The sequence below is a fragment of the Phragmites australis genome, chromosome 10 (assembly GCF_958298935.1).
Source record: "Phragmites australis chromosome 10, lpPhrAust1.1, whole genome shotgun sequence".
In the NCBI taxonomy this organism is placed as follows: domain Eukaryota; kingdom Viridiplantae; phylum Streptophyta; class Magnoliopsida; order Poales; family Poaceae; genus Phragmites; species Phragmites australis.
In genome coordinates this window covers 13,495,467-13,567,555 of record NC_084930.1, presented here as the reverse complement: position 1 = coordinate 13,567,555, position 72,089 = coordinate 13,495,467, and the positions used below count along the sequence as shown (strand labels likewise).

Genomic DNA, 72,089 nt, shown 5'->3' with positions numbered 1-72,089 from the left:
GTTGAAGAGGTGGCGGCGGTGCTGTTTGGCTACTAGCGCGAGCGGGCTCCCGTCGGGCTTCTGGCGAATGGATAGCGGCCTAGGGACGGCGGCAAGGTCCTAAAGCTCCCTGGCAGCATGTGGTCGGAGGATCGACAACGGCGAGATGTGAGGGCGTGAGTGGGCGACGATGATGGTGGAATGTTAGGAAAGGAGGAGAAGAGAGGCTGGGGCGGTGCTATCTATAGTGGAAGAGAGAGCACAGAGGGGCGGTGTGCACGTGACATCGGGCGGACATTGGTGGGCAACGCGACGGTGAGGTGACAGAGCAGCACCCACCATTTTTCCCGCGGCGTGGGTGCTCTGCGCTGGCCACGCACGGGCGGGGCGCGAAATTCATGCAGCGCCAGACCCTTGGGCTGCAGGGAAGAGAGAACAAAGAGGGAGAGAAAAAGCGGAGAGGACGACGGCATGGGGGAGAGGGAAGGTGGCTCGCCTGTGCCGCGGTGGCGAGTGCCAACGAAGCGCGACGTCGTGCTGGAGGAGGAAGGAGATCGCACGGGATAAGGGGGCTGGATGGATGTGCGACACATGGACGGCGCATCGCAAGCGGGGCACAGGCGACGCTGGTGCACGCGCGGCCGATCGGTTGGGCCGGCTGGCATGCTGGTGGGCCGTGCACGGGAGAAAAAGCAAGGAAGAAGAGAAAAAGAGAGTGGGCCGGCTGCCCGGCTGAAAAGAGAGAGAGAGGAGATTCGGCCCGGGGTGAAAAGGAAAAAAAGAAAAAGGATATGGAATTAAATTCAAAAGAGAGATTTGAATTTGAATTTGAATTTGACTTTGGATTAGGATCAATTCAATTGGAAATATTTGAATTATGAGATAGAGGTAAAACTCCGAGATTTGGGAAAATGATTTGAATCAACGGATTTAAATTGAATTTGAACTTGAGTTGGAAAAATTTTAATAAAAGATTTGAATTTGAGAGACATTCAATTCAAATCTCCACTCAAAGATGCATAAAAACCATAAACAAAATGCGTATGAATCAACTTAAGGCAGGGATCACCTTAAAATAAATTTGGAGTATTTTGGAATACTTAGCCAATTAATTAAGTATTAATATTCACACACATGCTTCCTTGATTTTATTTGGTTTCAATTTACTAATTAAATTTTAATTTTGCACTAAATTTTGCTATTTAATTAATATACTAAATTCAGGATGTCACATGTATCGACATAAACGTATGTGTTACTTACGTCTATATGTATGTGAGCATATATCCATATATACATAAGTATAACTCTAGGCAATTATATGTGCTTAAGTGTTGGATTAAATATTCTAATCCATAGCACTAAATATGGTCATTTAGTAATTAATCTTAATTACCTAGTGTTGTTTAATTTCCATACTCATTAAGCTATATACTATAGCTATGTTAAAATCATGCATGTAATTAATTAAGTTAATCTATTCTTTGAATCTAATTAATTAATTATCAAAAGGTTATTAAATTAATTAATTATTAACATTTAAATTATTCTATCATATTCTAATGACTAGTATTTATTTATTTAATATCTACATTGTTTAACTTATTACATTAAGTATAGTAGGATTAATCCTATAGCTTAAAGCAAGAAATAACGATCTATTACAACTAAAATAAAAGCAATCTTTAGTTTATTCTAATTAACAAAAGGATTAATCTAAGATTAAACTTGGTTATCACATGCGACTACACTACGATTATAACCTAAACATAATTATTAAATTATCTAACTCGACTTTATTTATCAAAAAGCGGAACCCAATTCTAGGTTAAATGTTGTGACAAGAGATAAATACCGAGCAAGAACATTAAACGAACTCCAAAAATTACAAGATTTGGCATGGAGGTAGACTATGATTTTAGAGGAATAACAGCGAAAGAATCATGGAAATCGGAGTTGAAACGGATGAGTTACGGACGTTGGAGGATTTGCCAGAATTGGAAATATCTGGAAAAAGAAAAGGGTTTAGTGTTATGTGGATTCAGTCCATGGAATTGGTGAACCAGTGGGGGATGGTGAGGGGAGTCCACCATGGCCGGCGCCGGGGGCTTGTCTGGTGGACACGATGCGTGGGGTTTATGAACCAGCGGAAGTTCAGTGGGTGGTCCACCGTGGACCACAGCCGGTAGACCGATCGGTCCGACGCGTAGGCCCACACGGCAGGGGGGTGCCAAAGGGATAAAAGTGAGGGGGCCGGCGGTCCTCTTTCTTATGCGTGCAGCGCGGAGAGGAAAGAGAGGGAGGAGACCGGAGTGAGGGGTGGCCGGGAGAGGAGAAGGCTTGCCGACGGGCGGTCAGGACGACGACCGAGCAGAGGGGAGCGGAGGGAGGCACCAGGGAATATGGGGGCCGGACTGGAGAAGAGAGAAGGGAGCTCAGCGACGGAGCTCAGATTCAGGCTACGGTAGTGCGGCGCAGCATGAGGTGGCACAGCGAGCACAGACTGAGCAAGGAGATGGCCGAAGGGCGGCTAGCTCGCTGGCAGCGGTGCAAGAGAAGGCCGGAGGGAAGAGAGAGAGAGGGTGCGGCCGGAGAGAAGACGGCGGTGCCGGAGAGAGAGAAGGGGCTCGTCAGCCAGGGTGAGATCTGGCGAGGCTCAGCCCAGCGACAGCCTCTTCGGCCGAGCAACGAGCGGCGCAGGGCAGAGCGCGCCAGTGGCTGGCGGCAAGGAGGATGCGCACGAGCGAGAGCATGCACAAGCGGAGCTGCGTGACAGGGGTGGCACAGTGCACGCGGGAGAGAGGACGGGATGGCACGACGGCCCGACAGTGGGCCGGCTGCGGCGCGACGGAGGAAGGGAGCTCGGTAGGGGTGGTCAGCTTACTGGTGGCGGTTGGAAGCTAGGCGGCGAAGAGAAGGCCGAGGTGGCACGATGAGGCGCACGGCGGAGGCTCAGCTCGAGGCCGGCGATGGGGTGATGCAAAGGAACTGCGTGGCTCTGCTCACGGCGGCGCGGCGTGGCCTGGTAGGGCACGGCGGAGTGCGGGCCAGGGTGAGGCAGGGTGCATTGCAGCTGAGCGCGATTGGGTGGAGCACGGCAGGGAGGAAGCTGAGCTGTTGTGTGCTTGTGTGTATGTGGTGCATGCTCGTGTGTGCGATGTGTTTTCTCGGTGAATGCATGTATAGTGTGGGGAGGATTGCTTGCAGGTGAAGAAGAGGGAAGAGAAGGCAATGTTGTCTTTGCTGCCTTGGGGTGAAAGATCGGGGATGGAGAGGAGGAGAATGGCTTTTGCCTGCTCGGTGGAAGATCGGTGAGGGAGAGAGAGAGGAGCATGGGAGCATGGGAGCATGGCTGCTACTCTGTGGTGAAAAGATCATAGGAGATGGTGTGAGGGGCTGGTGTGAGAGGTGAGGGGCGTAGAAGGAGCAGGGCATGGGTTGATGGTCAGTGCAGATGAGGGAGAGAGACAGTAGTGAGAGATATTAGTGTGATAATTCAAATATATGTACTTGAATTTGAACTGGATTTGTATGATTCAATTCGAATAAAATGAATTGAATCAGACTTGGATGATTCGGATCGAATGCATTTGAATTTGGAATCGAATGAATGATGTTTCAATTGAACAAATTGACTGTAGTCAATGATGTTTCAATTGAACAAATTGACTGTAGTCGGATTGGAGTAATTCAAATGAGTTTGAATTAGAAATTGAAATGACTTTAGAATGAGAATTCAAATTAAGATATTCAAACTTGAATTTAGAAATTGAATCGAATTGAATGGAATTTACAAACAACTGAACGGGGAGAATTGGATTATACTCCAATGATTTGAATTGCATTCGAGTACGAATTCGATGATGATTGATTGAATCTGGATTTGAGATATTTGGGATTGAATTCAAATAGGAGTATTTGAATTTGGATCTGAATTTGGATTTGGCATGGAGTTTGGTATTCATTCAAATATGGGTATTTGAATTAGGAATAATATTTGAACCGGAAGTTGGATTAGGAAATGCCGAGAAGAACTAAAATGGATTCGAATTTGAGAGAACTTCAATTCGAATCACCACGCAAAGAACCACTAAAACAATTAAACCAAATTGTAAATGATCAACTCATTGCAGGGATTAATTCAGAAACTAATTCAGTGATCTTTGGAATACTTAGCCAAATAATATATGTGAATATACACATACAAGTATATACATATTCAAATATATATATATTTCCTCAATTTTATATTGGCTTAATAATTCAAAAAAGTTTTAATTTGGAGTGAATTTTGCTATTTTCTAAAATGCTAAAACTCAAGGTGTTACAAGAGGCATGCACGCAAACAGAGAGTACTTCAACATCCCATTCAATAGAGCTGAACTAAACTTCGATGAACGACATCCTAAAGCTATGTCAGGATTTCGTAGGCGTCTTCACATTCAAGAACACAGATATACATCCAGAAACTTGAATTTAACTCAAGTCAGTCATACAATATAGTTATGCATACATTATGTACTTATACAAATATCTATACATCATTATACTTAAGCATTTGTCGGAGCACATAACTCTGATATTTAACATAGTTGAAATCTACAATATTGTATCCTAGTATTTCATCAATATACATTAGCGCATGAATTAGTGCACTCTCTTTCGCTTGACATGGATGACCTGTGCTTTGCCATAGACAGTAAACAAGATCTTATTAGCTGATTCATTTTCACTTAAATAAAACCTTATAGCAGCCTGAAAGTTGCCTTCAGCAGTGAAGTCCACTCTAGGACCATAAAAGCTTAACCCAAGATACTCCATGTTTTGATCTAAGATAACATGAAAGCTAATTGTCGCAAAGGTGTCACCAAAATATCCTACAAGCAAACAAAATAAAATTATAAAAATAATACACGCTAACAATCATGTATATCAAAACAACCGGATTACATATTACTATACCATATCATATTCATCAAACTAAGCAAGCCTCTCACTGATCCAAGCCAAATCCTTTTCGCCCTCCTCAAGCGCTTTTATTCGAAAATAGTTGTAGCTAGACAAAAAGAACCCATGCTCCTCAAGCAACAGAAATTTTTTGGGAATGTAACGAAATCGGTGATGCCTTACCGTAGGCCCTAATAGTGATATCCCCACTACTTTCTCCCCTTGAGCGTATGTCAAAAGAGATAGATAGCTTCACAGAATTCCTTCCATCTAGAGTGGATTACACCAAAGGTACGGTACCACCTAGAGCCGAGATTACCTCTTTAAGCTATAGTATCGGTTTCAACACCTACATGATAACATGATATGAATTAAGCCTAATGTACTATAAACTAAAAGGCAATGGCCCCGCCACTACCTTGATCCATCACTCTAACCCTAATGGGTAGAGGGGGGCGGCGACATACGTCGGGCTGTGGCGGAGGGGGGAGGATGGCGACAGCGTCGACGGCGGTGGCAGGAGGAGGAGGCGAGCAGATGTGAGCGGAGATGAGAGTGGTTGAGAGAGAGAAATGGACGGATAAGAGTGGTCGGGTAGATAAGAGTGACATAAATTAGTGACGGGTTATAAGGACACTCACCACTAATGAGTCAGCCATTAGTGACGGTAACAACTACAAGCCATCACTAATTACTTTAATATTAGTGACGGGTCTCATAACGACCTGTCACTAATAAGTAGGCTATATTTAGTGATATATGCCCCATATACCTGCCACTAATGACTGAATTATTAGTGACGAACATTAATGCGACCCATCACTAATATCTTTAGTGACGGATCGTTCGCACGCTGTCACTAATGAACCCTCATTCGTGACGTGTCATGGCCGGGTCCTCGTTCGACCCACATATAAGTGACGGGTCGACACTGAACCCATCACTAATAGTTCATGTCACACCCAGTTTTAAAGGACAAAATCAAATGTGGCTTATGTGTGCCCAGGATACTCAACACACATAAGGACGTCACAAGTGAAGTAACAAAAGAAATACTTTAATAGAATAAACGTTAAACTCTTACAGCAATTGACATATATTATCTTCTATGAAGATACCTGCAGCAGAACAGAAGCACAGGTGTCCAACAACACCGCAGGCAACTGACCGGAAGACACACGTCTAGAACGCCACAACTGCATCTTGATAGTCTTCAACATCTTCACTCATTGAGCAGCACCACACATGTCGCATGGCATAAGGAAAATAGCAAGTGTTAGCACATGACGCGCTCAACAAATGTGGGAAAGATAATGATATGTAAGCTTTCAACAAGAATAGACTGACACATGGTATACTTGCGTAAATGTGAGTAATGAAAAGATATTTAGACTCAAAAATTATTAAGTGAATGTAACTCATACAGTCTAACACCCAGCATGCAAGGCTCCCCACCTTGCATACCATAACTGTCTAGTACTACCCATACAATAACCAAAACCACAGCCAAACTCATAACCACAACCCACTAATCATGTGAGGATCCCAGTCTCTCATAACCACAGGCACGACTGTTATAATAGTTTTTACACTCTGCAGATGTTGTCCAGCTTTTCCCACGAGTCATTGAATTCTATGTTGCTGTGTTCGTGAAACACTTAACATACGCCAATGGTATGTCGCCAAGAAATCACTCAATGATGTTTTCCACTAACCAGAGTCTAATCCAGTATGCATCTGTCCACTAGGTTTCACCGCCAGGGTTTACGTTAGTCTAACTCCTACCAGGAGCCCCCTTTTGTGCTGACACAACACACTGGATAGACTCTAACTAGTATATCACGCCTTACGTATATAAGCCTCGTTATGGTACGTTACCTCTTGAGTTGTCACTCCATAAACCGGTCATTAATTAGGTCACTTGAGCAAACACTAAAGCAACCACATAACTATGACCACTATCACCAACATCCCTATGCTCAATGCCTAAGGTTTCATGTTGCTAAAATATTAACAAGTTAACCACCATTGTTGCATATATTCATTAGTCAAGATTTTGACACTTCCCAGTATCCCAAAAGCATTGCTAAGCAATCTGCCCATCAAAGATACCTAACCATAAACCATCTAGGTTCCAAGGGATAATAAGAAAAAATCTAGGGAAAACCCTAGCATAGGTGACTACCCATCATGTTGACAGACTTTGCATGCAATTTTGTAAAATAAAACATTTAAAATATAGGTTCAATATGGTCAAGGACACTTGACTTTTACTCAATGCTGCTCAATGTTGTCGAAATATTAGTCTTAAAGTCCCTCGAACTGCTCTGGAACGTTATCGACTAATCACGAGAACTACCGACAAACAACACAAAGGAAAACACTAAGAACAACATACCAAACATCATTAAAACACTTTAAAAATACTATTGTTGGATAGGTATGATTTTAGAAACATTTAGATGCAAGAATCGTCTAATTCGGAGTTAAGGTGAAAGAGAATGGGCTTTCGTAAGATAGATTAGACTGAAAAAGAAATACTGATTTACCGGAACTATCTTCCTGTGGGAAAAAACTTTATTGCATAATCATTATGTCAATGTCAACATCATTGTATAAGATTCAAGAAGTGTAGGGCAGACCAGACTTCGCTAACTAGGCTAAGGAAAATGATGTGGTGCTGACTTGGCATACTATGTAAGTACTGTCTTGAATTAAAGAAGGGATGCGCTGAGATCTAGCCTTGACAACCCATGATGGATCAAATGGCCAGAGATTGCGCTTTTAGGTTAAGGATACTATCGGTGACTCTGTGTAGCGGCGGTGGCTTAGGTTTCGATGGAGATGGTGATCGGGTGCGTGGCCACTTACATTGATGTCGAGCTTCGATAACATTTCAGTGAAACGAGGGAAACATGGCGTAGAACACAGAAAGACTAACTTAGCGGTATGGGAAGGGGTCATCCGAGGTAGTGGCAAAATAACGATGACTGCTGCTAGGTTTGGTGGTGACCACGAATAGAAGCAGCAATGAAGACGCTCGCGTTCCAAGAGATTTGCGATGACATTTGTGAAACCGTTTGAACAGAAACATTCATATTTTCTGGAAACACAATGCTACAGCATGGTTTTTGGTAGATCATCCCCTGAGAGGAACAACGATCAGCGGAGATGAGATGGGTGATGATTGCAACATGCTGTGATTGGCAATCGCGTTTCGGTCGTGTCGCTCTACAAACGAGAGTGGGCTCCTAGTATCATGTAGAAGACTCAATGGGACACACCGTGACGTGGTTGGTGCATCCATATGACTTTTGGATTCACGAGAAACGCGAATGCAAATCCAGTTCGCGCGCAAAACGCATCCAGAAACCTGACATCGGGCATGTCGACCTTTATTCTGGTGGTTTGGCAGCTCTACTATACGAACCGGTTGGTGAGGGCATGGGGAACATCATGGGACATGCACTGGTAAGAGGGCATGGCGATTTGACTTCTAGTCAGCCGGGAACATCGATGCCAATCGACGATGATGCGGCTATCCGCGATGGCGACGACCGTGGTGGCGTAGATCGGGCTTTGGCCGGGGCTAGTGCTTGGCTAGGGACTTAGTATGATGGTAAAGAGTAGTAAAGGAGGAGAAGAAGGGTTCCTCACCTTGCATCGATGGTCGGGGAAGGAGGATTCGCAGAGAAGACGATGAGGTAGCGCATCACGGGCGGCGGCAGTGGCGGCTCCACCGAACGGCGTCTCACAGATAGGGCAACAACAGCGTCTAGGGCTTGATAGCATGGAATAGGGGTAGGAGAGGATGTGCAACTCCTATTTATTAGGGCTAGGGGCAGCTGGTTGAGGTGGAGTCTAAGCCGAACACGATTCGTATTTGAGTTCGAGTCGGTTAAGGTTTCCTTTTTCGTAGCTCTCTATTGCAAGGATGATATCTCCACTGTCCGGACTCCAAATTGGATATTTCTGGACTCTAAATTATATTAATCAAAAATATCTGCAGCTTTGGTATTCATTGGAACTTCTAAAAATGTCATCTTGATTTTCAAAAATACACCATAAGATAAATTGTTTGAACTCAGACTTATCTGCGCAGCAATGATTTCGGGCCATAACTCTTAGCTCCATTATCTAAAAGGGGACTTTCGTAGTTTTAAATCGAAGCTCTCGACGAGACCTACAACTTTGTTATTGTCAAGATTTGCATCTGAGGTCATTTTGAACTCTGAAACTTCATAGGAAGATGAGCCTGTCTAGAACTCCTCGAAATTTTGCATATTTCATGAATCCTTTGTCTTGGGCCTTCTAGATGACTTGTGTGCCGACCAAGGGCTTGGACTTAGGTAGGATTAAGTCTAATGGCACCTTAGGCATATCTAGGATTTTATAAAAGAAATTTTTGCACAGAAATTTGAATTTGAATTGAGCTTGGAGTGAATTTAAGAGAAACGAAAAATGAGGTTGAACAAGAATACGAGCAGATAAGGAATTTAAATTTGGATTTGGGTAAAATTTGAGAACGATGAGAAATTTGCTTTAAACAAGGATTTGGATAAGATTTGAATTGAACTAGACAAGAATCAGGTATGATCAATGATTGAATAGATGATGAATTCAAAGATTTTGAATTCCAACTATTAAGACCCTTAACTTATTTACTACAGAGTTTTGTAAAAACCTTTTCAAAATATTTTTCACTCAAAACACAAAAAAGAAAGAAAAAAAAGAACTCTTATGCATTTACCTTGCTCCTAACAAAACTCAGCATGTAATGCACACAAAATAATAACATATTTTGATTGATTGATTAAGAAAATAGGTTTTAAACCTATGCTGCTGGTGAAGCGATTCAATAATCTTGGAAAATTTTAAAAAGTTGTAAATTCTAAAAATCAGAGTGTGATAGTGCACTAGTAACGGGTACTGAGAAGCTGTCACTAACGACGTGTCTCCTTTGACGGTTTCTTATGTAGTGATAGCCATTTAACAACAACTTCACGCCACTCGATCTCTAGGTCTTACTGTCCATGTGATTATGAAAATTCAGTTGTTTCAGAAGCTTGGTTAATTGAGAAACCAAAGATGAAAAAAAGGTCATTGCCTAATAAGGAATGAGATTGTGGGATAGTTATGGGTGGTAGTGCAATCGGGTCAATTTGGTCTGATATCCCTCCTTCCAGACCCTATCCAACGCATTTTTCCCAAATTTGGAGATTGGATGTGGATAGTGTCAGATACAAAATATAAATGCTCTTTTTTTTACATTATTTAAAAGTTCTAATACGCTAACGAAAATTTTGCTAGCGGCTAAAACCAAATATCATACAATGTACAAAACACATTCATAGACCAAACGTGCATGTCCAGAATGCAACCATAAAAGTTTCACGAAACACAAATACTCCAAATAACACATTTGATGCAACCATCTTGATAATCCGGTCGACTTGACTGGAATAGATATGTTATAGTTGCTGGAGCGGCTGTCTTCATTGAGTCCTCATGAAGGAATAAGAATATCACTAAATTCTCCTTGTTGTCCTAATAAGCGGGGTGGGGGCGGGGATGGATGAAAGATCTTGTGCCAAGGAAATGCTGTATAAATTGTTGACCATTAATCTGGTTAAAGGCCAAAGGAACAGTGAATCAACAGAGTCAAGATGTTCTAGGGGCATTTGGCAGTCGAGACATCTATATCTATGGAACTTTAGAAAAGAGAATAGGATATGAATCCGAACCGACGAAAGCTCAAATATTAAGCTTTGAAAAGAAGAACCACCTGATTTCGAGTAAAATGAAGATGCCTAGAATCAAATATATCAAATATGCTAACAACATGTACTTGCACTCGAATAGTTTGAACCTATTCATTTAAATGGATACTTCTATCTAAAATCTGATAATAAAAAACTATCTGACTTCAAATCCAACGGCATATATGTAGAACCGGTTATCGAATATAACCTGGATTGAACCTGTAGATCTGAAAATATCCATACCGATTACACTGCTAAGCCTAAGTGCTAGTAAGTTATGAGAAATATGTCATAAAAAATTCTTTTCACAAAAGTAGATTAGTTCTTTTAGCGTTGCTTTTTTTAAATGATTTCATCTTCTAAAGATACATGCCACAATATCTGTTTGAATTGTAGCTAAAAAGTCTTTCTCCACAAAGCAAATGATACAAGCTTCATAAATAAATCGCCGGTATGATATACTAGCTTAAATTGGTTTAGGAATTGCGGGCTTAGGTTCAGGTGGGTGATTGGACACATAGGTAAGTGCATGGGGGCAAAACAAGAACTGAATGTGATCTACAAGGGACAAGAAGTACATAAGGAGGTGAAAGGAATCAAATCCTTTTGTTGCTGCCTTGTTGCTAGTATCTATGAAACTTGTCATAGACACTCCTACTTAATTGTTCTGGTTGCTATATTGTTTGGACAAGATTTGTAATGCTTTGTTGAGTTGTTGCCTTGTTGGAACTCTACTGTTGCTTTTGCTTTGAACTATGAACTTTGAATGTCTTTGTTTGTATGTAGTTGTGTGCTAAATGCTTTGAGGCTTTAAGCTAAAATATTGAATCCATGAACTTTGATCATTAATGTATGCCAATAGGCTTATTATTTCATTATTTTCTTATGAATGTAGTACTGATTTGCATCGAAGTCCCGTGTGTAATGATAAAATTATCCAAATATTGTACTATATTTAAGTTAGCCAATCACGGTAAACTCCATAATTTTTGGAAAGATAAAAGAAAAACTTGTACTTTAATTACCGCCCCTTACCCAACCGAACAGAAAATGAACAAAGCATTAGTTAGGTTGGACAAACAACTTAACAAGACACAACAAGTGGGTTGTAATATGAGAGTTTTTTCATGTGAATCGAGTTGTAATATGGGAGTCAGAAATAGTAGTATGACACATTTTAACATGGCTTACTTTCATCTCATAGTATGACATATAGAAGTATTCAGCTATGCAACTAAGGTATTCATACAAGCCTATTAACTCTCACTAGAAACTACACATGTTATACATATGAAATCAATAATATTATAATAGGAGAAAAAAAATTGTAAGCATGCACATGTATTATAGTACATGTGCCTGCACTCAAGCATTACACACAGCATCTCGCTGGCCATGTACTCCCTGAGGAAGATGGAGCACATGGAGTCACCCGTAGTGGCTTTGCTTGAGAACGAGGGTAGAATGGTAGTTGAGTTGAGCCCCACAGGAGATGAAGCCACTAACACAACCGAGGAGTAGGCTCGGGTGTCCTCAACTTCTCAACGGGAGTCATTGTAGCCACAACTTTTGCCATGCGTGTCGAGTCTGTAGGCTCGTGACCGCCCTCCACGCTGTGCTGCCATGCACGGGCTACTTTCACCCACCATCATCAAAAAATACATCTCTGAGATCACCCACCTTGTGCATCCTCCACTACAACCGAATCTCCTGATTTCGTGTTGCATCATGACAGGATTAGGTACGGCGTGGACGAGGATGCGGGGCATGAGGGACGATGGAGGGAGGGCATGATGCGGCACGGTGGGCTGGATCCCCGAGGGTGGTGCGAGGAGGAGGGGTGGCATAAGGGTACAAGGCGACATGGACAACGGGAAGGGGAGGTAGCAAAAGGAAGGCAATGTTGGAGGAGCGAGGGAAATGTGGAGATGGGTGTCAATGGGGAGGCATGACGTTTGGTGGGGGAGAAAAGGAAATGACCTGGACACGGAAGACATGCGACATGATTTATGGGACCTAGATTAGAGAAGATGAGTTTCCATATAAACCATAATTGGTGTTTGATGGGATACAACATTGGAGCAATGCATGCCGTTTGATCTAGGGTGTTGGATGACTGATATCTTAGAAGATCTTTTGGATCTTTTGGTGTTTGATCTAGGGTAATATTATGCAAACAAGAGAGTAAACTGTCATGTTCAACAAGTGAACTCCCAAAACGCTAATATTGTGCAAACAAGCAAGAGACCAAGCAATCGTGTTGAACTACTTCCCAAGACAAAAACCATACACATATGGTATTTGTTTAGAAGCATATTCATCACAAAGAAAAGTTGCAACATATCTATATTATAAAATAATTTCTCTACATAAATGCTTTAGAATTTCGAGTACACATGAGAGAAAGCATGGCTTGTTGAAAAAGAATAATGCATACCTACACATTTTTGTAATAGTTAGGGCATTACAAGAACGACATATTTATCAAGGAAAATTACAAACAAAAGTAAATTCTAGAACTAGGTATTTTTTAAAAAGAGAATTCTAGAGTTGGCATATTTGTTTATTAGAATGGTTAGAATGTTGACATTTAGTCATCCAGTGGTTATGCTAGGCTATATCTCCCCTTATTTGTCAAAAAATTGTAGGAGAGTTCTGGGCATAAGGTTTTACAAAACGTATAAAGAATATATATAAGAGCAACCCACCAGTAGGAAGAAAAGTTAAGTCCTCAAAGCAAGCTATAAGGAACCGTCCAAACAGTATTCTAATTAATCATCAGGAGGATCATTATTCATAATCACAATCTCAATGATTAACCATAATGCCATCCCGGTAGTCTCGGCATGTATTTTATGTCCAAGATCGGAACACATGCCTTTCCAACATGTACATCACAACATAGCTTAAGAAACAGCAAGCAATTAAAGTTATATTACAACATAGCTTAAGAAATAGCAAGCAATTAAAGTTATATTACAAATTCTTAAGCATGCAACCACTTGCAACAGTTTACACAAAGAGAAATTACGCAGCGAAAAAATAAAACCTTAACAACAAAAAAAGGAGAGTGGAACCATATGCCCTTAGGCTCCACCCCAAAAGCTACGCCTCACTAGAGTAGGATACACTACTCTTGCCCACCACCTGCATCGACTGGCACGAAGTAGCCAAACACCGTATCACCCTCACCAGCAGAACCTGAAAGCACAGGCATGAGTACGAAGGTACTCGTAAGACTTAATCTATATAGAGCACATATACGTAGCTCAACTCCAAGGATTATGTATTGAGCTGTTAGCAAGTGTAGGCTAGAAGGTTAAGTAAAACATATGCGATAAGCAACCTAGACACATATGTGTGAGCATCTATACTTAACTCCACAAACAACTACCTTTCTATCCTATAAACCACAACTTGACATGTATGTATAGTAACCATAGTATCTCATCAACAAAACACCAACCAAAATCATCACATCATAACCTTATCCCACATTCGTAAACTATACGACCGATACAAATGAAACAATAGCATGCTCATGACTGAGAGCGCGACAATTAGAATTATTCTTACACCATGTAGGGGGTACAACTTTACCCACACGACTCAAGGACCATTCAGCTTATGCTACTCACAAAAGTACACACAAGAGGTACTCGAGTCAACCTTTCTCATTCCCGGAACCACCCACTTGCAATGCCCCTATGGCACCGGGGTTACCGTAAGCATGTCCCGGACACCTCTGGCTCCCCGCCACATTGCTTCTCCTTTTCTTTTTCTCTTACGCATCATAGAACCACAAGGCAAGTGTCGACACGCCATAAGATAATTGACTTACCTTACCATTAGATTAGCATGTCATGAGTACGGTAAGTGCTAGAGCCAACTGTACCGACGAGCAGCCTTAAACGATGCAAGCGGTCTATGACACCCGGGCTCCTCTCCCGAACTACCCAGAGGACTCCTCCTGGGCAGAAGATACCCCTATCACCGCCCACATCTCGTCTCAATATCACATCTCAACCATTCATCTCAACCTCATCTTTGTATCTATGAACAGTGATTAAGCCCTAGGCTCGCGAACAACGGCATCACCGTCGCTCGATTTCTACCGAGGACCTAAGCATTGCTAAGCATTTCAAATAAACCTTGAAGCTAGACACCAATTATATCATCAAGGCTACAAGGATAATGATTCATCAATAAATCAAGGTAGAGATAATGCATCAACATAGGTTCTACCCATATTAGCCTGACACTGGACTCAACACATGCAAACATACTTAAAGTATAATTTATCAATTTTAGTGTCCATTTAGTTTGAACAAAGGGTACAGTATGCTTAGATGCTTGTCTTGCTTCTCCAAAGTTTGCCTGATACTTCCTGAACAGAACTCACAGAAGTGGTGTGCCTCGGTGTCACCCTCGACCACACTCGCATCTTGCTCCTGTTCTTCGTTCACTATTGAAGAACGCATGCAATGATGAGCACGAATGGCATACAATGACGGATGCTCCACAGTGCATGACAAGGTGGGGATGCAGCATTATGACATGAGTTTTAAAGCCTCAATTTTTTTCTTAATTTGGATTAATGTTAAGTATCTATTCATTTTCCTGGATTAATTAAGCTTTACACAAAGCTTAACCCTAAATAGGAATTTAATCATGTCTAACATGAGGGTTATTATTTTTAATGAATAGGGCATAATTTAACAAGATTAAAAAAATTTGGATTTACCAATTTTGGACTTGCCAATAATTATTTATGAGTTATTGACGATTAAACATATTTCATTAATTAAAGAAATTTAATTATATATTTCATAACTTCTAGTATTTTTCATGTGTAGAGTATGATAATACAAGACCAACAAAACTGGTTTCATAATTCTTGGAGCTATATACAATTTTCTATGTATTTTAGAAGGTTTCAGCCGATTTAATATTGAACAAATATTCTATTTTGTATTTTCTGGAATTTCCTGATTATTAATATGCCCGCAATACTCTTTGCACACCCGACTGGCTAGCCATTGAGGCTGACAGTGGGCCTGGGTGGGTTGACCCAGGTCAAAATCGGCTTGGAGCCATGGCACACCCAGCATGGCCGGTCGACGGCTCGATCGGTGTTCACCGGTAGTGAGCGGTTGTGCTATCGGGCTGGCCGTGGACTCCAACACAACTAGTGCGCGATGACGAACCCGACTGGACAAGGCTCAGCCAGTGGGCTGATCAAAGCATGGCCGGCGGTGAGAGGCCACAGGCGGTGGCGCTCGGTCGCCGTGGAAACCCGGGCCGACGACAGGCAAACTTAAAACAACCGCGTGCAAAAGCAAGGAAACTGCATGGGGAATCTCACCACAAGATTGATTTGTGAGGAGGAGCTCGAATGCAGCAGCTCGATGGTGGACGACGGGAGGAAGCCACCGGAGATGAAGAAGATGGTGGCGGCGCACTCGAATCCAGCCGGAAGAACATCGGGGATCACATGGAGATGGTGGGGATGACCTTGGTTGGCTCTACTCCGGGCTCCAAGGGGCTTGGCTGGATGGGCTCGCGCTCGACGGTGCATGATTTGGGTGGCGGTCATGTTGTGGCGCTCTGCTCTGCTGCCTGGCCGGAAGAGAGAGAGAGAGAGAGAGCAAAGAGAGCAATGAGAGGGAGAGAGGGAGCAGAGGGCAAGGGGCAAGGGATAAGGGTGGCCTCGATGCCGTGCTCGACTCGATCGGCGATGTGGCTGGCCTCCAAAGTCAAGGAAATCGGCGGTCGCCCCTGAGCAAAGCTCGACGAGTGAGAGGAGCTGAGAGGCAGAGAGAGGGATGACAGGTGGGCTGATGAACAGTGACCGACTAAAGAAAAATACCATCTCCACTTGTTCTGTTCAAAATAATATCTTCCCGTGGTCCAAAAATCATGGGACAAATTTTTTATGAAACTACAATTCATGTGTAATCCATTTTAACTAGTTTGACAAATAATAGCTGAGCCAATTTCAAACTAAAATTCCCCAAACATGCAACCTTTTCTAACTTGTGGTAAGTTTTATGCCTTCAAAACCATCTCCAAAAATTTAGGAAAATTCATTTATATTTTTTATATTGCATGGACTAATTTTTAAAATTGTTTCCAACCCTATGTCGTATGGCAAAATTGTGAGTTGCTTAACAATGCACCAATTAACATTGATTTTTGCAATTTATGTTTAATTGAAAAAGCATGTTCATAATTCACCAAAATAATTAAGCATAATGCCAATAATGTTTATGATACTTAATGACATGCTTAATCCACTTGGGCTATTACACAAGCCAACATGGGCCATAGCTGCCCTCCTCCCTCCCCCTTGCCTATGAACTGTTTGAACATTAAAAGAATAGCTATCCACTCTTATGAAACTCATTGCTTTCAAGTGTTGTCCTCTGCTTGCTTTTTGAGTAAGCTCTGCCATTGGTGAGTCACAATAGAAAAAATACAACCAAATAGAAGCTAAGCTAGAGATTCAAGCCAAGAAGACCTAGTAGAGGAGTTCACTCTAAACATATGTAGAGCTACTTCTTTGAATTGCTTCAACCAAAAATAGAAGTGCTAAAATTTTTTAAAAACTTTTGCACTAATGATCTTTCAAATGCACTAGTCAGCAATGTTGAATTTCTTATGAGAAAGTACATATATCATACTCATTTTTATAGCATAAAAATAATCATATATGTATCTCCTCATTTATAACAGATTGAAATACCTAACAAATAGATATTTGGATATTTTTTTATACCATCTCAAGACATTTTGCTAATGATCAAATAATTAGTTGAGATGAAACTTCACATATTGGTATTTTAACATTGAGTGATTAAACATAAAAAGATGGTAGGATTTTGTATAGCCTAACCTAATAGTTTTAGACTTTTTGTTCATCCTTCAACCATCTCTCTATCATCATTGTCAAAATCTAAAAAAGAGTTGCAATAGGTAAAAAAACAGAAAATTGCAATAATGGTCGTATACAACTCTTGTACTCGTTAAAATGTGAGGGTATGATGGTAATAAATAGTTCTTTTACATGAAATATTATAATTTAATTGAACATTTATTTCTGGGATTGCCATGACCATGCATACCTGATGCTCTGGATGAAAATATCAGTTCCTTCTTTGAAAGCAAATTAATGAAACTATTAGATCATTTAGCACATTCAATTCAACAAATAAGAACAACCTTCGCTCATACTGCTACATTGGGTTAACTTACCCAAATTCATAGTAGCTTCTTCAATCTTGAATTTATTCATAGTAGCTTCTTCAATCTTGAATTTTGTTATCCCATCTCTTGTGTTCTTAGTGTCGAAAGTATGAAATCTGTATTAAGTCCCAAAAGAAGAGGCATGAAAGTACCCGTTGAGTGGATTTTTTAAGTATGGTTAAATTTGATCGAGTTGGTTATGGCTCCACACTTTACAAGTTGCAAGATGGCATCTCATGGAGGCATGGACAATGGTTGGAGACACCAACGCACAACATTGCCGCAGCTCATGCTACATTTTTCCTTCACTTCTCTCTCATCTTTCATGCCGCTGCTGAGCTCGTGTTGCCTCCACCAGAAATATGCCGCCTTCGGATGTGATCATGGCAGGTGGATTAGCCTAACCCTAATTCCAAATCCTATTGATTTTGCCTTGATTCAAGTCTAATATTCTCATAAAGGAATCAATGGTTTGGAAGTTGGGTTGAAACTTCTTTATTTGAGCTAAAAAATATTGGTTTAAGTTGAAAACTTTCTAAATTGTTGAAACATTTGAGCCGAAACTTTCCAAACCTAGCTGAAGCGTTGAATATTTTAGTTGCATAGTTCAAAATTTTTGTAATAGGCAGAGGACGAATGGATCGAGGAAGAAAGATGAATGAAGCTGGGTTGAAACTTCTTTATACGAGCTAAAAAATAATGGTTTGAGCTAAAAAATTTCTAAATTGTTGAAACATTTGGGCTGAAACTTTCCAAACCTTGCTGAAGTGGTAAACATTTTAGTTGGATAGTTCAAAGTTTTTGTAATAGGCAGAGGGCGAATGGATCGAGGAAGAAAGCCCGGTCGATGGGGATGCGTTTCCAAACGTCGAGCGCAAGCCGTTCGACCACACCGACCACCTGCTCGTCCAAAAACCCCAACCCCGGCACGCCCCCCCCCCCCCCCGGTGCCATGCCGCCGCGCGCGGCGCCCCGCCGCCTCCTCCCCACCCACCTCCACCACCCCGTCGCTCGCCACGATCCGCATCCGCGGCCGCCTCCACCAGCAGGCGACGGCCCCCTCCCTGACCTATACTCCCTCCTCGTCCACGACCCCATCGACCTCCTCTGCTCCTTCTGGCGCGGCGCGTTCGCGCATCTTTTCCCCTCCCCCTTCCCTAACCTCTCCGGCTATGCCTTCTGCCTTGATCTCTGGCTCCCCTCCTACCAGCATCCCTGCGCCCACGCCACGGGCACCTTCCCGCCGCGCCGCGCCGTCCCGCTCCCCACCCTCCACTCCCTCCTCCGCCTCCGCTCCGGCGCCCTCCGCCGCCACCCCGCTTTCCCCTGGGGCGCTTCCACCAACCTCCTCCTCCACTCCCCCGCTGACCCGCCCTCCACCGTCCCCGTCTCCCGCCGCAAGCTCGCCGCCCGATTCGCCGACGCGCCGCCCCCGTTCCAGGACCGCGTCGTACAGGAGCTGCTGCTGCTCCTCCTCGAGCCCGTCTTCGAGCCGCGCTTCTCCCCAAAGTCCCACTCGTTCCGCCCGGACGCGGGCCCCACACCGCCATCCGGTCCGTCCGCTCCCGCTTCGCCGCCTACCTCTGGTTCGTCTCCGCCGACCTCACCGCGGTGGTTGACGGGCTCTCGCCGGACACCATCCTGTCATGTGTCCAGAAGGCCGTCACCGACCGCAAGGTGCTATCGTTGCTCAAGTCAGCGCTCAATGCCCCTGTCCGGCCTGGGTCTGTGCCGCCACCTGAGAAATACCTTGATGGGCTGGCCAAGAAGAGGCTGAAAAGGAAGGTGCTTAGGAAGAGCATGAAGAAGAAGGTGCTTAACGAAAATGAGCTGAAGCCTGATCCATATTGGTTGAGGCTGTTCTTTGGGTTTGCGCCAGAACAGACGTGCCATGTGCCGAATTATGGGCATTGTGGGATAATTAGTCCTTTGCTTACCAATTTGTGCCTTAACGAGTTGGATTGGTGGACGGAGGAGAGGACTAATGAGTACTTTTGCCTGTCCAAGCATGATACGATTTGGAAGGAGGCAGGTGATGAGGGATGCCACAATCCTGCTTGGCCTGAGTTTGTCCCATCGTGTGGGAAGGAAAAGATAAGCAAGATGGACTACATTAGATATTGGCTCCCATGTCTTGATTGGGATCAGGGGCCCAAGGGAGGATGCAGTTGAGATAAGGAGACAACTGATGGAGTTTTGTGAGAGAACATTTGGTTTGAGGCCTGAGAATTCAATGGTGGAAATTGAGCACATCACAAGGGGGATTGAATTCTTGGATCATGTGATCACGCGCCGTGTCTACCCGACCTTGCGATATACTCCCAGTGGGGCAAATGTTGTGAGCGAGAAGGGTGTTGGAACATTTTTGTCTGTAACAGCAAGCCCGCAGAGGTGCATAAGGCATTTCAGGAAGCTTGAGCTTGTAAAATGGGACAGGGTTCCTGAGCCATTGCCGTGTTCACCAGTGCTGTACTCTGGCCATGGTCTCTGATCGGTACAGGTATGCAGACAACCGGAAGAAGATTGTAGGATTCTGTGCATATGTCATAAGGAGTTCATTGGCAAAGCTTTACACGGCAAGGTATAAACTCAAGTCTCGAGCTAAGGTTTATAAGATTGCATCACATGACCTTAGTCGCCCATTGAGAGAGAGCACAAGGAATGATGCGCCAGGATACTCTGATCTCTTGAGAATGGGACTTGTTGATTTTATTCAGGGTGTACAATTTGCACGCATGTCATCGATTCCATCTTGCGACTACACACCTTTCCCTAGAAACTGGGTACCTCACCATGAACTTGTATTGCAAGGGTATATTAAGCTGCAAGATCCAAAGTTCTTTTGTGAACTTGACAATACTATCAAACGGCAGGAAATAAGTTCACCGCAGGATGATGTATCAAGGATGGTGTGGTATTATAAAGTCTATGGTGTTTATGATGACAAGAGGCCAACAAGAGTCAAGGAATTGGGAAATGGTGAAGTTGCCAATGAGGACAATCAACTTCTGTTGGAGACAGTCCGGACTCTATGCCCCATGCCTCTGATTGTTAATAGAATACTGTGGTGATATTTCAATAGCACATCAGGCATATTTTTCTGTTATGAATCAACTTCTGTTCGATGAATGTCCCTATACTCATTATTTGTTGAGATAAGGATGGGTGGTACATAAACAACATATCAGGTAAAGAAATGTACTATTAACCATCTATTCTGCCGTGCAGGAGTATAAGTTTAAATGTGTATAACATTATCGCCTTGTCTCAAGGTAAACTCATCTATTCTCATGATGAGGTATGCCATACTAATTTGCCATGTTGTTTTCATTTGTTTTGCTTCATAAGTCGGTGTTAATACAACAGTGGAACACTGATGTTTCCCAGTTCTCAACAGAATTGTAACAAAGGTATACAGTCAAAAATTCTATTTGCTTTTAAATTTATGGAAGACTTAGTTTGCTTGAAGGCTTTTCCACTTAATTACGCCACTTTATCCTGTCTTGTTAAGCTTCTAGATGCCACTTATTCAAGCCTTATGCTAGTATAATTTGCCCAATATGGTAACATTATCAGTTTACCTTGTTTTGGGAGGCTATGACTTAGTGCGTGTATGCAATGGAGTAAAAAATTCCTGCAAGGGATTTTTTTCGTAACCTCTTTGGAATGAGCTTGTTTATAGAATTTATATAAAAAATGGAAAAAAGGCAGTCTAGGCTTGTGGCAGTTTTTCTTTGAGTTGTTCAGAGCAAACTACACAAACATTAGTAGTCTAGGTTCTCTCCGCAGCCAACCTGAGTAATCTAGGTTCTCTCCTAGTTCCTGTGTAGGTCGCTCCTGTCTGTGGCGCAGTTGTTTCAAGCGTGTTTGGTGTGTGTGTGTGTGTGTGAAAAACTACACAAACATTACTGTGTATTTTTATTCTTGTCGTATTCCGCTAGACATGACATTTAATTTGTGCACTTATACTAGAAGGGGGTTTTGTTGTTCTTCCACTTCTGTGGGGGTTTACGTTAGGGAAGTTGGAGAAGGACCAATTAATTGTGAGCAGAAGCGTGGAATTCCTTGCAGAGACAAGGTCAACCGCGTCCTTGCAGGTTGCTGCAGAGAAAGCCTTTTGCAAACTTTCTGTGCTAGCAAGCATGGTTTGCCGGCAATTCCGCTTGGATTACCACTAGTTTGAATGTTCCAATCTGGTAAGGTTGTCTAATGCATGTAGCAGTGCTGAAATGTTGGGACTGATATGTTCTAGAGAGGAAGGAAGCAAAGCGAGTCTTATAAGTTTAATGACTATTGGAGTCTAGTTTCTGGATTTTGGCACCATCATTTGTTGGAAAAGAAATCTGTAGTGAACTGGGTCAATAATTGTTTTACGAACTTGATGGGTTTTACTGATAGCTGCTGAAGCATGCGGGAACTGGTTCCATCGTAGATCACAATTACAACTTTGCTGGCCAGTCCTACTCATTTTAGGGCAGACAACTCAGTTGGCAATGCTCAAACATTGTTGAAGGCATAGTTGATTTTAACATGCTGCGAAAATTTGATTAGGACCACTTTATTCAGGAACCATGAATTCAGACCTGCTCATATGAATTTGAGACACAATACTGAATACTTAGTAGTTTCAAATATAGTATCTGATATGGTGTTGCTTTGTGATTATTTCTCTGAATTTTGAATGGAACTTTACACTCAGAATTACATGCAATTTATCATCGTTAAATGCTCATATTCTTCTATACTTTTTGACATTGGTCAAAATTTAATGTTTCTGACATGAACAAAAGTCTGAACTCTAGGTTGCATGCAATATATTTGTTAAAATTTGGTAATTATAATTTTGCCAAAGTATTTTTCAAGGAAAAATATGCCTTTAATTTTGTTCTGGCCAGTTTGAAATATAAAAAAGGACATTGTTCGCCAAAATTTGAATACGTACATTCTAGGGTGTCACTCCTTTTGCTGGAGGGAGTATTTGATATTGGATAACTTGAACTTCAGTTGTATGATGTATTTGGTCTATTTTTCATTGTCTTGTAACATAAGATATACAAATTATTTGATTTTGTAAAGCAATTTGGATGAATGAGGATGAACTGGCTACTCTTCCAGAGGATGAACTGAGATGATGTTATTTTCTTTCCTTTTGAAATGCAGGTAGGGGATGCAATATGGGCTGAGTTCAATGAGAATGAAGACCATATTGTGCCTTAACCTAAGGGTGCAGAAGATGGTACATTAGTTAGTTTTGGAGATTTCAAGAACAATGATGAAGAGACAGCTACTATTGCAGGCATCACTGAATGTTCTGCAGGTGCCGAGACTGAACTTCAAGGGTTGGAAAAGCAGCCTGCAAATCAGACGAGTGTGTTTTCAGCTACACGACTTGACATGGAATCCTGGCCCAACCTACCTTCTTTGAACCCTACGCTTTATAGAAACTACATCATTGATAATATAGCATCCACATATCTGGATTTCAGTGCTGAGCCAAGTTTAGAGAAAGTGACAGGAAATACTACAGGTTCGTTTCTTCCTTTGGCACGCTGTGTTGCCAAATGTGGATTGTATTTCTTGTATTTATTTTTGTTTTGAAAACTTCTTGTCTGATAATTATGTTGGTGCCTCATGAAAAATCATGCATTTATGAAAAGAAGATTCTGAGGAAATTATATAGCTTTTGTTACCCTGCGTACAGTGCAACTGGATGGTGAACCTGAAGTGTTTGGTAACGATCATGAAGAAAAGAGTAACAGCTTCCTTGACTGCGACTGGAGTAATATTGGGGACTGATGATTTTGACCGCCTATTAGGTAACATTGGAAATTCAAACTTCTTTTACTCAGAAATGACAGGGGTTCTTTCTTTTTAAGAGGAAAGCTTGACTGGTGAGTGACATTATACTATTTGGGTGTTTGCATAATGAACTCCTACAAAGTGATTGAGCCTTGTTTTGTCATGTTTACCAGTTGGAAGCTCTTAGTGACATCATTGATGATTTCATGCTGATTTTGATATTTGGGGTCCCCACATAACCAAGTGGGTAGAAATTGGTGGGTACAAAATGTACAATAATGTAGATATAGGGAATATTATTTTATGTCCGCTTGTGTATATTGATAATTCGTAATCATGTATGTTTTTGCATCTTGTATGTAGTTTATGGCTGTGAAGTGAATGCAATCTCTTGAAGTACATGCATAGCTATTCCTGTTAGAAAGTGCCAACATTCGGGCTAAGAATTCTAGTAATCATGCCAGCACGCCTGCCTCCCACGCGCCGCCCGCACGCCAACCGCCACCCGTGATGCCCTCCCAACTGCAGCGATGGCGAGTTCCTCTCTAGCTCTCCCCCTTTTCAGGTTAATTGGTTAACAAAATTGGCTGGTGGTTATGATTCATATGGAGTGGAAACAATTTTGTATGTTGTGAAGACGACAAAGCAAATTAATGTTGATATTGTATAATTTGAACTACCTTTTATCATCTCATATGCAAATTACTGATGAGTTAAATCTAGGCATATGTTCTGGTTCGATAGAAAATGTCGGGAATAGTAGCCTCTGAGTGATTCAGATAATATAAACATGTATTGCAAGCTTATTACTGTTTTAAAAAAGTAAAATGCATCCGCCTATTGGGTTTCCTGGGAAAATAACGTATCCCTGTATTCGTATCAGCCCAATACTAGAGATGGTAATTGAGCCTGTGGGTTCGGGTACCCGCAGGTTCGGGTACCCGTAGATTCTGCGTCTGATGGGTCCGGGTTCAGGTGTAATTTTCTGCCCACGGGTTTGATGGGTCGGGTCAGGCTCGGGTTTCTAAATTCACCCGCAGGTCGGGTCGCGTGCCTGTGAACTCTTGTACTAGTCATTCAATCTCCAGTTCTCCACTCTCATTCGGCCCATTCGTCGTCCTCTCAGCCCACTCAATCCGTGTAGATCTAGGGAAGGGTCTTCCCTAATTCCTGATCCCCAATTACTGAAGCTACGGGAAGACGATGAGACCTCCCCGAGAGAAGGAGCTAGCTAGCGGTGAGTGAGCGACTGAACTCGCAGTGCTCCCTAGAGGTAGTAGCGGTGCTCACGAAGTTGCCCCTGCCGCAGCATTCGGGTGCGGAGCACGACATTAGGTGTGGTTGTGGGAGCTCGAATGAGGGCGTCGTGTCAGGAGCTGGACTGTTGGGGCCTCGGGAGTGGCGTCAGAGTAGGAGTTTGGAGGCATTGTTGTGGATCCGCATGGCGGTGACATCACCGCGACGAGAGGGATCTGGCTGGAGGTCCATGCATGAGTGCTGAACTGGTGGGTTTGGATTCTTGGGTCAGTTTTCTTAGCTTGCTTTGACCAGCTAGCCTGTTTTAGCCAATCTAGCAAATCGATTGTTTGTTTTACTATAGGAGCGGTTGCCACAATATTCCTCGGCGTGGCTCACTTGCACTCGTGGGAGAGCGGATTTGGCTCTCTGCATGAGGCAAGCTTTTTCCTGTTTGTTGGGGTTTTTTTCCCTTGAAGACGAAATGTGTTTTATAACTGAAAAGAAGACTCACTGATAGGATCAATCTGATTCTCCTTAGTTCTTTAAGTTTACTTAGATAAATTATTTGCAGACGCTATTATGTTCATTGCCCTGTTTTGTTGCTACATTTTTCCTTTTGGGATGCGGGGGTGTTGAAGTATAAGTGAATTACTCATCCTTTTCACATAGCTTAGTCTTTTGGGTAAATTGGTTAGTGCATCCAGCTCAATATGGTATCAGAGCTAGAGGTCTCGAGTTCGAGTTCTAGCGGGCACAATTAAACAAAAAATTGCAGCCTACTCCTATTTTAACGAGTCTGAGACGGAGCCTCACGTGAGGTGAGTGTTGAAGTATAAGTGAATTGTCCATTTTTTTCCATCCGTTTAAGCTTTTAAGTGAGTTGGTTGGTGCATGCGCCTCGATAGAGGAGCATCGCCCATCCTTGCTAAGTTGCTATTGCTAGTTTGCTATCAGATTAGAGGTTGAGAAGCATTTTTCATACGATTGAACCCTTATGTCAGCTAATATTTGTACTGGAGGCCCCTTGCAATTATTCAGTTCAAGGATTTTGTCCCTGTGCATGCTCGTAGACAGCGACCACTTTCGTAGGCTTATCGTGTGCTGGTTTTCTTTTTCTTTTTCATATATATCTTCTGTGACACACCAGGCCGTTGTTTCTTTTTTCCTTCTTCACTTGCGTCATGGCTTTGTTTTTGTATTCTGTCTCTCGTGCTCTGTGTATCTCAGTTGGCAACATCCTTGTGTTGATCAAGGTGCTGTGGTTGAGTAGTTTTCTTTTCTTTTTATTTCTTTTGCGAAGGGTTCAGTTCAGTCCTTCTCAGTACAATACTGTTGTGAATAAAGTTGCATATGCTCTGAAGAATATAATATATTCCCGATGCCAGAAGAAGGGCCTCATCTTTTCTCCTTTTGATGATTGTGCTAGATTCTCCAGATGGGCCAGTTTGGTCCATTGGGATTATGATGATATATGTCCTGCAACCAGATCGTGGTGAATAAGAAAAAAGAATAGAAAGGTAATCTTGAACGTCCTTTTTTTCGTTGATGGAGATTGGAAGAATTATTTCCATTGTGAAAATATATGGTGCTTTGTTGAAACTTTCTCTTGAGAATTCAGGTCAGAGGCATCGATCATGAATTCTTTCTTCCTACGTTCATCGCTTGCAATTAGTAGATGGTAGTGCTTATCTGGAAAAATGTAACAGTGGTAGCACGTCATCAGTGTATGCTAGTACAGTATACTAGCAGCATAAGCCCTTTTATTCTTCTTTCGAGTAGATAATAAGCCTTTTCTGTTTCAGTTCTCCCAAGTCATTGACCAAAGTTATTGTACCACTATTACGGATTCATGAAGAGGGTACGCTCCAGTTTTTTTTTCTGCTACGTTCATGTCTCGTTGACGTTTTGCGCTAGAAATTTTATGCTAATTTTTTGGAAAGGAGCTTGTCTTTTTCCTCTAGAAAAGAAACAAAAGAAAGTATATCTTCGTGCACAATTTCGCGCATGCCTTTATCTGAACTCACGTGCGTCAGCACTTAGCGGCCCGAGACGTTGAGATCCGTTGCAGCGCCTGATTTATAAAATCCTCCGTGCGGCTGGATCACACGTGATGCCATCAAGCCTGAGCAGCATGGGACAAACAAAGTGTCTTAAGATATATTTGTTGTTGTTATGGTGAAAATTTACGTCCAGATTAAATAGGATAAATTGTAGATAATTATCTATTTTGTGTTTCATAATTGTGCACATTATGCATCTGTCTATTTTTTAAAACCTCAATAATTTAGGCCCCGTTTGGTTGCAAGAAACGTTTCAGATTCTCTGGTGATTCTCTAGAATCCCTGCCAAACGCACCAAAACGTGAAACGTTTCACCTTGAATCACCTGAAACGTTTCTCATTTTTAACACTACGAGGAGAATCACCCAAAATGGTGTTTCACCCGTTTCGAGAATCACTCAGGTCATTTTTCTTCAAGAATCCGAATCCAGAATCCCTGTCAAACGTTTTCAGAAAATTGAGGGTGATTCACCAGAGAAACGTTTTCAGGAAGAATCTGAAACCGAAACGTTTCTGAGAGAATCTGGAGCCATGCCAAACGAGCCCTTAGTAAACACTTCATAAAAATCGTCCGATTTTAGTAAATGTTCAATACGTTTCGCATAACCTGAGCTTCCAAATCTTGTGATACAAGACAAAGTATGCCGAAAATTGCCTTATGCGTAGGCCAATAAGAGTTAATGACACCATAAATGTTATCATTTGGATCATAATAAAATGCAATGTATGTCATATGTGTCTAAGTGTCTAATGCTATATGATGCACTGTATCAGCAAACCTAGGGATTTGTTTGGCAGATTAACTCTGAGAGTAGAATAAATGAGAGCTCTATTAAACGACAGTTTACAGTTTTTAATTTTCAGAGTGATTCACTTAAATGAATCAGATGCACTAAGAGCTGAAAAAATTAAATTATCCTAATTCACTTCCTCATATAATCACTTTTTTTCGTAAAATTTACTCTAGATAATCAGTAGAGTATTACTCTCATCTATATAATCACTTTTTTTTATAAAAAATTTCATCTAAAATTTTTAGATCATGATAAGCTTTATCAAACAGCTAAACCTATAAACCAGATCTTACCTTACACAGCAGTCAAACACACTTTCTAGTTCAGTCTCTAGTCCCTACCTACCTGAGAACTCCATCGTCCGGTGCAGCCCACCTGTCGTTCAAATCGACGAACCGTTTCACTATGCTTCCCGTTCCACCGTGCAAACCGGTCAAGCACTCAAGCCACGAGAAAAATCTCGGAGCTCGCTCACAGTTACGTTGACTACTTGGCCACCGCCGCAGAAGATCCTCGCCGTCAGCCTGCGCTCCCCCGTACCAACGTGCCACTCATCCCTCTGCTGTCGTGTCACCCCCAAATTGCCAAACATTTCTATCCAAAAAAGAAATTAATTTTCGCATATCAGGAAATTATTTTTTAAAAAGGGAATAGGCTTTGGCTCGGCCGCTGGGGTCCTATTTATAGCCAACCTCGCCTGAAAGCGATCTCGCCTGAAAGCGATTTTTTTAAAAGAAACCAATTTTCGCATATCAGGAAATTATTTTTTAAAAAGGGAATAGGCTTTGGCTCGGGGTCCTATTTATAGCCAACCTCGCCGAAAGCGATCTCGCCTCCTCGCCTTTTCTATTTCGCCCCTCCTCTGTTCCAATAATAATAAAAAGAAAAATCCTCGATTCGTTTCCTCGCGAACTTTTTTTTCTCAGGGCACCGGCGGCGATCAGCCTCGATTCGCGGCGGAGGCGGAGATGGTTGCCGTGGCGGCGGAGGGCCCGATCCGCGCGGACGCCGTGCTGGCGACGGCGGAGGGCGGGGAGAGGGAGGCGGGGAAGGAGGAGACGAGGGAGTACGAGAGCGACATGAGGAAGCTGGAGGAGCTGCTCTCCAAGTTGAACCCTTCGGCGGAGGAGTTCGTGCCGCTGTCGCGCCGCCAGGGGGACGGCGTCCGCCGGCTGTCGGCTGACGCGCCCGTGTTCGTGTCGCCGGCGATCGATTACTACGGGCGCCACCACCAGCTGCCGCCGCAGCTGCAGCTCATGGGCGGCGGCGGCGGCGGTGGCATGGGCGGTGGCGGGGGGAGGGACTCCAGCAGCGACGGATCCGCCAACGGCCAGCCGAATCGACGGGTAATCGCCGAATTGCCGAGCCCGATTCGGTGTGGTTTGTCTCCGGGTAGGGATTTGGAATGGGGTGCTTGTGGGTCGATCGATCGGTGGGCTTTGGGGTTCTTGGTGACGATGGTGGCTTTGGATGTTTGGCCACTCCTATGCGATCGCCTCGAGAGTTGATGTTTTTTTGGAGGGTTTTAGGTCTTGCTGGATTTTGATATAAATTTTGATCATGCTACCATGATGCGAACGTCAATTTGGAGGTCCGATTTCTCTCAAGGATCGATATATTTGATATTCTATCTTACACAGGAGGTGGTGAGTCGATTCTTTTCGGTTGATTATTTTCTGATCCCTTCTCTGCAAATGATTTTCTGTAATTGGATTCACGCAATCATTTCTTTTTCTTTATTCGTTTCTTCTTCGGTTGTTATAATTTTCCCAAGATATTGCTTGTCAGTGCTAGTTTCAGAGTCATTTCAATGAATTGGTAAGTACAGTGAGAGTACTTCTCTTCGGAATAATCACCTGCATTTGGTCTGTGTGGTTACAGAAAAGGAATGGCTTCAACCAGGGGAGGAGAAGGATGGGAGGCCGGCCACGTCGAGCTGATAGGGAGGACAGTGTGCGGCGAACTGTCTATGTCTCTGACATTGATCAGCATGTGAGAATATCAAAGAGAATAGTCTGTTCTATCTGGATATTTCTGGTTTCCCTTTTTTTCCTTGATTTATTGACCTCCCTTTGTTTTGCAGGTTACTGAACAGAAACTTGCTGAAGTTTTTTCAACCTGTGGACAGGTATGCTCTAAAATTCCTAATGTCAAATCCACTCTTGAGGATATATGATTTTTCTTTTTCAATCTCTTAAAAACAAAAAATAATTGATCGCAAGATTGTAGTCTCTCCTGGCTTAAAGGTTGCAGGGGATGCACTTATTATCTGCATCTTACAAATATATATAGTTTTTAAAATTGTATTTTTACCTACATTTTGTTGGGTGCTCTCTACCTAGTTAGAGTGCTGACATGTTTGGACTATAATATTCCACTATCATGTGTTGTAAAAATTGAACTCATTTAAGTCTGTAATCTGTAGGATACGTGAACAAAAATTTAGTTGGATGCCACTCTGGATTTTGATTCAGTTAAATGCACATTAAAACAAGTAAATAAGATACTTGGCATTTATGATGAATTCCCATTTTTCTTATGCTTTCCTTGTTTTCTCGTTTTCTTGTATAATTTGACCCTTCGCAAGATATAATGGGTCTAACAGAATCAAGATGATGGGTCTAACCTTTTTGATCAATCAATTAGTACACTTAAGCTTCTATTCATTAAATTGAAGATTTTTGCATAATTGGAATACTTGCAAAGAAGAGGTACGCAGCCATTTGTTTATTCATATTAGAAAGTAGAAACAAAAAATCATATCTTGCTTAACCAAGGACCACCAAGATTGTAAATGCTGAATGTAATCAGCCCCTCAAAATGATGATGGTGGGGTCACCTTGAGTGCTCTTGTAGACCATAGTCTCGAGGTGCATCAGCGTGTGTTCCCTTAGCGAGTGCTTGCACCTTTGTTCATGGTACTTGCAGAAATCCAAATCCATCTGCTCCAGCCAGGCAGCCACACCTCCAACTACTGCAGCTGCTGGCCTAGCCGAGCCCCCAGCCCTGTAGTGCAACATCCTACTTCAGCAAAGACGAAACCTTGATCAATCTTATTGCATTTTCCATGAAATTTTTTAGGGTTCAATTCCATGAATATATTACGCATGGGTGTTTGAGAGGAGAGGGATTTTACTTTGTGTCTTGAAGTACTCCTTTTGGGTGGCCACATGGTCCTCATCACTGCTGGTTGCTTTGTGCACCCTGTGTCCTGTCCGATTCAGCTCCTTCTTGCCTTAAGGGTACGTTTGCATAGAGGACAAAGTTGGATGGGATAGGGCAATCCCTGTTTTTTGGATGGAATGAGCCAGTTTTCTGTTTGGTTGGACAGATGAGATGAGCCAGTTTTCTGTTTGGTTGGTGGGATTAGGGTGGATAGGATGACCAAGTTTTCTGTTTGGTTGGATGGATTAGATGAGCTGAGTTGATTGTGATAAAAATATATATAAATGGAGCATTGTAAAGGAACTCACTTTTTCATCAAATAACTAGGGATGGAAATAATTTTAGAAATTATTACGCCACATGAAAGGAATATTAGTGAATTTTCCTAGATTTTTGGGAATTTCTTTAAGGCCTTAAAAATTGCTAGAATTTCTAGGAGTAGTCCTCTTTGGAGATTTTTATTTTGAAATCTACAATGGATATTGAGGTGAATCATTTTAAAATAGATTAATTATGAATTATAGAACCTACAGAAAAAGTGTTGTCACTTTTAGAGCATGGCAACCCCATTGTCCAAATAGAGAAAGAGGGAGGAAAAATTTGGAAACGGAGTGGTACTGTTCGTCGACACCACTGGTCATCCTCGGGGTGTGAGGAGTCACGGACGAGGCGGACTGAAGCGGACAGCCTCGCCTGGCTGTTTTTTTGGGACGACCTCGTCCTGAATCTAAGAGGAATATTCCAAGAAGTTGGATGACTCCATCTGCTCCTGTCCACAAACCAGACACCGGTCAGAGGCTAAAAAACTGGACGGGACCATCGCATCCACCTTGATACCATGAACCAAACACACCCTAAGTGGACTGTGACCTTGCCTATAATGGATCAACATGGTACACTAATCCTTAATTTCTACCTAATATTGGTTTGATACTTGGATTATTAAGGAAGGCTGAAAGTTGACACAGTTGTAATCAGATTGATAAGCATGTAATTTATTGTCTTCATATGCATTCCAAAATGCACGGTAACATAATATTGGGGTGCATATAGTGTGTTTTTTGGAAAGAGTGGGCGCACATAGTGTTCTTACCCTACCAAATTTTCATCCATAAACAGCTTTAGTTCCCTGCCAAATTAAGTCATTTGAGCTTTGAATTTGTGTTTCCTTTCTAGGAAATTCGGAACACATGCATGTTTAAAGATAGCAACAAGACCAACATTATGCTAGATTTCAATTCACTTTTACTGGGGTTGTTCTTTGAGTTTATGTGGGCATTTTTTCAAATAGGCACTTGGATGAGCTAAATTACAGTGCGACTCTACTTGTAACCATATTAGTTAGTCCTTCCATGTACATATGTATGTCGTTTTACATAAGATGCAGTCAAAAGTTTTAAAGCTGTGACTACAAATATGAGCAAATAAATCTAGATTGTCCGAGTTAATGTACCACTTATATGTTTGTATAGAAAATGCTTTCAATATACTATATATTCATGAGTTTTGCCAAACTATTGTGAAAACAAACGAAGTTGCCTACTGTGCCATGTTCTTAAGGAGATCCATTTTATATGCAGAGGGGTATAAATCATGAAGGACATTTTGAATTCTAGGACTTCAAGTGATGCTATTTCATTTGCCATGATTGATATTATGTGAGCAGATGGGTTTCAGGGGATATGCATTAGGCCACATCCTGCTAGGTTAGTCCTAGTTATGTCAATAAGTTTTCAAGTTTTGAAGTTGTCAGACCATGATTTGATTAACTGGAACACGTACCAGAAATTATCAATGGTCCGTTGCGATGTTGTAAGCTACTTAATTCCCCACATGTTCTGTTAGGTAACACACAAATCGCCATTGAGAATTAGTTGCCTATACTGGCAATTTAATTTTAGCTGGTCCAGTTCATATTTGCAAAACTTTATCATCTACTATGACTGTTGCACTCATCATAGTGAGCAGTCATTAAAGATTAATAATCAATATCTTTCAAGAAACGTGAGTAATATCCGTATGCAGACTTTAAACTTTAAAGCTATATGATGTAAACCAGGTAGCTTATACATGGTGATATCATTGCACTTATATCCACCCTTGCTTTACCTTTTATCTCTATGGTTGACTTATGACACATGTTCTTCACTTGTAGGTAGTAGATTGCCGTATCTGTGGTGATCCTAACTCGGTGCTGCGTTTTGCTTTTATCGAGTTTGCTGATGATGGTAGTAGCTTCAACACACCAATTGTTATCTGATATAGTTCTATGTTGGTGTAAGAAGCCATCCTAAATGAAGCTGCCTTTTTTGCAGTTGGTGCAAGAGCAGCACTAACGCTTGGTGGAACCATTCTTGGTTTTTATCCTGTCAGAGTTTTGCCATCCAAGACAGCGATTTTACCAGTGAACCCTAAATTTCTTCCTCGAGTAAGTAGAAAGATATAAGCTTCTATTACTTGTTAGTGTCAAAGCTCTGTAACAATACAAGTCTTAATGTTCTTTTTCTGCAGACAGAGGATGAGAAAGAAATGGTATCCCGTACTGTATATTGTACTAACATTGATAAGAAGGTATGCTATATCCTATAATCATTTCTACATTTCTTATATTGTTATGGTATCCTGGACTGTGTACTGAACGTGAAAAATCTAAATTTCTAATCGCTGACATTGAAAATTGAGTTGGACGTTCTTGTGATTTTTTTACCGAACAACCTGAAGACATTGAAGATGTGTTATGAGTTGTCTAATCACCACCCAAGCAACGTGATCTTATAGAGGTGTTTGAAACGAGGGAAATGCGTGAGTATGATACTAATGAATCAAGAACACTGTATTTGCTACAATCAACCAATATTTTGTATGCAGTAACAAAAATAATTTATATGAGCTCTCCTCTGAAGTCAATTTAGGATCTCATCTTTTTAAATCCCAATCCTTAATCCAGTAAAGAAGCTTTTGCAGCTTGCATACTCAAGATAGAGCATTTAACCTGTCATTGAAGTATATTGGTGTTCACTATATGTGGACATCAAAGATAAAAATGATGCAGACTGCGTAGTAACTTTCAATTTGTAGATTTTGCTGTTAACGTCAGATTTTTGTGCAACTGGAGTTGAGATCATGCTTATTGTTATTTGTACCAAATTACACCCAATGGCATAGTCATCGTGGATGCTTACTAGTTCTTGCTGATTTTGAAATAGTCCCTTGATTTTTGGAAACCAGTCAAACTCAAAAGCGGGTTGTAGAGGTTGGTTTCAAGTTGGAATTTGTCTTAGTTCTTCCTGACATTAACTTCGTTTTTGTTTTAGAAATGCTAACGGTAGGGATATTTGTTGAAAGCAGTATCATGCTATGAGCAGCCCTTTAGGAGTACTTCTTAAATGTTGGGTTCAGGGAGCATGTAAATATGTAATCCATAATCTTTTGTGATACAACCATGCAGTTTACATCTTGCTTGAAGTGCATTTGAATATAAATTATTCTGTATACACTTGTAAGAAAAGAAAAGTATTAAGTTGCCACTAGGTACCCCTGAGGTAGATATTTAAACAGTTTGGTAGTTTACTTCAAATAGATTATCCTGACTTTTTTTGTGGATGTTAGCTGGCATTTTTGGACAATTTGTATAATCCCAGAATTGGCAATGGTTGTATTATGTAGTCAACATCTTTCCAATACTAGTCGTGAGAAATATGTAAGAACAATAATCTGATGCACTTGTATCCTAGGATGTTAAAGAGTTCTTGCATGTCATGCGGTATGTATGCAGAATCCATTACTAATTAGAACTATAAGCATTATTAGTTACACAATTTTTTATGGTCAACTGGTGTGGCATTTTCACCACCAGAGAGTATGTCGCGGACAGGGAGTATCCTCGAACAGGGAACATAATCCTCCCAGAGAGTGGTCTTATATGCTATTTAGCTTTCAGAGTTTGATTCTGAACTTCATGTCATATGGGGGGTTAAGTGTCCTGGAAAAGAAAGAGAGAGATACACTAATTGCCGCTCAAAGGACTTTCGGTTCCTCATGCGCACCCATTTGGATTTTTTGGTTCCCTATGCGCACCCCTTTGGATTTTGAGTGGTTCGGATGTCGCGCCGGTTGAGGTTCCTCGGTACTTTCGAGAGTGAGGTGTTTAAGACGAGATATGTATAAAAAACTAAGGTGTTGGTGTCTAGTTGCAGCCACACATGCACGGTTTTGACCGAGAAGCAGCCGTGAGCCCCAGTGGTAGTGAATGATAGGATCGGTGACATTTCCAACGGTAGTTCCACCTTTCACCTCAGGTGTTAATCAATGGTTGGTCGAGCAATAAAAGTAGGAGTTTACCTAGCTGGCCACCCATCGATGTTTTTGCAAGGCAAAAAGACAACTCTTCTTGTGGATGGCGCCCTCCTCCCACTCTTTGTCGGGAAGGTCGATGATCTTGGAGGATTTGGCAAGGCCCGAGTCGCCTCTGACGCCGGCTTCACTTGCTGTGGTGCCCTTGGGGGCAGACAATCTCAAAGTCCTTCTGGCGGGGTTGGAGCTGGCCGTTGTCGTGCCTCCCTCGTTATAGAGAGGGTCTCCTCTCGCTGCTTCCGCTCGATCTCCGGCTTGAGCGGTTGCTCCGGTCGAGATTATCGACATCTCTGACGACAAGGAGGAGATTGACTGGGACCTTCTGGAGGAGCTCGACAAAGAGAAGGTGGAGGAGGAGCATAAGGAGGGTTAGCCGGGTTCGCTGGCGCCGGTCAGCAGCTCCAGCAGGGTCTTCACGCCGGCCACCCTCCTTGGCCCTTGCGCACACCGTCATCCGATTCATGGGGCAAGTAGGGGTTCACATCTTCTGAACTCTTGAAGGTGGTGGATCTTTACGATATGCAAGAGTTAGACGGAACATTTCTGTCAACCTGGCTCTAGCCACTCGAGTCGAGAGGGAAAGGACAAGCATGCATTAGGATAGTTAGCCCAATAAAATGTAATCGACCTGCTTGTAACCTATCTTTTCCGTGAATGAAAATGTTCCAGCCCTTTCTGATGGCCTTGCTGATGGCTGGAAGACCACCCGGGAGCCCTGCGGGCTTTGGACTGTCTGGTCCTTACCACTGTTCGTAGTGTTCAGAGTTTTCCCCGTGTTGTCGTGGCGAGTAGGCTCCGACTGTTTCGCCCTGCTCGTTAGTTAGGCTTTCGAAGCGCGGGACAACCCTTAGCACGACAAGTCCCTTGGTGGTGACCAGTGTTCGATCCGAGTGGGGACTTGTGGCCTTGTGATCGTTATCCCAAGCCGTTCGTATCTTTGACATTGTGCGAGCAGTGATTCCACACTGTTCAAGAGCTCTCGGCCATCTGGTTGTTTTAACTTCTTGGTCGCTAAGTCCTGTAGTGGCCGTCGAGCGTTGTTGCGTGCTGTTGTCGGAGAACCAATCTGGCGAGAGCCCGTTGTTGGTCGTGAAATCCTGCAAAACAGAGAGTCTGGACTTTTGAATTTCAAAAACTTACAAGTTATATTCCATGCTCGTTCGGAAGGTTTTGCAAAATAGAAAAATATGCCTGTCTCCGAGAAACGCTACACATAGAACTGCGTAGCAGGGCGATATTCCAGGAGTTGTGTAATTCACGACCGTCCTTTATAGCTAGCTTAACCGTACCAGGTCGGGTGACATGGATCACTCTGTAGAGCTCTTTCCACTTGGGGGAGAGTTTATTCTGACTAGCCTTATTCTGAATTTGCCTAGGACGAGGTTGCCCACAACCAGTCTCCGCTCTCGCACCTTGCGGTTGTGATAGCGTCCGAGGCTTTGCTGATATCGGGCAACTCGAATTGGGGCACGCTCGCGGAACTCTTCGATCAGGTTTATATCCTCCTCTCGTCGCGCCACCTGATCGTCGTCCGAGTAGTTGGTCATTCGGGACAATTGAAAGGTGATCTTGAAGGGAAGCATTGCCTCTACGCCAAAAATTAGGAAGAAATGGGTTTTGGCTGTAGTTTTACAGGGAGTTGTTCGCAGCGACCAGAGTACTGTGAGTAATTCGTTCACCCAGCGTCTTGAATAATTTTTAAGTCGATCAAAGACTCGGGTTTTGATCCCTTGAAGTATCATCCCATTAGCCCTTTCGACCTGTCTGTTGCTCTGTGGGTGTGTCGTCGACGCGTAGCAAACTTTGGTCTCGATCTCTTCACAATAGTCCTAGAAAGCACTACTAGTGAATCGAGTCTCGTTATCTGCGATTATGCGATTTGGACTGCCAAACCGCACTATCAGTCCCCGTATGAATTTAATTGCTGCTTTGGCGGTGATCTTCCTGACAGGCTCGGTCTCTATCCAGTTGGTGAATTTGTCGATTATCATGAATAGGAATTCAAAACCGCTCAGTTCTTCTCTGGGCGCGTGGCCTGGGGATCATCGCTAGCCCCCGGAATACGGGAGCCTCCGCTGCCTCCTATTGTATGAACTGTTATGCAAATTTCCCATTGAGCCTCGGAGTCATTGGACTCCGATTCGGTGTCCTCGCGGTGACCGGGGTCCTCGGAACGGGACTTAGTAGTTACTGTGGATCTGGCCATATGATAGCCCAATCTAATCTTCAACACCTACCGAAACGTAGAAGAGCATCCCCTACCTGGCGCGCCAACTGTTGAGGGTTAATCCCTGAATATGATTCCAGGGTGTATCGATTGATGGACGTGTGAACAACGTTTGCGGTCTACGTGTGTTTGTGATGAACTCAAGAATACAGGGATTATCCAAGTTTAGGTCTCCTTAAGAATAACAACCCTATGTCCTGTGTATTTTGTTATCAGTGTTTGTAAACTGGTTACATATGAGTTTTCTTGACTTCTCTCCTTTTACAAACCGGGTCCTCCTTTCTTTATATACTAGAAAGAAAAACTTACAAGTGGGCCTTGTTTAGCAGATATATGCCTGGTTAGATATTTTACTCTTGGATCATCACTATGGAGAACCGGATGAACCCAACTTGCCCTGAGAGCTCTGCATGTCCATCCCATCCGTGGGAATGCCGCTGCACCTACCTCCCTCGGTCGCCCGGTCTGTCCCATCACCGTGCGCTACAAGTTCGTCTACCAAACCATCCCATCCTTGCGCTCCGCGAGTCTACCTGCAAAATCACACTTGTCTGGTCGTTTTGTAGATCATGTCTCATCCGTTGCGTGGCGCAAGTCAGTCCGCAATACTCCACTCTGTAACAATTAATGCTACGAGATAGGGCACTGCTCATCTAAGCCGGCTACAACTTTGTACGTTAGAGGAGGTGCTTCGGGAAGGAAAACACTTGAGTAGACATCAATAAATACGATTAGACAGGTTAGGTATGGGCATCCTGCGACCAGCAAGGGCTGGTCGTGGGACCATATTATATTGCAAGGAGGCTGGTCGCGCAAGCCTCGCGCTGGTCATGCGAGTTAAGGGTTGGTCGTGCCATGGGCCAAGGTTCAGGAAATATCCCCTGTCCGTCGCCATATCCCTCTTAAGGTCCGTTAGCCAGGATGCCCTCTTACTCAATACTCCGACAATGCACATATTGTAGCAAGCTATCCAGGGATTTTGGGTTAATATTAGATCCCTAGATCTTGTAAGGAGGGCCTAGATCATGCGTTTACTATAGAGTGAGGAGATTGTTTTTCTTTAAAAGTTCATGCCTTTTATAGCAGTATGGATTTGTGTTAGAGAAAGGAGATGTGATGTTTAGATCTAGGCTTTCTATCTTTATCTTGTTGTATGGTGCCATCACCTCTCTTAGTTAATATTTTCTCTGGTTATAAATACTTCTTGTTTTGACTAGGATTTGGTCAAACTTTTAAAACTTTGACTGTCAATAGCTTCCAAAATATTTAGTTTAGAAACATAAAAATCACACGTAGATTTGTCTTGAAAAATATTTTTATAATATTATATTTTTATTAGATATTATAACTATATTCTAATAGAAAATAATGTTCAAAGTTACACGTCGAAGACTGAAAAGTCACAAGCGACAAGTATTTATGACTGGAAGGAGTATTTATATATGTGTTATTCTGTTTTATTTGTCCTAGCATTTGACAATTTAGTGGTGATCTTGATAGTAAATATAAATGGTGAAAAGTGAAAAAAAGGGCATTTCAAATGCTAAGTACTAAGGCTCCTTTTGATATTTTTTAAATGTTTCTGTTGAAATGCTAAATATAATGATTACATTGCAACTTTCCTTTTTCCTTACTGTGTAGATTACAGAAGATGAAGTGAAGCAATTCTTTGAGGGATCATGTGGTGAAGTATGTGAACTCTATACTTTCATCGTAGACATGTTCTTTCTTATATAGCTAAGCATAAATATTTCTCTTCCTTTTTACTTAGGTTTGTCGCCTGAGGCTACTTGGTGATTATGTGCACTCCACATGCATCGCCTTTGTTGAGTTTGTCCAAGTAAGTAAAACAGGAGACTTCAGTATATTACATGTCATCAAGAATGTATCGTTTTCCAATCCAAGAAATAATTTATTACATCGGAGTGACAACAGACACTCTTTTTGTATGTAAATTCCTGCTGGAATGGTAAAAATGTTTTTTTACAAAATCATCTGATTGGTAATTGCTGTGTGGCAATTCCGCGTTAAACTTAGGTTGCCCATCATTCTGCATCTGGTTCTCTCCAGATTGGATGATTTTCTCTTTGATGCTTTCAGGTGCTATTAAGTCTTGCCTGAATCATATTTAGATCATTTATTTGCGTTGCAGTTGACATGGATTATTAGTTACTAAGCATTTAAGTTATTTGATTAAGGGCTGTTACCACTTGTTTTAATTTGTTATTTTGCTGTTGTGTGTGGCTAGTTTCAAGAATGGCTACAAAAACTAGAAAGCATTTATAGATTCTTATCGTGTAAAGCTGATGTCATGCCATCAGTAGTTCCTACTTCCTAACAGATGAAGTAAGGAGATTACTATACGATCATCACTGATTCACTTCACTATTATTGTAACTTCACACATATGCATCTTTCTGCTCCTAGCTTCATCTGTATCACTTTTCCCTACTGCTTTTATTCTGCCAGCTGTGACAGTCTTGTGGTAACTTGGTAGATATTTACCCTCTTTCACTGCACATGTATCATTACAAGCATGAAGTAGTTAACGCTGCTTTAATCATTTATGCTAGGTAGTCCTAACCATTCTAGCATTATAGCCTATAATGCCAAAATGGTTAGGACAATCTACTTTCACAAGTTTTAAACAAAATACAGAGCAGTCAAATTACCACATCTTTTTTATAGTTACTGATTTACAAAAATCCTAATTTATGAGTGCCTGTTACGGTCACCAAGTTGCGGGTGATTTTGTAGTATGCTGTTGGGGGATGTCCTGTCAGCAGCGATCAAGGACCCAACAAAATTCAGTTTTGAATCTAGTGGGAAAAAAACCTTAATAAGTTTCAACTTTTAACTCTAGTGTTAGGTGCTGTAGCCAACTGCACTCACCGTGTGGTTGTGCTTTTGAATAAAATCAAACACTTTGTTGGGGAGGCAAGTAATTTGCAAGTAGCACACTAACAAATTTGCGTATATCTTAATGGTCATGATGTCTTGGGCTATCCAAAATGGAGTTATAATGCTTTTGGATGCAGGGAATTGAAACATGCACCTGTATATGTAGTTTTAACGTGTTATATCCTGATTTTTTTAATAAAGCATGCAGGTCGACTGGTGGCCTGTTGACCTAGACCTCAACTAAGGTCGGTCGATGGCGTGGCTAGTTCTAATACTACCTCCATTCTTAAATAGATGTCGTTTAGGGATTATAGTCAAACTTCATCAACTTTGACCATTAACATAGGAAAAACATTAAGATTTGTCGCATGAAAATGATATTAGTAGATTTGTCATAGGAAATACTTTCAAATGATTATATTTTTAGTAGCTTTCGATAACAAATGCTTAGAAAAAAGCAATCATGCACCGGAGACTGTCGATATTCTAAACGACAAGTAAAAAAGAACACTAGTAACATTGTAGTGTGGTACTCCCTCCAGTAGAAAAGAAGTGAGGTTTGGACTTGTCATGTCTCGAAAATATGATTTCAACCATAAATTTATCTTGTATTATATGTTTGGACCTAATAAAATTATTATATTATGAAAGTACTTGTTGCCTATGAATGTATTATTGGTCATAATTAAAATAGTTCGACTAAATGCATCCGAAAAGATCCTTTATTTTTTAGTGTCACACTAGGCGCTAGTCAGGCGGCAGACTGTTGCCTAGCACCTTGGGTTACACTTAGATGTCATTTTATAGGACAAATGCAATCCAGCTGGGTGGCATTTGCAGAGGAAGTAAAATTAGAAACAGAATTATCAATGATTTCTCACTGATGTGGGTTGTGCATTGCTTAATTGTCATTTAGTATGAAATGATTCTTTTGGTACAAAAGTATGCAAAAGAGTTTAAAAGGGTTACAAGAGTTTATCTTTCTGATTTAACATATGACAGCTCTTTCTGCCCCTAGTTACCACTGCTATTTTTTTTTATGTTCAGCAATGAAACCTGATGTATCTTGAATATGAGATATTAGTTTGTTCTTTTTAGATCTTGACTATTTTAAAACTCTGTTTGTGCAGGCAGATAGTGCTATTCTAGCTCTGAACTGCAGTGGCATGGTTCTTGGCTCGCTTCCCGTCAGGCAAGGGCATAATTTCTGCATATGTTTGAAACTGTCGTTAGGGCTTGTTATCCATCTTGTGCTTACTATTTGCCATACTATTGTCTTGCGCAGGGTGAGCCCGTCAAAGACACCAGTCCGCCCTCGTTCGCCCCGTGTGACGTCATACTGAATCCGACTCATCTGAAGCCTGTTGTCCAGGGCAGCAATTTCCGGGCAACAAAGCCTCTAGTCGTGTGGCCTTAGAGACTGTCACGCCGCGGATCAGCAATTGTCGTTGAAGAGAGTTCTCGTTGCTTAAATCTAGTCGTCTAGTAGAAGGCCCCTCGCTGATGTTTCTCGGATCAGAGACCCATCTGTCTGTATGGTCGCTGGGAGCTTTATTTTGACCTTTTTTCTTTCTCACCCTTGTTTAATTATGGATGGATGCTATAGCAGCCTTGACAGGCATTGGAACAATAATGCCAATGGATTCTCTTATTCACTTCCGTCTAAACACTTTTTTTCTTTCTCTGTCGCTGTCTTGATCTTGCACAAAAAAATGCCCCGTTGTAGGGGTAAACCAGCCAGTTATTAGTGTCTACGCAAGGGTGGTAGTATCTCACTGCGCTCAGGCGGATTGGAACTGGCAATAGGCCTGTTGGCCCGTCTCTCTGGTGCCTATTTGTTACCTGATGTTAATAAAACGATTTGCTGCAGATATTAATAAAACTATTGGTGTCTTTTTTTGCTTGACATGATCGGATCATCGAATCATGATTCTATCAGATTTTGAAATACATGTATTTTATATGAAATGTACAATATGTTCTAGGAAATAAAAGGCTATAATGTTGATTTTGATAAATTTAAGTGCATTCATTCATGCCAAATTCGTTTAAACGTAATTTTGAACATTATTTAATTATAATCCATTAATTTATATAGTCCCATGCATAAATCATAACACTTTAAAATACAACATGAAAAGAGTAAAAAGATGTCAAATTAAATCAATAAAATCTGATTAATATATTTCGACAATAAGTGTTGTCTGGATCGGGATCCTACATAAGGATCAGTATCATTTTATCTTCATAGAACCGTAAGATTCTAAGATACGTATTGGTATTCGGACAACCTTGATATAAGTGTCATATCATTATGCTTCTCAGGCTTCAGATCCTCACAACTGACATGTTTGGAACGATGGAAGCTTGGTTAGTTTCGTGTAATTATTTTGCATAAGCCATGATGAATCAAAAGATGCACCTCTGCAACCTCTATCTAGAGAGGAGTTGACACGCATCGCTTTTGAAGGCAGGCGACGCTTTTGAATGCAACAACCATCGAGCGCAGCAAGAAAGTCAGAAAAACCTTTTGCTAAAATTCCTCATTTTCTTTCTTTCTTGATTTTGGATACCACTATGGACACATGTAAAACTGTTTAAATAGGTCGTGCCTATCGAATCGGCCTAAGGCCCAGCACTGTAGGTACGGCACGACCCGAGTCGAGCAGGACCGGACCTGCACGGCACGATGCCACGGGCCGTGCTTGGGCCGAGCGCGTGGCACGGCATGTCGGTGAGGCCCAGCCCGGTAAGAGCCGTTGTGCGCAGGGCCGACCTGGCGGGGCACAGTCGGCACAATTGGCCTGGCTAGGTTAGTGGAGGCACGGCTAGGTTGATAGGTTGAATGAGCATCGTTCGGCCCATTTGACTCGTTAACCTATTTATTTTGAATTTTGTAGCCGTTTTGTGACTGTTTGGGTTCCAAAAATTTCAATTTTTTTTGCAAGAATCATCATTCTTCAGCTATAAATAGAGGACCACCATGCCAATTCTACTCCACACCAGCAACACCATTTGCTCTCTTATTTCTTCCTCTCATTCTTGTCTCAAAGTACCTGAGAATTTACGATAATTTGCAAAATTAGTTTGAATTATTGCCAAAAATCCAAAAATTTCCAACACCCTCATCTTGATGTCTTGAAGAAATCTTGGTGATTTTTTGAATCATTGTTCTTTCTTGTTTTTTCCATTGTTTGTTTGTTATTTGAATATTTCTAACTCCGAATATTTCAATTTTATTGTAGTGCCATTCGACATTAAACATGGATGCTGATGGTCATGATATGTCTATCGATCATAATTTTTGGACCCGACGATAACCCTCCAGCAGCACCTGCATCATCAGGCTCTACAAGTGTACACACGTCAGCAAGCACTGGCTCTAAAAAATCAAGAGTCACTACTTCCAAAATTTAGCGAGACTTCGAAAATATCTACAAAGAGGAAGATGGGGTAAATATCAGGTATACTAAGTGTTATATTTGCAAACATGAATTATCTGCAAAACCCTCAAGTGGAATCGGACACTTTAAGAGGCACGCCACAACTTGCAAGCGAAAGAGTGGAATAGCCATGAAGCAGATAGTGATGCAATACAACCTTGACGGCTCTGTTTGTCATTGAAAGTATGACTCCGCCAATGCTCGAAAAGAGTTATGCCTCTTTATTGCAAGAGCGGATCTACCACTCAACATCAGTGAGTTTGCTGCATTTGAAGATTACATTAAGCAAACTCATAATTCTAGGTTCACGCATGTTTCTTGATAGATAACTAGTATGGATATGGTAAAATACTACAATACGTGTTGTAGCAAGCTTAAAAAAATATTGTAAATATGTACATTTTTTTAGTTGTTTTTACCTCAGACATATGAGCAGGTAGAGCTAGAGAGAATTATCTTAGTGTGGTTGCTCATTATGTTAATAATGATTGGGTATTAGAAAAGAGAATAATAAGTTTTCGTTGATGGACAATACGCATATCGGTGAAAATATTATTGAAAAAATATCTCAAGTAGTTGAAGACTTTGGTCTCACTAATAAAATATTTTCTATCAATTTAGATAATACCGCTGCAAACTGTAGAGCAATGAATATTCTTACTCCGTTGTTTAGTACATATGCTGAATCTTTCTTGTTACATCAATGATGTGCTTGTCATATTATCAATCTTATAGTAAAATCCGGTTTGAAGAGGTTATCGTAATACCTAGACGATTTTTGTACTGCAATATCTTTTGTGAACTCCTCTAACCAACGAATTGCAACATATAAATAATATTATTTTACGATGATGACACCTCCGTATGTAGTATCGACTCATCATGAGGACGTCATTGACTGCACACAGTAAACGCCAAACTAGAGTGACACGCATGATTTCGACTAGGTTACTACAATGCAGGCTGATAGCTTCACTGAGCTCATAAGCGGATAGTACCCCCAATATCCCGATGCACCTGGAGGTTCATAGTGGTACCAGCACAGTGAGCCTTTGGCACACCAGACTCCATCCGAGCATGTACTATAGGTGTCCACACTTCCACATGAGGATCCTTCATCATGGTACATGCAGGACCAAGTTGGAGAGTCTGGATACACGTTCGATGGGGTCCCACAGGGCAAGACGATGATAACGACGAGCAAAGGCATACATAGCAAGGGCCAACACATGCTGCTTGGATGAGAGCCATACACATACCCGACGCTTATTCATCATGGTACATGCAGGACCAAGTTGGAGAGTCTGGATACACGTTCGATGAGGTCCCACAGGGCAAGACGATGATGATGACGAGCAAAGGCATACATAGCAAGGGCCAACACATGCTGCTTGGATGAGAGCCATACACATACCAGACGCTTACACTCCTGGCGATTACGTGCGGTGTTGTCGTCATTGAGTAGCCAATGCAGTTTTTCAGAGCACTTGTACTTGTTTATGACACATGTATTATTCACTTAATTATCGTAGTCATCTCTATTATGTCTTATTCACTGTATTGTTAATGTAATTACTTTTAGTTTATTTAATATTTTTCAAATAATTATAATACATAACTTTATTTATTAAGCATTGTTATATAATAATTATGATATTTAATACTTGTTAAATGTTTATTAAAGAATCAGGGATTCGTGCTTTTATGCAGAGCCAGGATGTTGCAGTCAAGGACCAATACATATATGGTGGGACCTTCTAGTACATGTTTTTTATGGACACCTACAACAATCGATATAGCACTACATGTCTCCTTGCAGGTTGTACGTGAAGAAAAGGATGATCCTTTTAAGGAGAATAATCTAATCCAAGCCGTGTCCAAATTGCATGCAAGACCTTTATGTTCTGCGTTGATCGCTCTGCTCCTACATGTAATCACTGACGACCTTAGGGCCCTCTTACTCGAGCAACGTCAAATGTATCTCAGGGTGTGCGAACTAGCTGACCATCTTTCTATACTAGGTTTCTCTATGAGGCAAAGAAGGATGACGATATTGCTCGACCAGTATGCATCCCACATCTAGATTCGTCATTTTCTATTTGGTCACCCTGCTTATCTTTTTTCTATTGATTCAAATGCTCATCTTCTATGTTAGACGTTCCCGAAAGACACAGAGTTGATCAACAAAGAAATTCCAAACTTCTTGGTGATGCATATGCCCTTCGGTGGGGACGTGATGCCTGATTCGCGTAGAAGACGTCAAAGATCAGCGAACTTAAGAGGTATAAGGGCGTCCTCTACTATTCAACTAAACAATGATAAGATTGATGAGGATAATGATTTCATGCCACTAATATCTCGATGTTCCAGCAGCAATACAGGAGAATATTCAAAGAACACTGCAAGAGAATGTTCATGCACACATCAACATAGCGTACAACCAACAAGGAAATAGAACAGGCTCCTACCGTGATATCTCAAGATGACAATGAGGACGACAATTTCATGCCACAAAGGGAAGAAAAGATGGTCACTCCTTTTAGGAACATGGCGAGCCTTACTTACAACTGTTGCACTTCACTCGCAGCTTGACCCCTCTCTCTGAGGTCTCCATCTCCGTAGGACACCGATGACCTGAAAATTATGGTGAATTTTCTTCTACCCATCCTCACAACTTTCAATCACCATCTTACCTTGATAGTTTTGACTGGCACAACTAATATTCTTTCGATAATTTACGTTGTCACTTTCCACTGTTATCTTAAAATGATCTAGTTATTCAACAGCTATGCACGATACATCCTAAGATCAATGATACAAGAGAGAATATTACAACTACTACATTTTAAATTGTATATGTTCAAATATGGCTAAATATTAAACTTTTCAGACTAAATTGTGAATTAAGAATTTTGAAATATATATTTAAATTAGCAAATAATTTTTAATTTTATCAAAAATTAGCAATTGAAAACAGCTATGAGATATATTCATACCTATATTTTAACTAAGCCTTAAACACGAAATGACCGCCTGAAACAACCTTCGCCATCGCCATTTCGCCGGCCTCGGTTCCTCCACCTGCGGCACTGCCGCGTCCAGCACCAGCTGCTTCCTGCGCCGCCACAGCCCCAATTTCTGCGCCTTCGTGGCGCTCCGCCAGACCAGGCCGGCCGCCGCCGCTGCCACGCCCTGCATCCGCCCTGCTCCCGTCGAGCAGCAGCGGCAGCATCAGCAGGAAGAGGAGGAGGCCGCCCCGCCCGGCGCCACGATCACGAGCCCTCGGTTTCGTCGGCAACTTTGGGCAGTTGGGGGGGGGGGGGGGCGTCAAACGGCAGGGCCACACCGTGCAGCCGTGCTTGCCGCCTCCAGATCCGACTACTCCGCCTACTGCGCCCAGCGCGGGATTCGCTTCCTCAGGAGCGTGGACGCGCTGTGCGAGGAGCAGCCGGACGTGCTGCTCATCTGCAGCTCCATCCTGTCCACGGAGACCGTCGTCCGCGCCATCCCCTTCCACATGCTCCGACCCGACACTATCGTCGCCGACGTGCTCTCCGTCAAGCAGTTCCCCCGCAACCTCCTCCTCGAGGTAACACCGCCGTACTAATCAAACAAAGGCCGACTGTTTAAGCGCTCATGTTACAGTGTTCGTAGAAACTAAACCAAACAAAATTAAACCGTGGGAGCCAAGCTGAGGTAGGTGGCAAGCTTGAATAGCGGAGAATACTGTCTGTTCCCCTGGTAAGGAATTCGTAGCTTTGTGCTGGATTTTTCTCGGTAGTGACATCGACTTACTAGCTAGCTATCTGGCTAACATCATTACGCACTCCCGTTCTTTTCCCCAGCTACAGTAGAGAGAAGCACTCTGGAGGCAATTCCGAAGCTGGCGTCGATTTCGCTGGCTCTCTTCTCCACTGGTGGTTTCTCCTCCGTCAAAGTTGGTGGGGAACTAGTGAATTGACACCCGATGATACATGTAGTATAGGAAGAAGTTATTAGAATTATAGATTTGGTAGTTTAGTTGGGTTTTTGGTGGAGTCGTGGATGGCGACGTCCGATCGATTTTTGATCCTCTCGGGTGTTTCTAGAGCTGGCGACCTCTACTCCTCTTTGGCGTGACCTCCGGCGAGCTCTCGATGAGGTATGGTCATGTTTGTGTATTGAGATTGGATGGGATGGCTTCGATCTCCTTTGTTTTGCTTCTATGCTCTTGGGCTGCTAGTTTTTGGCTCGGTGGCGACAACTTGGTGTTCTAGATCTCCATTTTTGGTGTGTTTGATGGTGGAGATGTTGGGACGAGGTTCCTCCTCCGTTGCTGGCGAGGTGGTTGCCGATATCTGTTCAGTGTGCAAGTTGTGCCCTGACAGTGGGTCTGGTGTGTTGGATGATGCAGTGAACCAATGTTTTGACTACTTTGTTTGTCTCGGGTGGAGGTCTGGGTTTCGGTGTTGATGGTCTGCTTCACTTCACCGCGGGACGGCTCGACGGCCGGCAGAAGGTTCCAGAGACGAAGAAGGTTGCAAAAAAGACATTGTCGTTCTTTTTTGTTTTTTTCTTTGTTTCTTTGGGACTTGTTTGTAAAAGAGGTTGTCCTGTAAAAAGGGATGTACTGTGCTTTAAATTTTAATATAATCCCATTCCCTTCTCGCAAAAATAAAAATAAAAATAAGACTTACTAGCTAGCTAATACACGACACTAAGACATTGTCTTGATGTTGGACATCAACTGAACTAGTACGAGCAGTACATTAGCTTGACTCGATTGATCAATCATTGTTTGGTGACTCACTGTATGGTAGCCAGATTCTCCCTCCGGGGTTTGGGATCATCTGCACGCACCCGATGTTCGGGCCGGAGAGTGGAAAGCATGGCTGGGGCAAGCTCCCCTTTGTCAATGACAAGGTCCGTGTTGCGGAAGACGGAGATCAGGTAGCCAAGCGCCGACCGGTTCTTGAGCATCTTTGAGCAGGAGGTAATTAGATCAGACCATCAGCATTTGATCTAGTTTTTCTTTCTTCTGTTCAGAATGGATCATTGGTGGGAGTACTATTTGTTCAGGACAAGTAACTGACTGAGTTACCGAACATGTGAAATTGTTGTTTCCTTTCATTCTAAATGCTGCTTGTAGGGATGTAGGATGGTGGAGATGTCATGCGCAGAGCATGATTGCTACGCCGCGGGAAGTCAGTTCATTACCCACACCATTGGGAGGTCAGCAACATATCTTAAACAATTGTACAAGTATTACAGCAAATGTCTACTACGTGCTTTCTTCACTCTATGTTAGTTGAATGACATTGTGTGATTCAGGGTTTTGTCACAACTCAACCTGAAGTCAATCCCAATCAACACCAATGGTTATGAGACCTTGTTCCAACTTGTAAGTATTGAATGGCATCCTCTTCTCCATTCTTGAGAGTTGAAAGCTTATAAACTGAATCGTAGTTGTGACCTTATCACCTACAAACCTTGCAGACTGAGAACACTTTAAGCGACAGTTTCGATCTGTACTACGGGCTCTTCATGTACAATGTCTATGCCACAGAGCAGGAAAGTACACTCTCCAGTCTCCACATGATGCACCATCCTTTTAACAAATCATGCATTAGTTACAACGACAGTTATGGTTGGCCTACGGATAAGTGACAATTGCAAAACATCAATAGCATAATTGTTTGTTAACAGTATATATGCCTAAAAGTTCAAACATCACGCCAAATTCTCACAATTTTGAGTGCAGTTCGACAACCTGGACAGGGCATTTGAGAAGGTGAGACAGATGCTGTATGGTAGGCTCCATGACTTGCTCCGAAAGCAAATTGTGGAGAGGGTCCCTATGCCAGCGGCCTCTTCAGGAAAATCAAAAGATGGCAGGTCCGGCTCTGCTGCGATGCCTCTCTTCGCACTTATAACTGCAGAAGAGAAGAAGCATCTATCCGCTGTTGCTGCTGTAACATCTCCTCCTGCACTTGAACCAGTGGCTTCCAGCCCAGGAAAATGCTAAATCTGTGTATCTCCCTAACTGTTGTTTTGTTGTAAAACTTCTATGTGTGCAATTACATAGTTGTTAGCAACTTAGCATTCACGGAAGGAGTAAGATCTGCCTGCTAATGTAATCATTTAGTCAAGAGATGTGATGGATACAAATGTTCATCGTACATTGAGCACACAACAAGGCGGAGTTTATGGCTCCCACAGAGAAAAAATATATGCCGGTATCACGTGGCATATATCATCCAAGTAAATACAGAAAAGCTAATATTTGAGTAGTCAAGCTGTTGTTCCATCTTGTCTTTTGAAGGAAATGCATAAAGCAAAGTATCAGAATCTCTTACACATAGAAGCTGTTGAGTTAATTTACCTTCAGAAAAATTCTATTTTCTGGCACGTAGTTTAGTATGGAGGTACAGCACGTATTACATCAAGCAAGTATCAGGACTAGAAATATTTGTGAATTGCAACCAAAATAGTGTTTTCAGACTTTCTAATAAGATAGTAGTAAACGTGTGGGTGTAGGCCTTTGGGCTGAAACCCAACTCCACCAAAATTGGTAATGTAGAGTATGCTATCATCAATCACTGCACACTTTTTTCAAACCAAGGGCAGGAGCTCTGCCATTTAGAAAGAAGAGAATACATCCCCATAAGAGTAACACTACAAAAGAGATATAAACACCGACACATACGCCCTAGCACACAATAGAAAGGTCACCTAAACACATCACCTCACAACACCAACACACATGAGGAGCACTCCACAAAATTTCAGCCTAAACAATAACTTGTATGGTGAGAATAAAATACCACAAATTCCAGGGAATCATAGAAGGGCTATTTAACTTATCTTTTTCCTTCTCATTGTACAATTCAGTGCTTGGGCTGCAGTTTTGTGGATTTATTTATGATAGCATACTCTACACCACTAAAGTTTTTCATAATTTTTCATGGCTATTTGGATGGTGTTTTTCTGGTTAAGAGCACAGTAACGCCATATTCTTTTAATATTTTTTCGAAAATTCGCCCATGAGAGGGGGGGGGGGGGGGATAAGCACAAATTGCCAAATAAAACGGCAATGGGTCTACTTTTGTAAAAATTTGAAATGCACCTACTTTTGTAAAATTGATTAATAAAAAATATATTTAGAAATAAAAAAAGTGTTTTCTTCCTATGTTATCCCCCATTTTGGACAGTGATGAGGTAGTCGACGAAATTTGCATATGTGGAAAAAATCACACTAGAAATGCAAATGTGAAATATTGCTATCATTTTTAGTGATGAGAGGACCGAAATGCCCAATGTTGTCTCTTTTTAACTCGCTGCTAGCTATCTCCAATTTGTGAATATATGCTGCTCCGGTGGTGGGAATACGGAATGTTGTTCCCTTCTGAATTCTTAAAATCGATTTGTGTGTAAGAATTGTGTGAGCAGTGGAACTTTGGATATTCAGTACACTACACATGGAATCAAAATTAATTTGAAATCTTTTGCTATAACCTCTTCTCAACCTGGATTAGTTGGTCCAACACGGGGAATCCAAATGTTACATAACTGATCTTTCAATCGCTCCTATGTGATATTTCCTAAGGGTAATTTTAAAGAATATTTTTAAAAGGATATGTTTAGGACTGTAAATGCAAACAATAAAATTCCTAAGATTTTGGGAAATATAGGGCCCAAATGTGCAATGGCGTCTTCATAGTTACTACTATACGAGGTAGCGTATCCGTACCCTCCTACTTCTGAAGACGCGCTTCTAGAGGGGACAGATAACGAAGGTCATTTTTCTCAGACTTCCACGTATAGAACATTTTTTTTCTGAACGTGATGCGTATTGGTATCCATAGTTTCCAAGAATCTAGAATCCACATAAAACTACTTGGCAATGGTTATCACATATCCATAAGTACTGTAATTTCTAAGATTGCTATTAGATGGGGCCCTTTTTTCATTTGCTCTTAACGGTCAAAACACCACCCTCGGGTTCTTATATAGACGGGCCTTTACACTTCCCGTATCACAACACACTTTCAAAATAACTATTCCCTCCCATCTCATTTTCCACCACGTACCATAAATGTTATGGCCGTTTTTTCTTGCATTCTAAAAATGTGTTAAACATTAATTCTCAATTGTATCCATAATTTTTTGGGCATCTAAAATTCACATAAAAATATTTGGTAATCATTACCAGGTACGGTATCCATGACTATTGAAAATTTTAATTTGTTATAGAATGCATTTTTTTTTTCATTTGCTCCCAACGGTCAAAAAGCTCTAACAGTAAAAAAAAAAAAAAACACCCACTCCTTCCTCTGTAGCCCCCGTCATCTACACTTCCACTATCTCATCACACGTTCGAACAAACAATTTCTCTTGCCTCATTTCCCACCACAAGCGAGATTACTGAAGAAGTATGTCTGAGAAATCAAGCGAGATGATCACAAGCGAGGTGACAACAACTGTAGTCTTGGAGATGATAGTCAAGTTGGCTAGCTACCACGGAGAAGAAAAAAAAGACAAGTAGAAATCTAAGGGGGTAGAGCAGCAATTTGCCCTAACTTTTTCTGCTGTAAAACGAGAGATGAGTGGGCACAAATTTCTAAGAAGCAAAAAATTGAGGGAATGCCAATCCTCTAAAAATATAAGGATGTGATTGGTTGCTCGCACGGGGCAACCTGGCTCGTTGAATGTGTATAATCTCAGAGAGAAGTATGCTTAGTTGTCAACATGCATTGTTTCAGCTTGACCGAGCTGATACAAATGTACGTCCACAGCCTGGCTTAGGAGGAAAGCTCGATTCGAGCTTCTCTCTGTAGCCTGGCCCGATGGATGCAAAGCCTATATCTGCTCATGTAGGTAGGGCCACTTGTTAGTGTCACAAAATCATTTGCATGCGGACAACCAATTACAGTCTCAACTCTTGCATCCGCTCATGCGGCATTAGATTCGATCAACTAAACATAATCTCAGCTCAGCCTAACTAGACAGATACAACCAACAAAATACTATTCTTCTCAATAAATATGATTCCGCTCAGCTTGCTTCCCCTGAGCCTGAATATACGGTCCATGCGGGCTAGACCCATGCAGGCAACTAATCACACATATAGTGCATACACTACTACAGAAAGGGTCATCCCTGCCTCTTTTTCACTGTCGGTTCAGTAATAACTAATAGTGATAATATGTCTTCGTAAGCTCAAGGAGCACATAAAAAGCCAAACTAGCAAGAACCGACAATGATATTGATTATCATTATCGAATTCTTGTTACGAACCGAAAGTGATACATCACTACCATTTGGTAACAAGCACCGGTAGTAATATTACTTTATAAAAGACGTGCCTTTAATAACTGGCAGTGATAATAGCATTGACGGTTGTATTTACAAACCGAAAATGATATCATAAAAAACTATACAAATTTCTGTGCCCGCAGCTTGGTTTTTCCTGAGTGCATTTAAATATTTCACACTACCCTCGATTGCTCTCGCTCTCACTCTCACTCTCACCCTCTCTTCTGCATTGCCGTCGCCGCTGCCCCGATGGATCCGTGCACTTCTTCTCCCGCTCTGGCCACTCCACCACCGCCTCCGCCGTCACCTTCTCCGGCCACACCACCCACACCCGCGCTGTTGTCCGATGGCGAGGTGGAGGCTCCGCTACAGAGCTTGGATTAGGCGCAGACCTCAGACTCTGGCGAATCATGGGGGGGGGGGGTGGGTCCCCTCCGAGGATGATGGCATGTGGGACTACTTTCTCGATGAACTGAAGGCACAGAGGCCCGGCCGAGCTCGAACGAGGAGAAGGCCAGGGAGGATGAGGAGGAGGCCGGCGACGGTGATGATAATGACGACTACCACTACTTCTTCATCGCTGTGGCCGATCGGTAGACGCGACATGCTCGTTTAGGGTTTTTTGCGTGCATGCCTTTTATTTTTGGTGTACAATTATGAATTTAGTGACTTAATTATAGATTAGTGTGATATAAAACTCTAATTCTGGAGATTAGTAATATAAAGCTCGGTTAAATTATTGCCTATCTGTTTAAATGTTATTTTATTTTTGCCCTAGATTGAGTATCAGTGCATGCTTGTAGCTGGAACTGGCAGTGATATGTACAATCACTACAGATTCTGTAACCGGCAGTGATAAGTATGGATTATCACTGCTGCTTAATTATTGTCAGTTTAAAATCGGTAGTAATGTAGTTTTTGAGCCAACAGTGATGATATTTTTTTGTAGTAGTGATACCGAGAACAAGGGAGTAGCAAGTCGCACAAGATCAGATTTCAATTCAAAGTCACAATACAAGGATCACAACCAGGGAATGCATCAGTACCCTTGTACGATCGAGAATGATGACTATAGGAGGGGGGTGAATAGGCGCCTCACAAATTTCTTTAATGGCCTTCTCCTATTCTAGTCACCCAACGCATATCAAAACAAAGCGGAAGCAAAAACAAGAGAGAAACTAGTTGCTACGAAAAACTCCAAGCATGGATCTCATGGGTGTAAATGAACTCTAGGTTCCATTGTCATATATCCCACAAGTCATTGCCACAGAAAGATAGCAACTTGAAGAAAGAAATCTTTGCTCCAAAGAAGAGATTACCAGAAGAAGAAGTTCTCCAAATTGATGATCTAGAGGCAAGGGAATTTAAGACCTACTTGTATACATTTGTACGTAAATTTTGTGCCTCTAGCAACAAAAAGAATAACTTTCCAAGGTGGAAAAATCTCAGCTCATCAACCAAAACAAAAATCACAATTAAAAAGGAAAAACTCGCAACAAAGAAAGGGAGCCAACATAAGGAAACTGGAAGGAGATGAACACAAGCATCAGAGGAAATATGCACTTAATTTATTGCAAAGGTCAGCCCTTTTTTTGGCAGATTACAAGATATTTTCCTCAAAAAAGCTCTCACTTATTACAAAGGCTAAGCTCTCCCCTCTCATTTCCTAAAAAACCTAGCACTCAAAGCTCAAATGATTGGCTCAAGCCTCCCACACAGCCCTACCCTTATATTTATAGGCATAGAGAGGTAGCTTAGCTCTTAAGCTTCCTTATTCCTAAAATACTCATCTCTTCCAATGGCCTCCTCTACCTACCACCGGGGCATTTTGATTCATTTTTCGCTTCATCCATCAAACAACAGTGGCCCTTTCATGACTTAGCTTCACCTCGATACAAGCTTCGCCATGATACCACGTGCCCTCCATCCTTCTATAGTTTTGAGGCCAAACCACGAAACCACCTCACACCCTTCTCAAAGCGTGATTCACTACCACTTGCTTTCACCTAAAGCAAGCATCCCGATGTCGACGCGTATACTCCGTATTGCGATCTTAACCACCGACAAGTCTCTCCTGCTCCCCATCCCTCGTGCCGCCTTCTCACTTGCACCGGTATCCCCTTCTCTTAACTTCGTCAACACGTCATCTTCATTCTTCCTTCCATGCTTTGCTTGAACTCCATGTGCACATCTAGGATCACCCTTGACTCCGCCCGGCCCCCTTGATCGTCTAGCACCAAGCACCCTCCCCGATCATCCCACCGTCGGCCGCCAAGTTGCATCCATCACCTACAAAATATGAGACAAGCACACACATATCTCCAACTCCATTATAGATTAGTCCATAATCAAAATCCTCAGTTAAATCATATCTTAGAAAAATCATGAATGTTGGAGGATTCGGTGTTCATAGCTTCTAAGCGTTGGACCATCCGGCGTGTACTTCTTCTTCGGACCAGCCATCTTGCAACCTCTCTACAAGAAATGCTTCGGCGAAGCATCCGGCGTTCATCCCTTTGAACACCAGATCATCTGGCAAGTACAATCCACCAGAGCTAGTTTACAATGTCTCTACAAGAAAATCTCTGACGCTCACTTCACTCCATCGCCAGACCATCCGGTGTACACTTCAATTTTTGCCTCTAGGATGAAATACTCCAGCGTGTACATTTGCCCATCACTGCACCATCCAGCGTGTACCTTCTTGCCAGAACCCATTTTGCAATATCTCTGTAGGAAATAGTCCAACATTCTCTTCACTTCATCGCCGGATCATCCGACATGTACTTCAACTTTTGCTTCTGAGCTGAAATGCTCCAGTGTGAAGTCTACCTGAGCGACAGATCATCTGGCATGTACAAATTGCCCAGCGCCGGACCATCTGGTGTATGAAATTTTCCTGGACTCAGAGACAAAAATGTCAACTCCATTTTCTCCGTAATTTTGGTTAGTCATGATCATAATTACAGTACATAACTATTCTAACGCAATTCACAAATCAACAAACCAAAATAACAACGTTGTTAGTCACTCATTACATATAAACCAAGACACATTTCAACTTGGTTTCTTAATCCCCCCTTTGATGAGTGCATTGGCAACCCTCAAAGCACAAAGATTTTGGTTTGAAGAAGTTCAACAAGAAAATCACATCTAAGTGACCAAAAACTCAAGAAAAAGCAAAAGATGTCACTTGGCATAATAAGGATCGCAAAAGCTTGAAGAGAGGTAGAGACAAGACAAATATGCAAAAGCTCCCCCTTGATGAATGCACAATTTTCATTATGCAAGATTTTGCTTCTTTGTGATTTAGTGCATAAGTTCTTCCCCTTTGGCAATGCAAATATCAAGGACCAAAAATGCCATGAAATGCATGAATATGCAAGACTAATGAGCTTTCACAAGAATACAAAATAAAAACATTTGCATAAGCTACAAACATCAAAGGGCTATCGAGAGTAGAATGTGGAGCTCACAATCGCATAAAGGCTCAGAAAGAGACAGTGACATAAGAGCATGAAGCTTTACAAGCTAATCCTGAAGAATTTTTGGCGTATTTAAGTTCAAGTAGCCGAATCATGTTAAAAGTGACCACCACATAAGCATCCACTCGTCCTGAGCTAATACAAGCATCAAGAACTAAAAAACTTCAATCTCAAACTAGGAGAACAAGTATTAATGACAGTAGGCTTTGCAAACACTCACATATGAAATCAAGACTTAGTTAGATCAAGTGATTAAAATAAAATTGATCATTTAGGCACATTGCTTTGTGGTTCATGTTATCCTCAAGTTGACTTTAGCAACCATGAGTTTACTTCTTTTGCAAACCATATGAAGCATCCAGACAACCATATTGGATCATATTTTAGCACAAGGAACTTGATTGCTCAAAAGAATTCAGATTTCACAAATTATCAAGTTTTCACTCAGATCAAGTCAAAGTAGTGTTTTTGCGACACAAAGAACACATGTTCTCTCAAAGTTCTATCATGAGCTAAATATTTGACAAAGATAGAAAACATAGTGCAATTTTTCCCAATCCACTGTCTGGAAGCAAGAAGCCTAGAGCAAGATATTCATCAACACAAACATTGACTAAGCCAAAGCGATTACGAACATGGTGATCAAGAATGTAGCATTTTATAGTCTACATTATTCATAAAATTGCCAAGTTTTATCTTTAGAAAAGATAGCTTGCTTGGAATGATTCATGCCAAAGCATCAATATGAGCCTAAGTTTAAAAGATTGCTTCGCACAACTACTTAACTTAGTCCAAATTCAAGTCTAGCAACTGAAAATGCTAAAGGCATACAAGTCATAGCTCAACTACTATGATTATCTTAAAAGTTGAGATGCAATGCAAATGCAGCAAAAGTAAGATAGAGTATGTACAGCTGCAGCTCTCCTTCGCATAATGCCATAGGGATGGTACACTCCATGCTCTCCCCTCAAATAGGCAAATCTTGTTTCAGCTAGAGGCTTGCTAAAGATACTGGTAAGTTGGTGTTGGGTATGTATGTATCTCAGGTCAATATCTCCCTTCTCATTATGGTCTAGCAAGAAATGAAATCTCATATCTATGTGTTTTGTTCTGGAGTGTTGGACTGGGTTATTGGCTCCGTTGATGGTGCTGGTGTTGTCACACAAAAGTAGCACACTGTTGAAGTCTAACCCAAAATCTCTCAAGGTAGGAACCATCTACAAAATCTAAGAACAACAGCTAGCGGCAACAACATATTTAGCTTCAACAGTTGACTACACAACACTAGACTATTTGCGAGAAGACCAACACACAAGAGAAGTACCTAAAAAATGACATGTATCGGAGGTACTTTCCTGACAATTCCACAACCAGCAAAATCCGCATCCGAAAAACCACAAAGAGAGAGAGAGAGAGAGAGAAGAAGATGTAGAAAACCAAAGACTATACTCAAGGATGTGTTTGAGATACCTCAATATGCGCTTCACCGCTTTTCGGTGAGATGTCCTTGGTGACTCTTGAAAGAGGGCACACAAGTAGACATCAATCTGGATGTCGGGTCTTGTCGCTGTCAAGTGTAGAAGGGAGTGTATCATGCTCCTGTACTCACACTGGTCTACCTCCTCGCCATCTTCATTCGGATCAAGTACGGTCGAGGTAGCCATCAATGTCACCAGGGGTTTCGCATCACTCATGTCGAACTTCTTTAGCAAATCCTTGGTATACTTCATCTGATGGACGAATGTACCTTTCTTGCCGCTTGGGACTCATCTCTTGAAGAGTTATAGCGTTGACTTGAGATTTTCTGCTCAAGGCATTAGCCACTACATTTGCCTTTCCTGGGTGATAGTTGATTCCCAAGTTGTAATCCTTGATGAGCTCTAACCATCTGTGTTGTCTGAGGTTAAGATCTCGTTGAGTGAAGATATACTTCAAGCTCTTATGATCTGAATAGATCTCACATATTTGACCTATTAGATAATGCCTCCAGATCTTGAGTGCATAAACTACCGTGACTAGCTCCAAGTCATGTGTTGGCTAGTTCTCTTCATGCTTCCTTAACTACCTGGATGCATATGCTACAACATGACCTTCTTGCATGAGCACACCACCCAAACCTTGACGAGATGCATCCCAATACATAGAGAATGGCTTCTGAGTGTCAGACATGATCAATATTAGAGCTGAGGTCAATCTTTCCTTCAACTCATTGAAACTGGCTTCTCGAGCGGCGATCCACTTGAACTCTGCTCCTTTTTTTAGCAGTTCTGTCATTGGCTTCGCTATCTTGGAGAAACCTTCTATAAACTGACGATATTATCCTGCTAGACCTAAGAAACTATGGATCTCCAAAACATTATGTGGTGGTTTCCAGTTCAGAACATCCCTTACTTTTGATGGGTCTACAGACACACTTATTGCTAAAATAATGTGACCAAGGAAGGGAACTTCCTTCAACCAAAACTCACATTTGCTCAACTTAGCATACAACTGGTTTTCTATGAGTTTCTGCAATACCATTCTTAGATGTTCTTCGTGCTCTTCTTCGTTCTTGGAGTAAACCAGAATGTCATCAATAAATACCACGACAAACTTGTCCAAATACTCCATGAAGACCTTTTTCATCAGATACATGAAGTAAGCTAGGGCATTGGTCAACCCAAAAGATATTACTGTGTACTTGTACAGACCATACCGAGTAACAAATGCTGACTTTGGAATATCCGAAGCACGAACCTTTAGCTAATGATACCCAGACTAAAGATTGATCTTGGAGAACACACATGCTCCTTTCAACTGGTCAAACATATCTTTAATGTGTGGTAGAGGATACTTGTTCTTGATTGTTACTTTATTCAGGGCTTGATAATCTATACTCATCCTTCGGATTCCATCCTTCTTCGGTACGAAGATATCTGAGGCTCCCCAGGGCGAAGAACTGGGGCGGATAAACCCTTTGTCTAGTAGCTCTTGGATTTGCTCCTTGAGACCAGCCAACTGATTGCATCCATTCTATATGGCCTCTTGTATATAGGAGCTGTTCCAGGTACTAACTCAATGACGAACTCAATTTCGCGATCAGGTGGCATACCTGGCAAATCCTCCAGAAAGATGTTTGGAAATTCATTGACCACTTTATTATCTTCCACTGCATTGGCCTTGTTGAGACTAGCGTTGATAGCTAACTCTGTCGTGGCTTGGAATTCCACCTTGGTTCCATCTGTGTGTGTTAACTATACTGACTTTGTGACACATCTAATGATTTCATTATACTTGGTCAACCGGTCCATTCCCAATATGATATCAATTCCCTTGGAATCTAGAATGATGAGGTTGGCAAGAAAGTCTACCCCCCTTATGCATATACTTATTTTGGGCATACATGCCTTGATTCCATTTCTGCTCCATGAGAACTAACTAGCACCCGATTTTTCATTAATTCTCTAGGCAATTTATATGTATTCACAAACTGAGATGATATGAAAGAATGTGAAGCTCCAGAATCGAACAAAACTATAGGATGGTGAGAGTTTGCAGAAAACATACCTAGCACTACATCGGGAGCATCCTGGGCTTCTTCCCCACAACGTGATTGACTCAACCATGCATCGCATTCTGCTGAGGCTGCTGCTGCTAATTGTTGTTGCCCTGGGCCTGTGCTTGGCCCTGCTGCTTCTTGGGACACTTGTTGGCAAGGTGCCCGAAGTTACTACAACTAAAACATGAGTCGATGTTGCCCGATCCTTGACCAGTGCGATCCTGCTGTTGGGGTTGGTTGTTGTCAGGTCATTGCTGCTGAAAGTTGGGGCGAGACTACTGCTATTGCTGCTGTGCTAGCTGCATTGGCAGCTTGTACGACCCAACAACCTGATTAGGCATCTTTTGTGGTGGCCTTTGTTGCTGATTCTGCCCTGCATGACAGAACATTGAACCTATGGCATGAGGGTTGAAGCGGGGACGGGTGTTGCTGCCAGAAGATTGACCTTGCAGACTGCACTTGCGTTCTTCTCCCAGATTCTGGCGCTTCTTCTCCATGATGAAAGCTCTATCCACCAGCTTCTAGAAACTAGGGTACTCATTGGCTGAGAGGGCATACTAGAAGCTAGTGTTGAGACCCTCCAGGAAACAATTTTTGTTTCTTTTCATCTGTATCCACATCATTGGGGTTGTAGCGGTAGAGCTGGGTGAACTTGGTGAGGTATTCCCTTACTGACATGGGTCCTTGCTTTAGACTAAGGAACTCCTTCCTCTTCAGCTTCACTTCACCTGCGGGGACATGGTGTGCACGGAAGCTATTCCGAAACTCTACCCAAGTGATCTCCTGGGGATCCTTGTGGGTGGCAGTGTAAGCTATCCACCATTCTCTAGCTGGACCAATCAGTTGATGAGATGCAAAAAGAACTTTCTCCCTTTCAGTGCACTGATCTATCTGTAGCTTGCTCTCTATTGTCTTCAGCCAGTCATCAGCCTCCATGGACTCAACTGCCTGAGAGAAGGTGGGTGGCTGAGTGCTCAAGAAAGTTTTGAGCCTAGACTGCAGCTGTTGCGGTGGTGCTTGCTGGCCTTAGGGTTGCTGGTTGATAGCCTGGATTAAGCCTTGGAGAATGGTCATCACTTGATTGGCGTCCATCAGAGGGGGCGAGGTGGAAGATCGTGCTGGTTGGTGGCGTTGTTGTTGGCTTTGTCGTTGACGTTGTTGTTGTTGCCACGCCTGGTGTTCACCATCTATTGGTAGCCAAGGTTTGAGCAGGGAACATAAGGGAAAAGCAAGGGTAGATAAACAAGACAAGAACATAAAAGAACAGATAAGCACGAAAGAAAGAAAGAAAGGGACTCCAAACTATTATTATATTATTAACTGATGCAATGTGGAGGGGAAACCTCCATATTACACCACCACTCATGCAAAGATCCAACTCAGTACAAGGTTCACACTATAGACACAAGCACAAGCACAAACTAGCACAAACGACACAAGACAACTAGAATACATGAGACCAAATGATTTATTCAGCTAGGGACATCCTCCTAGCTCGACTGCACTCCTCGCCCACTGCATCTACTAGACGAAAGCTTCTTGCACAGAGGGGAATGGGGCTGTGCAGCCACGGGAACCTCCTGAGGAAATTGGTCGGGGTCCTCTAGCAGAATCTGCAGCTCGCAGATGCTCTGCTCCTGCTCTGTGTGACGTTGATGCATATCCTCCAGCTCATCGAGGGCTCTGTCAAGCTCGATGTACAGTGCGATAGTGAGGCGTACCTGCTCTCTCAGATAGAGATCTGGCTCGTTGTTGACAGGCGTGAAGAAGACCTCCAGGCTGCTAGACGGGTGCTGCGGGAACTTCCCAAACTGAGTGTGGCGGAGGTCCTGTCTGTTATCCCTGCAGAGAATAGCCAGAGCTGAGCGGGCGGTGTCCTCGATCCCAGCCTCAAAGGTGGCTCTGAGGGTGATGGTGGTGTGGACACGACGAACTCAGCGAAGACCGTCATCGGTGGGCTTCTCAAACATTGTCACCTCCACTGACCAGGAGTAACCACAGCCTCCAAGCAGAACTCTGACTCCCTTGTAGAGTGGAGTGTTGTGGTAGCCCAAACCCTGAAGCAAGTACCACAGCGTATGGGCAAAGTAACCGGCGAGCTGTCCATCGGAGTAGAACTCAGCAGTGGGTTGGTGCGCCTAGATAGCACCAGCGGGGATCTCCAGCTCAGGAACCTGCACGTGCTTGCGTGGGGTGATCTTTATGCGGGCCATCTAAATTTTTTTAAGAAGACAGAAAATTAATAACAGTTTAATAAAGAGCAATAGACAGAGTAAGGAAAAACTGAAAGAAAAACAAATTTACCAAAGTAGTTTGTACAAACATAAGTCCTTAGCATGTCCTTTCTATCTAGGTTGCGTCCTCTGGTCGCCACAGCTCTAATACCACTTCTGTAATATCCAGTTTTAAAGGAATAAAACTGGGCACAACACATGTATGCTAGGATTAAGCTTCATACATGCGTTTACATTATTAGTGTATCATCACAGTGCCATTATTACAATAACGTAATTAACTTAATACAAAAGGACCCGAGGGTCTAAAAGAAAACACAACAAAACTAAAGATCTTTAGCGCCAGTGGGGCTTCCATCTTCCATAGGCGTCAACCGGGGGCACTCTAGACTAAAACAACAACTCTGGGGCGAAGTCGTCTTCATCAAAGGTTGCAGCTTCATCGATGGCTTCTGAATAGCGGTAGAATGCAAGAGAAGTGACAATAGGTGTGAGTACACAAATGTACTCCACAAGTGAAGGGAAAACATGCTATAGGGCTTAAGTCAAGAAAAGGTTAGACACGGTTAATTGCACTACGCAAACTTCAACCTAATGACTTCAACAACAGGCATCCTATTTGCTAAGGGTGAAGACACCACTGTAACAAAAAGATTGATTAATTGGATTCCATCTGACTACCAAGACTCACCAGGTAATTCCATTACCCGGCTACCCAACCAACCATACCAACCCTGATCCCACCTAATCCTGAAGAAGTGCAAGTCTGCTCTTGTCCCTAAGCATGGCTGATAAACCAGATTGATACTATGCAGAGTTTGCATAGCTTTCCCCATGAGTTGTGATTCTCGTACTGCTTCACACTTTCGGGGTATGAAGTTGGGGTCTCACTACAAGGCCTTTACAAAGCTCCCGCCAACTTGCAGACACCCACTGAGATTTCATCGCTAACAGACGATTACATCACTGCAGAAGCCCCCTCTTGTGCCACTCAACCGTCCAACGGTGCCCACAGAGTTAGAGGGGTGGCTAATTATTTGGCCAGGCCATACCCATATAGGCCTTATGGTTGTGCGGATTCACTTGGTTACATGTTCAAGAACCGGTCCTTAGGACCCCACACAGGAACAAACTCAAGCTTGCTGTATAGCACCACTTCAAACCAACCATTCTGTCAGGATCCCTATACCATGTTTCTACAAAAGATTACCGCTCCCAATTTATGCTGCATAAGCATTAGTCAAGATTAACAGTTTCCCCAACTATGATTGCACTAGCATATTCTACCTATTTTAACCCATGGTTAAACAACGACAACAAGGAATGATCATACAAAGCTAGTAAATCCTAACATAGGATTCCAATTTAGACAAGTATGCATAGAAGGAATAAAATAGCTACACATGATTCCTAGAACAGGGGCAAAATGTTCAAGGATACTTGCCTTCAGTGGAGGGTTGCTCAAAGTCCTTGAAAGCTTGATCTTGAAGATTCCTGAACTGCTCACCTCCTAAACGACATACCAAAGAAAGCACACAATAGAAACTACTAATAATAGTACACCAAATAATATTAAACTAGGTAAAAACCCCATAAAAAGATTCTGCACATAGCTATGAACATTTGAGCGTGAAAATCACCCAAATCGGAGCTACGAGCAAAAACTTATAAGCTTTTGAAGTTTTAGGGGCTAATATGTAAATTTTACTTGATTTTCGAGAATAAACCGAATTGATTTTATACTGAAAAATATATTTATGACATCATAAAACAAAACAAATTTATTTCTTTTATTGGAAAGCACATGGAAAATGCCCATGGACCCATGGACCACGGCCATAGGACCGGTCCACTAGTCCACGGTGGATTGAAATCATAAATGAAGGGGTATGCGATGGTGGCTGCCGGATCTTGATCGGGCAGTCGAGGATCAAAAGAGCTCGACCGGGCAGTGCAAACACAGCCGGCGACCGACTAACGGCGGCAGGGTGACCAAAACCTCACCGGAGTGGTGCAAACGGCCATGGATCACGACGGTAAGCGGCCCAAAAGAGAGAGGGTGACACGGGGAAGCTCACCATGTGCCTCTTCATGACGGAGAGGAGTAGAGGGTGGCCGGTGACGGAGAGGAGCGGTCGGGCGGAGCTTGAGCTCGGGCGGTGACACTCTGGGGGTCGGGTGACACCGGGAAGTAGCTGGGAAGCGATAGGAAGGTTCACTGAAGACCTTGCGATGTCAAGGAGGGGAGAAAAGGAGTTAGAGAGGCTCGGACCAGCGATGAAGGGTGGAATGCGTGCAAAATGTCGCAAGGAAGTTGATGGGTGGCTTATATTCTCAAGAGAGGCAACAAATTGTCTATATTCGAAGAGAAATGGCCGGTAGCCTAATGGAGATAAATGCATCAATTTTCGTCATTAGAGAGGTAATATGAAGGGGGAAATGGTCAGGGATGCTTGATTGCGGTGCAAGGTCGTAGGAGTGGAGATTAATTGGCGAGAAATGGACCGGGGCAGCTCGGGAAAGGACGGTGGTGGAAATTGGGGCTGGCATCCCTGGACGGGAGGAAGGAGAAGGGTAGCTGGCTTGAGTAGGTGGTGGCTCGGCTCCAGCCAGGCCCACTAGTAGCGAGAGAGGGCGGGAAAGGGGACGACTTGGGGTGGGGCAGTCTGGCTCGGGCGCGGCCCAGTGCAGGGAAATGGGGTGGCCCACGCAGGAAAGGAGAGAGGGAGGAGGAAATTGGCCGGGTAAGGAGGATTGGGCCCGAGGATTTATCAATTTTGAAATCCTTTTTCTTTTATGAATTTGAGCTAATTTTAAAAGAGGTTTTAAACGAGTGATTTCTAGCGAACTTTTTTTCATGCATAAAAACCTATTGCAACTACGACAACATGAATGCATCAAACGTATATATAACCTATGGCAAAATTAAATTTAGAAATTAATTTCTTCTATTGAACAAAATTGCATCTCTTATTTAATATTCTAGAAAATTTTTAAAATATTGTAAAAAATGAAATTTAGGGTGTTACAAACCTACCCCCCTTAGGTTGAATCTCGCCCTCGAGATTTGGAAGGATTGGAGAAGAGATGGAGAAACTTGGCCTTTAGATCATCTTATATTTCCTATGTTGCTTCCTCTTCTGAGTGATGCTTCCACTGCACCTTGCACATACGGACTCGCCTATTTCTGGTAACCCGTTCTGACATGTCAAGAATCTTGACTGGTTCTGAGTAGGAGAGATCTTCTCGCGCATCCAGTTCTTTTATTGATAGCTCCTCTTCGGGAACTCTCAAACACTTTTTTAACTGTGACACATGAAAACATCGTGTACTCCTGAGAGTTGAGGTGGTAACTCAAGCTAGTAAGCTATGTCTCCTCATCTAGCCAATATCTTGTATGGAACAATAAACCGAGGTGAAAGCTTGCCTTTACCTTGAATTTGCGTAGACCTCTAATCGGTTATACTTTGAGATACATGAAGTCTCATATTTCGAAAGTCAGTTCTCGGCGTTGATTATCTGCATAGCTCTTTTGTCTTGATTGAGTAGTCTTCAGATTATCTCTGATTTCTTGCACTTGTCTTTCTGCTTCTCTCATAACTTCGGAACCAAAAGCTTGGCTTTCCCCAGTCTAGTTCCAAAACAACGGGGTCTTACAGTTCCTTCCATATAAGGCTTCAAAAGGAGACATCCTGAGGCTAGCTTGATAACTATTATTGTACGAGAACTCCACATACGGCAGATTCTCGTCCCAACTGTTGCCGTTCTTTAGTGCACACGTTCTGAATATGTCTTCAAGGATTTGATTCACTCTTTCTGTTTGTCCGTCAGTTTGCGAGTGATATGCTAAGCTAAAACTCAACCTTGTATCCATAGATTCATGTAGACGTTGCTAGAATTGTGAGGTAAACTGACAACCCCAATCAGATACATTTATCTTGGGTACTCCATGCAGACAACGATCCTGGACATATATAACTCAGCTAGTTTCAGACCTCGATAGGATTCTTTGACTGGAATGAAGTGAGCTACTTTTCTCCACCGGTGAACTATGACCCATATGGAATCACATCTTCACTGAGTTCGAGGTAGACCCACTTTGAAGTCCATGCTAATTTCTTCCCACTTCCATTCAGCTGCTTTCAATGGATGTAGTAGACCTGCTGGTCTGATGCTCGGCTTTGACTTGCTGACAGATATCATACAAAGTCACGTATTCTGCTACTGCACGTTTCATTCTATACCTCCAATACTGATCTTTAAGATCCTAGTACATCTTGGTACTCCCTAGGTGAATGGAATATGTCGAATCATGAGCTTCTTTTAAATTGTGCCCGAATAGCCTTTATGTCCGGAACACATATGCTGTGCTTGTACCACACTGTATCTTTCTCATCTTCAGTGAAATCTGGGGCTTTGCCAACTTTGATTAGCTGTTTGATTTCCAAAATCTTTTCATCCTCAACCTGACCCTTCCTTATATCTTGTTCAAGCGTTGAGTCTATTTCCATTGCAACTTTCTCGGTGTTACACACTATTTCCAGATTCAACTTCTCAAACTCCTTGCATATCTCGGGACTCATCTCTTGAAGAGTTATAGTGTTAACTTGAGATTTTTTGCTCAAGACATCAGCCACTACATTTTCCTTCCCTTGGTGATAGTTGATTCCCAAGTTGTAATCCTTGATGAGCTCTAAATATCTGCGTTGTCTGAGGTTAAGATCAGGTTGAGTAAATATATACTTCAAGCTCTTATGATCTGAATAGATCTTACATCTTTGACCTATCAGATAATGCCTCCAGATCTTGAGTGCATGAACTACCGCGGCTAGCTCCAAGTCATATGTCGGGTAGTTCTCTTCATGCTTCCTTAACTACCTAGATGCATATGCTATAACATGACCTTCTTGCATGAGCACACCACCCAAACTTTGATGAGATGCATCACAATACATAGAGAATGGCTTCTGAGTGTCAGGCATGATCAATACTAGAGCTGAGGTTAATCTTTTCTTCAACTCATTGAAACTGGCTTCTCGAGCAGTGGTCCACTTGAATTCTGCTCCTTTTTCTAGCAATTCCATCATTGGAAGAAGCCCATGATGCTCATGATGTAGTTCTAGGTATGTTTTCTGCAAACTCTCACCCTTGCTATCTCCCACAATACATATGCTTCTTAGTGGAGGACTACGAAGATTTTCAAGATGATGACCTGATGATAGGAGCGTGTATTCCAGTCGGTGCCTGTGGAGTGCTTGCTCACTGATGCTTTTGTTCCACTGCAATCGTTAGGTCTGTTGTCGTTTAGCTAATAGAGTTATTTAGGTGAAATCTTTAATGTAAAAGTTTAACGGTTGTAAGTTAAAGTATTACTTTTGTTACTTCACCTATGATGTCCTTATGTGTGATGAACTTCTTGGGGACACATAAGCCATACTTAGTTTTGTCCATTAAAACCCGGTGTGATAGTTTGTAATAAGAGAAACATGATTTGTAGCATTCCCGATTATGTCACATTAATTTGAGGGCCATTAGACATTTAAGCAACATGAATTTGATTCTTCATTATAAACTTGATGCCTCTAGATGTGAGAATGTGTGCAAGCTAAGCAACCTCATTTGCCATTTAAATCAGTAGAAGAGAAAGAAAACTCACCTCTAGACCTTGTCCACTCTGATATTTGTGAAATGAATGGCATAATTTCTAAAGGTGATAAACACTATTTCCTCACTCTAATAGATGATGTGACTAGATATTGCAACATCTATTTAATGAGAACAAAAGATGAAGAACTAGAACATTTTAAAATCTATAAGGCTGAAGTAGAAAACCAATTAGAAATAAAGATCAAGTGCTTAAGGTCTGATAGAGGAGGAGAGTACCTCTCCAACCTATTTTCCGAATATTGTGTAGAAAGTGGGATCATTCATAAAACCACTGCCCCATAATCACCCTATTCAAATGGGGAAGTTGAGCAAAAGAACCGAACTGTATGCGATTTAGGCAGTTCTCACAGTATGTTATGTCCTCAACAGGGTACCTAACTGATATCACGAGGAGATGTCATATGAAGGATTTAGAGGAAAGAAGCCAAGCCTTTATCACCTTTGGAATTGGGGTTGTTTTGCAAAAGTCAGTTAGTCAGTACTAAAGAAAAGAAAGCTAGGACCAAAGATCATTGATTGCGTCTTCCTGGCGTATGCTGCTAACAACGCAGTCTATAGATTTCTAGTGTTCAAATCCGAGATGAGTGAAGTCGCTACTAATGTCATTAAGGAGTCTCGTCATGCGACATTCTTTGCTGACATCTTTCCAATGAGAAGAAATGAGATAGTTGCTCCAGAGGATTCGTGTAACATCCCAGTTTTTAGCCAATTTTTTTAATCAAAATCAATTTCAAAATAAAAAACTAATTTAAAAACTTTTCATTTCCCACCCTCTTCCTTTGGCTCAATCCAATCTAACTTATCTTTCCCAGCCCATTTCTTTTCTTCCCCGTGGCCCGTCTCTCCCTCCTCTCTTTTCTTTTTCTCTTTGGGCCGACCTTCCTTCCTCTCCTTCCGGCCCGCTTCCCTTCTTCCCCTCCATTCTCTCTCGTGCGTCAGCTTGGCCTAGCAAATTGCCTCCCTTTTTCCTCTTCCCGCCACGTGTGCTCGCATCGAGCATGCCGCTGTGGACCCCGCTGAGGCCGACCACCTCTTCCCCTCTGGCAAGCTGTCATGGCACCCTCGCCACAGACCACACAACTTATGACTCTTTGTAGGTCACCATCGACCAACGGTCCCATTGTCCCATCCACCCCTCTCTCCTACTCTCTCTGTACCAACACGTGAGAGGACACCCGATCACTAGCGCTCGTTGATGCTTGCCCCACCTTTGCCAAAATTTGCATGGCTTTCGCTGTCTTTGCTGGCCGCATGATGTGGCCATCTTCCCCTTTGCCTATAAAAGAGTGTGCCTGAGCCTCGCCGCACTCTGCCGTCACCCAATCAAGCCATAGGTGCTCTTCTCTCCCTCATTCTCTCTCTCTCTCTCTCTCTCTCTCTCTCTCTCTCTCTCACTATTTCCCCTCTGCCAATGGTGCTTGCTATCGATCCACCAATCGGAGTAGCCATTGGCCAATTGGACCTCACAGCAAGCTCCACCCGACCCCTCTGTATCTCCCTAGCCCCTCGACATAGCCTTTCCCTCTCTCGCCTGAGCTCTCACCGAAATGCCATGGCTTCCAAAGCATCATCTCTATCACTGGCTATCGTCGATGCCCCACCGGCCAAACCAAGCATGGCTAACCCTTCCCCGCACCACACACATACCCCCGATGCCCAACATCCTGAGCCAAATCACCTCTCCGCAGGTTTTCCCCATCGGGCGCACCCGTTCCCAACTCAAGCGAGTCAATGGCCCATTTTCAGCCATCGTCCACCGTCGATATGCCCCTCACCGGCTCTGTTGTGCTGACCTGGTCCTCATGGACTATTTCTTGGCATAAACCAAGGTCGGGAATCGCCATCGACGAGCTCTCCGATGAGCCCCTGCCGCAGATCCCTCAGTGTCGCCATCTCCACGCCACCTCGGAATCCATCCGCCTTGAGCTGAGACATGGCCGCCACACCAGCGCCACATTGACCGCCACCTCAGTTGGCCCCACCCCCGTTTTAGCCCAGTTAGCTACCACATCAGCACGTCCATGCCCCCAGTCCACCATGGACCATAGACTGGAGTTCCTCCGTTCCACCAAATCCTTGAACCAAGTTCATAGCATAGTAGCATTTTCCTTTTCACGAAAATCAAATTTTGTTGGTAATATTCTAGGGAATATTCTCCACTTTTGTTTCTCCGATTTAATCTACCGGCCAGCTTCCAAAGCTCATATCTCCTCTGTTTCAACTCCGATTTCGATGATTCTTCCACCGATATTCATCTAAATTCAAATCCTATATTATAATATCAGTTTAATATTTATTTCAAATTTATTTCTATTTTGTTTGTATTTATTTGTGTGCTTGTGTGCCGTGTTATTAAGAACGGAGGGTTCGAGGAGGAGGAGGAGGCGGGAACGAAAGATTTTGAGGAGGGCCTCCTCAATGACTTCAATGGAGGAAAGTTCCAATCCATTTCACTCATTGATCATATTGAACCCAGATTTTATCACCACAACATGTAGCAGCCGTTTTCCACCAAATAATTGCATGAAGTATTACTTGTTGGCTTAATTTAAACTGTTATCTAGTTATGACCTATTGTAGATTATCTGGCCTAATTGTTATGAACCTGAATATACTCTTGTAACCCTATGACATTCGTCTTGGCTACTTTATTTATGCTAAGACATACGCCTTGTACTAGTATGCTTAGGGTTGCAATCTTTACTATTAATGGATGCTTAATCACAATTAGGTTTGTAAATGCGTAAAACTTGGTGCTTGGTGTTGTGTGAGTTGGTTGGATGGGAAAGTTCATCAGATAATAATAACAATTGAGAACTTGTTAGAGCTGGGGCAAAATAGGATTCTCGCCAGGAATGCCTTTGGAGTATAAGTGATGCCTGTGTGGTAGGCTTTGTATGGAGTTGTTTGTCTCGGCTCACTTAAGGACCGAGTTGGTGTGACATCCTACCTAGTCGTCACAATACAACCACTCGATCCTGTATGTGGTAGGTTTTAGTCTAAACCCCGCCAGCTAGTCTACTGGTCATCCGGAGGCAGGAGTGCGACAGGAGGCCGTGGAGCTGGTGCAAGTAGGTGCAGGCTTGTAGACCCGTTTGTAGGCCTAGTAAAGGTCATGAACCCCTGGTTAGCTCTCGTAGGTGGCTAGTGAGATGATGCTGTGGTGGGTACTGGCTTTGTTGAGTCGCACTGCCACGACGGTGGTTTGTTGCTAAACTCAGCTTATGGGTAAAGTATACCACTCTGTAGAGATAAAACTATTCAAATAGCGATGTCCACGGTCATGGATGAACTATGGTTCAGTCACAACAACTAGCATGGTTGCATGTGTTTCCTTGAGTGTGAGTGGGTAGGGTGTGCTCATTTTTGGGAAATAGGTCTGGTAGTTTGTTGTGTTTTGCTATAGACGTCTGGTACATTAAAATTTGGGGCCTGATGACTTTCCATCACGGCCAAAAACCCCTTCATTTAATATTAATGGTATGATGTTTTCACAAAAACCCGCCTTAGAAAATTAACCCTTGGATGTATAAACTTGGCTTTCTGCAGAAGTTAACCTTACAGCTTTACCCTTGTTATACCATGTGCATTTATTTATACCCATTGATATAGGGCAAAGGTTAGGACTTGCTGAGTATGTTTGTACTCACCCTTGCTTTTGTTTACAGATGAAGATCTGGATTTCACCAACATCGATGGTGAGGATGACAAGTAGGTCTCGGTTACATCTGCAGCCGAGTTTCCTGTGGAGTGGCATGTTCACCATATTGGCCATGCTAAGCACTCTAATGTTGTGGACTGTGTTTCTCGCAGACCTTAGCATAATCCTTTATGTATTATTAGCTTGGTGGATTTATTTCACCACTCGCTTTGTTGTATGACTTTGTTACCACCTATGTAAGACTTAATTTTACTAGCGACTGATCTAGGGACTGGTATAATAAAGTTTTAAGCATC

General features: G+C 42.4%; 1 protein-coding gene and 2 pseudogenes across 1 annotated transcript; all 3 read left to right on the top strand.

The window, feature by feature from the left end:
• Positions 1 to 18,879: 18,879 nt before the first annotated feature.
• LOC133883637 (nuclear intron maturase 1, mitochondrial-like) lies at positions 18,880 to 24,089 on the top strand (annotated as a pseudogene).
• Positions 24,090 to 28,651: 4,562 nt separating this feature from the next.
• Positions 28,652 to 42,126, top strand: LOC133883636 (polyadenylate-binding protein-interacting protein 8-like). The gene is made up of 10 exons (XM_062323010.1): positions 28,652 to 29,171; positions 29,707 to 29,817; positions 29,909 to 29,953; positions 33,146 to 33,218; positions 33,306 to 33,418; positions 33,502 to 33,561; positions 39,212 to 39,259; positions 39,342 to 39,410; positions 41,602 to 41,663; positions 41,757 to 42,126. The coding sequence occupies exons 1-10, from the start codon at positions 28,794 to 28,796 to the stop codon at positions 41,812 to 41,814; spliced, it is 1,017 nt and encodes a 338-aa protein (XP_062178994.1). The 5' UTR covers positions 28,652 to 28,793; the 3' UTR covers positions 41,815 to 42,126.
• A 4,825-nt stretch (positions 42,127 to 46,951) lies between these two features.
• On the top strand, positions 46,952 to 50,146 carry LOC133930431 (arogenate dehydrogenase 2, chloroplastic-like; annotated as a pseudogene).
• Positions 50,147 to 72,089: the final 21,943 nt, after the last annotated feature.

What these genes read in the sequence shown, in the direction of transcription:
- LOC133883636 (XM_062323010.1), top strand. Translation starts at nt 28,794, where the DNA reads ATGGTTGCCGTGGCGGCGGAGGGCCCGATCCGCGCGGACGCCGTGCTG. An exon ending in ACGGCCAGCCGAATCGACGG is followed by an intron (nt 29,172 to 29,706) that starts GTAATCGCCGAA and finishes GTGTGGTTACAG; the next exon opens with AAAAGGAATGGCTTCAACCA. An exon ending in ACCCTAAATTTCTTCCTCGA is followed by an intron (nt 33,419 to 33,501) that starts GTAAGTAGAAAG and finishes CTTTTTCTGCAG; the next exon opens with ACAGAGGATGAGAAAGAAAT.